This window comes from Adiantum capillus-veneris, chromosome 20 (genome assembly GCF_014529385.1).
Source record: "Adiantum capillus-veneris isolate H3 chromosome 20, ASM1452938v2, whole genome shotgun sequence".
Taxonomy (NCBI): Eukaryota; Viridiplantae; Streptophyta; class Polypodiopsida; order Polypodiales; family Pteridaceae; genus Adiantum; species Adiantum capillus-veneris.
The window spans coordinates 149,665,318-149,736,773 of record NC_140950.1 but is presented as its reverse complement, the minus strand read 5'-3'; the positions used below and the strand labels follow the sequence as shown (position 1 = coordinate 149,736,773).

Genomic DNA, 71,456 nt, shown 5'->3' with positions numbered 1-71,456 from the left:
CCCCCCCCCCCCCCCATTACGACCTTCATCTCGGCAGACCTCTTGTAAAGACATCTACATTAGCCCACAGTAGCAACCCGTGTTGCATCATAGATATTAATGTTGTTGCAGTGCCAGCTGCATATGTTGATGTGGCCTCTCTGTCTAGCTCCACATAGTGCTCGCTATTGTTGCTACTCCGTGTTGCAAGGATAGGGCTTCTCATAAGAAGGTTGATGAGTACACATTGAACATGATGAACAGGAGTGTACCACCTGCAGTGCTTGGAATCATGTTCCTTTCTGGTGGCCAATCCGAAGTGGGAGCTATCGCAACATCTCTCTCTCTCTCTCTCTCTCTCTCTCTCTCTCTCTCTCTCTCTCTCTCTCTCTCTCTCTCTCTTCTATCTATCTATCTATCTATCTGTGTGTGTGTGTGTGTGTGTGTGTGTGTGTGTCCATTATGGCCTTCATCTTGATAGACCTCTTGTAGAAGACATCTACATTAGCCCACAGCAGTAACCGTATCGCATCATAGATATTCATTCCATTGGCTACAGTGTCAGCTGCATACACTAGCATGGCCTCTCTGTCTAGCTCCACATAGTGCCCGCTATAGTTGCTACTCCCTATTGCAGTACCTCCATCATCGCCTGTAGTGCAAGTCTTGTACGGCGGGGCTTCTCCCCCTGGATCTACATATTGCCCGCTATTGCTGCTACTCCATGCAACACCTCCACGACCGCCTATAGTGCCAGCCTTATACGCCTTGGCCTCTCTCCATGGCTCTACATACTGCCCGTTATTGATGTTACTCCATGTTGCAGCACCTCCACCATAGCCTTCATTGCCACTCCACGCACCTCCACCATCGCCGAGAGCGGCATTGACCATCATATCTCTCAATTTTTTCAGATGCCCCTTAAAGGAAGAAGAAGAATAGAATTTTTAACATCATGGGAAACTCTACGTGTGTGTGTGTGTGTGTGTGTGTGTGTGTGTGTGTGTAATGAGAGAGAGAGAGAGAGAGAGAGAGAGAGAGAGATTGAGTTATCCTCTAGCAATGGCAAGATGCCTATTTGGCTACCTCTAATGGCTACGTCCTCCAGGCTTGCCTGGTCGGCTACCCCCAACTCCAACCATCCCTACTGATCGGGCACATCACCTTACTTGCACAACATCCACGTGACAGGCCTGGATCTGGCCCTCCATAATATGGTAATATAGATAATATAGATGATTGACTTTTGATGTATGAACACTGTAAAGGTGATGTATGAACACTGTAAAGGTGAGCATGTAGAGAGAGAGAGAGAGAGAGAGAGAGAGAGAGAGAATCAGTGATTCTGGCCTTGGCTGTAGAGCTTGAGGAAGAGGCGAGGTAAGTGGCGAGCTAGGACTCGAGGGTTGTGCAGAAAACTAACTGACGCAGCAGACAACAAAGGAGCTGACCGCAATGCCAGGTGGCAATGAAGGCATCCTGAGGCAGCGTCGCTCATAGAGCAGGCAAGTGTTCGTGTGGCGACGTGGTGGCATAGGAGAAATAATGTGCAGTGCACACTGAGGGGACTGCGACGTCTCTCCTCAGGCTGTCAATCGGAGAGCCTGCAATCAACTTTTGCTTCCTCTCTCACTCTCTCTCCCCCTCCCTCTCCCCCCCCCCCCCCCCCCCCCCCCCCCCCCCCCCCCCCAAAAAAAAACCCAAAAGCTTGTTCGCCTCCCTCGCATAATCACAAGAAGATTTAGAAATTTTCTCGTGTAGGAAAAGGGAGCCTTTTCCAGTATTTTCATACAATCCATAACATCATGAGCAGTATTTTTCATACAATCCATAACATCATGAGCTTCTGCTCGGGAGGCACCGCATACCTAGCTAGGTACGATTGGGGGTAGCGGACCACCGGCCCCCCCACCGGACCGGCGGTCCCCTGCCCCGCTAGGTATGCCATGCCTCCCTCATAGAAGCTCATGATGTTGAGGTAAGTCATAATGTGGAAATAATTGTGAGAATCTGTCCAAAACTTCTTGTGTATAAGTGGATGTTCATCTCCCACAGGGTTCACCAATATTCTCTGCAGCTCCCGGCTCACCACCCTTGAATTCTCTCACTGCCAATTGGCAGGCCTTAATTGGCTTCCCCGTCACAGTCGGGGGTCACGGGGCAGAAACTCCTGACCGTCCATCAGGGGGGCTTTCTGAACAAGAATGCCTGCATGCAGCCGTTCGATGTATGACAGCTCAACGTCCGGAATCTGAGAGCAGTTGCCCAATGATTGCTTGCAAAGTCAGCGCTTGTAAATTTTTTTAATGCACCCTGCAGCCAGACAGATTTCATCGCATCAGCACGCATCTCGTTGCATTAAAACGAATCAGCTCTCGCCAAATCAGCTGCTGCCTTGGCCCCCTTCCCCCCGACTGTGACGGCCGGGAATGGTCTGTCAAAGACCATTCCCCAAGAATGAGGCTCCCACCATGGCTCCTGGCTCCCCGCCAGTCGCCATGTGGTCGCCTACATTCTTGGGAATGGTCCCTGACAGACCATTCCCTACCCCATAATAGGGTAATATAGATGGTAAAGGCCTCATCAGTCTTGATCATATATGATGAGTCAGTAGCTGGCTTGCTGGATGCATTGAAATTACACGTTATCTTGATCATGACTCGCTTGTATGAGTTGACCCATACCTATTGTGGAAAACCTCTACTTATATTGTCCTGTGGCAAACTGAAGTGACGTCCTAAATCTTGTGTTTTAACATCCTCCATAGTTTGGAAGTTAGCAGAGATAATGATAATGTATTTTTTAGCATATATTGAAAGAAATTGGAAAAATCATACACACTTCAGTGTAAAAACTGGCTAATCCTTTGAAGTATTGTAATAATGACCAATTTTTTTACGTGTAAAGTTGGAGAACCATGATATGATGATCTAGCTTCCCCAATCCATGAAATGTACACAAAGAAACCTACTTGTAGTGTATGTTTTACTGGATGCAATTTAAAAATCTCGGCTAGATTTCAAGCTTGCTTTGAGAGAACAATTGAACAATCCACAAAAACCTGACCTATAGTGTATGTTTTATCATATGAAATTCAAAAATCTCGGCTAGATTTCATGAGAAACAAGTGAATTTATACACGTTTAGTGTAAAGATTGGTAAATTCCTCAGAATTTAGACTAAGAAATCGGTGGAAGTTGGGAGCCTTTGTTGAGCACACCTTGCACCTTGTGTAGTGTAGGCCTTCTACATTGTCACTTGTTTGCTATCCCCCCCCCCCCCCCCCCCCCCCCCCCCCCCCCCCCCCCCCCCCCCCCCCCCCCCCAAAACAAAAAAAAAAAAAAACATCAAAACAACAAAAAAGACCAAAGCCTTCTACATTGACTTCAACAGCCATGCATATCTACATAAGAAACAAGTACGATCTACAAATAAACACCTTCATCTTGCTTGTGGATGTTCAACTTCGAGAAAATGATGGTAAAAAATGTTAGAAGGTTGTGATTAGAACTAAATGCTATTGGTTTAAAATAGTACAAGTGGAGGTTTTGCCAAAGTCTCTATTGATCTGTATCCAAAATGGTATGACCACTCGACTCAAGTGCAACTGCAACATGCTAACCAAGGCCTTTTTAATGTAGATGATCTCAATTGATTATACCCTTATGAAAATCCAATCACGGTGAAGGCTTCGAACAAGCCAAATCACCTTCAATTTACGGGGGCAAGTGGAGTTCTAAATTCATTGATATTGAGCATAGCCTGCAAGATCATAGAGATATCCTTGTCCAAGTTAGATAATGTGATACCTTTTGCATGTTTGAAATGGCCTCGATGCTACAGTTGAACTATAAGGGCAATGAATGGGATAGAGAGGTCAAGAACCTTGATCATTTGGATGACCATTTTCATGGAGCACCAATACTAATAGAGGGATTCTTTTTCACAAATGCCATGTGCTCCCAATGTTGGCCATCACTTAGGAGTATATAGCATAAGGAGTAGATAGCATTGCAATGCCTTATGATGTTCTTAGTGGTAGAACGTCCATTAATTGTTCAAGCCCAAGTTGTTATAGAAAAGAGAGTAAGTACAACAGCTTAAGAGACTAGTATGTATCTATTAATAGCTACCAAGAGCAAGACATGCAACCATTTGGGGTAGAAGCTCTAGAAAAGCTCTTGCAAGAGGTAGAAATTGCTACAAAGCCAAGACACAACAAGTGCCCACACAACTTTGAGTCTAAGCTGGCACTCAAATTGGTGTCAAGCAACCCACCACTCTACTATACTTACTAAGCAAAATTCAAAATTGTACACAAGGAGCCTCTGAGTAAGTTCTACTAGTAATCCTTCAACCCCACTTGGTCAAACCATGTTGGAGGACATTGCTATCCATACCCAATTTCATAGAGCTCAAGTATGTTGAGGGACCTTAAAATAGGGAACTTATCTTCAATGAGTGTGCCACAATCAGATGAATTTCAAAAATATCAAGAAAGCATACCAAGCTTGATGTTCCACTATCAACAAGCTCTTGGGGGGTTCCCCGTTCTGTACCCCCCTATATAACTTGCATTTGCAGGGTATTAAAAAAACCCCTCCTTTAACATGTCTGCATGAATACAATGACCCCTTAATTTAGGAAATTTTTTCGAATTTGAATATAAAAACCCCTTATTTTAATGTATCTCTGTTAAATTTCCTGGATTTTGTGTATTTTAAAACCCCTCTTTTCAAACTCACGTTATACATTAACATTATTACATAGTGCACCCCCCGAGAACAAGCTACACCTTGGGAAATTAAAAGTTCTATCCAATGATGCCCTTCAATGTTTGGTATCTTATTGAGGAGATGTCATTTCCCAAATTGCCCCTCCTTGGGAAATATTGTCACGAGAGAATCAAAGTCCTAGAATGACTGTATTGGGTGAAACAACTATGGAATAATCTAGGAAGGGAGAAGTGAATGTATAGATTTCTTCAGAGAAATTCTCTCCTAGATTAGGTTTCCATCCTTGGAGTCTAGAGTTTCCACTAACCCAATTGTGTAACACAATGCCTATATAGTTAAATCTTGACGTTGCACAACTAGAGGCAAAAGTAGTAGCCAAGGCTAGAACACAAAATTTTAATCATTCCCTCATGCATGAATATCAAACACAAAAAATTGCTCGCCCCCCCTTGGTGAATCAGCCTAAACCTTGGAGGCACAACAGGGGAGCTAGTACAAAAGTGTACTAGAGAATTGGAGGCGTTGCAATGGGGAGAGCTAACAAGGTATTATCAAATCTCCATTACTCACTAGTCTCCTTGGCTATCTAAAGTAGGAAGCATCCCTTTTTAGAGATAAATTTATAGAAAGATCAACAATAAAGGGTCACAGACAACTGGCCCTTTCATGGGACAACAACAATAGGAGCTAGTAAGGAACATACCAACTGATTACCTAGTTCCACCTCACTGCTAGTGTAAACAGAGCTTTGGAAGGGAATGCATGCATGTGTGTGAGTCCAAGTTTGAGTGAAAAGTCTTGCGATGGCCCAAGAGCAACCACTTCCTTAAACCAAAAAGCAACGATGTTTTCCACAAACTAATGATCTTGGCTCCCGACTCAACAAGCAATGGGGAAATCAATGGGTAGATGCAAGATGGGTGGCCATAGCAAATAACATATAGAATTCACAATGGCCACTGGCAATAAAGATCTTTGTATGAAAGGTATTATGGGGGGATTTTTCGACAAGAGTAAAGATTCTAGCCAGAGGTATAGGCTCCAATAGATGTTAAAGATGAAAAATGGCTTGAGAAGACCTTCCTCACTTGTTCAACGAGTACCCAACTATAAGTGGCATGGTAGGGAAGATTTGCAAATGGGAATGTTGGTAGACCGCCACGATTGAAGGATGCGGCCTAGCAAGAACCCAAACCAGCATAAATATGCCAATCCAAGGGAGGATCCGACCCAACTAGTGCATGGAAATGTCGAATGCAATGCACAAAGGCAAAGCACTGAGGAGAGAGGTGTCACTCTCAAGCAAGGAAGCAACTAAGTGGAAAATATCTAAGTCTCTCGTGCGGTCCAACAAACACTCAAATGGTAGTAGAGGGGTCAAATGAGCTCCAAATGACATGAAACTTGATATTTGGTGTCTCTAGGCTATACACAATAGGTTTCTAACACCAAAACTTGCAAAAGTCACAATTGGGTAGGTAAGCAACTGTAATTGTTTCCACCTCTCAACTTCACCAAAAAACATGAATGAGGGGTCATTTGGCTCCTCCTAAGGCCTACTTACCTCTATCCATGCTTAGTTTCACTTAAAACACCATTAACAACATATAACAAGCACTTAAACAAACTAGGCCACCTAGAGCTAAAACCGCTCATAGCGTTGTACACACACACACACACACACATACACACACACACACACACTCAAACATAGCAATTGAACATGTACGTGATGCCAAGAGAATGAGGAAGCAACACAATGTTTCATTAGCAATGTTGACATGTACAAAGTGTAGTGAGCACCCAAGCATAGGCGCACTCTTTATTACATGAGCTCCAAAGTAAAACAAAATCCTCTACTAATTACAAATTTTAGCTTATATACCTAAGGTGGAAAATTGAGTTTTTGGCTAGAAAGGGATAAATACTTCAAAAATGTGATGGGCTCTGGCATCTAGCCTCTTTAGTAAGTACAAAATGATTTGGAAATAATCATACTCTTTTGAGTTCAGGATTTAGAACGCCGTCTTAGGCAGAAAATAACTGGGTGAGGGAAAAAGGTTTTGTTGGCCCATCCGGATAGGCGTGATTGGGCTCCTTTGCTTCAAAACTTTTCCCTCTTGGCTTCTTGTCATCCGTGACAAGACTTCAATCTTTTAGCAGGGACTTTCTTTGGTTTTGCTTGTCAACATATTGCTGGAATGCGAGCATCATCTGCTACACTTGGTCTTACTACTCTTGTGTCTTGTAAATTTTGGTTAATGGGTTTTCTCATTCATGTAGGGTGTATTCCACAAACCTTAATCTAAGATCTTTGTAGATGGGCATGAACATGGTGGAGTCCATCTCAAAGTAGCCCATATAGAATGCCTCCTCGAAGGTTTGCATGTAGTGGCTGGGCAGGAACAAAACCCTTGAGAATAGGCTGTGAATTACCTTCATCTGGGGGGTATCATTCAAATTGAAGATCAAACCCTTGTAGACCTCCAAGAATGAAGTTCATTTTATTTTAATGGCCTCTATGTTCTTAAAAGTGTTGATGCATGCTGAGAGCATACAACATATTTTCAGCATTATCTTACATGTGATGTCTGGATTTCCTCGAACCTGGCTGATCATTTGCTTTATGGCCTTCCTCATGTAAGGGAGTGAAGGGGCCTCTATGGGTTTGAGAAATATCGGGTAATTCAGCCATGTAGGGTGAGACACAAGCAGTTTCTTAAAATCAGTCCACCTTCTCCTCCTGGTGATTGGGCAATATGTTGGATCTATTTGAAGGTAGGTGGGATCAAATGAATTCACTGTGACTTCTTGCTTGTTCTCCCCCATTGGGGATTTTAATTACTCGATGACGCATTTTGTTAAATGTTAATTATTGTTGTTATTATCACTATTTTTTTCATGTTAATAACATATCTAATGTCATGACCTACGAAAACCGGTAGAAAACATAGAACCGACGGGACAACCAACAATCCCGGCAGGCCCGGCGGGTTTAACATGAAACCCGGTGGGTCCGGTGGGACAAGCAAGAATCCCGCCGGGTCCGTCGTGTACCCCCTCCATATTTGGCGGCTCTATATAACCCCTTTATAGACATCACATCACATCACCTCTTCCTCTAAATTTGGTCATCCTTTAAAATTTAGAAAAAAAACTAAAGGTAAAAAAATGAATAGTCTTTAAAAAAAATTAAAACTTAATGTTACTCTGATCATAGATCATTAGTTCTTTTTTTGGACTCAATTGATTCTTTAAAGGAGGTAGAAAGGTGAATCTTTGGGTCGGTATCTCTACATTTGGGATGGACTGATCTCATGTTTGGTTCACCGTTATATTTGCCAAATTGATTGCTATATTGATTAGAACTTCTATCATGGGTCATTAGTTCTTTTTTGGACTGAACTGATTCTTGAAAGGAGATAGAAAGGTGAATCTTTGGGTCGATATCTCTACTTTTGGGATGGACTGATCACATGTTTGATTCACCGCTGTATTTGCTTGCTATTCCGATTAGAGCTCCAATCATGGGTCATTAGTTCTTTTTTGGACTGGAATGATTCATGGAAGGAGGTAGAAAGGTGAATTTTTGGGTCGATATCTCTACTTTTGGGATGGACTGATCACATGTTTGATTCACCGCTGTATTTGCTTGCTATTACGATTAGAGCTCCAATCATGGGTCATTAGTTCTTTTTTGGATTGGACTTATTCATGAAAGGAGGTAGGAAGGTGAATCTTTGGGTCGATATCTCTACTTTTGGGATGGACTGATCACATGTTTGATTCACCGTTGTATTTGCTTGCTATTTTGATTAGATCTCCAATCATGGGTCATTAGTTCTTTTTTGGACTGGACTGATTCATGAAAGGAGGTGGGAAGGTGAATCTTTGGGTCGATATCTCTACTTTTGGGATGGACTGATCACATATTTGATTCACCGTTGTATTTGTTTGCTCATGTTTGAGTAGATTGAGGTTTATTCCCTTCAGGCTTCACTACTACGCTTGTGTGTGATATTGATTATAACACTAATGTTTGGTTTGAATAATACTTGAAAGAAGAGATAGCATACTGAGCTATGTTTTTTGGTATTGCAGGCATCCAATAAGTATGTCTTCCACCAGGAATGTGAGCGGTGATGTTGGTGTCTCAAGCCTGGCTTCCTTGAGGAGACCTCCTACCTCTATGTCAGGTTCTACTTCGCAGAGCACCACTTCGCACGGCAAGCGAAAGGCAGGTGGAGAAAGTCCAGGATCCGAGTGGAATTTTTCCACAAATTTAAATAAGTATCAAGATTGGAAATGTAACTTTTTGTGGAGAAGATAAATCTGGAGGAGCACCAAGAATAAGGGATCATTTGCTAGGTGGCAATACCAGAATGCAAGGAGGAAAGTGCAAAGGCTTAGGTGCATAAGAAGCAGCTATGCGCTTAAAAGCTTTAATTGGTAAGCTAATTTCCACGAGCAAAAGATCAAAACTCTCTACTTTCGACCATCACACCCTGGTATCGATAAGATCAAACCAGTACGAGGGATCATTGGGTGTAACGCCCACCAATGGAAGCACTCAAAGCAAGGAGCCAACTTCTCATATCGATGGAACTACATCTCCAAACCATGGATCTCCTGACTTTCAGGTAGGATCGTCAAAAAGTAGATAGGTTAGCTTACAGACGATCTTCAAAACGCTTGCCTTAGAAGAAGCACAACTTGCACTAGCTAAAGCCGTCTATTTCACTGGGGGATCATTGGCCATTGTCACCCGTGATGCATGGAAGTCAGCTTGGAAACGCATTGGGGAGTATGGTGCTGGATTTACCCCTACAACATATCACCATATGAGAAACCAACTGTTGGATAAATGTTACACAAGCACACAACAGGATATTCAAAGGGTAATATTAAATGACAGAACAATCTGGATACGCCATAGGTAGTGATGGTTGGTCCAACGTTCAAAGGCGGTCATTGATCAACGTCATGCTTGTATGTCCTCGTGGTGAATGTTTTATCAAAACTGTGGATATCTCTGGTCAAATAAAGTATGGTAGTTTTATAGATGACATCATTGGCGACGCAGTTGAGGAAATTGGAAAAGAAAATGTTGTCCAAGTAATCATGGACAATGCCAAAAATTGCAGGGCTGCAGGTAGGATACTTGAAAGTCGCTTCTCTCACCTATATAGTGTTGGTTGCAGTACACACAGCTTGAACTTGGTATTGCAAGATTGGTACAAGACTAATGACACAGAGTGGTTCAAATGGATAGTAGACAATGCTCGCTTACTAGTCAAGTTTCTTCTGAAGCGTCAGAGGGTTCTTGACATGTACCGTCAGAGGATGTCTACTATGTTAAAACTGTCGTGCGAAACTAGATTTTGCACCAACTACTATACGGTAGAATCACTAATAAAAAATAAGAATGTTGTGATGGAGACATTTGTTTGTGCCACTTTTTTAGAATGGGAGGCCGGTCAAAGGGAGAAGATAAAAATCAAAATAGGGGTGATCAGAGATCTACTAGCTGATCGCCACTTCTGGGATGATGTGGTGGATGTGCACAATGTCATGATGCCAATTATGCTCGCATTACGCCAACTGGATTCTGCCTTGCCTAACATAGGTAAGGTGTGGATGGCTTGGTGGAGTGTTCAAGAAAGCCTTACAAATCCAGAGGAGACCCACGATCCAATTGTGAAGCCTTGGAAGACACCATTCACTCAAAAGAGGAGAGAAATTTTGAGAAAGTATGTGCATGGTTGATGGGTTGGAGCACATAGTCCACTACACAGCGTAGCTTTCTTATTGGATCCAGAGTATTGGGCAATGGAAATAGAAAAACTTGATGAGGAGGTGCTGGAAGACTTTTATGATGTGATAGGCAGGTTTTATGCTGATCCTGATGAGCATGCATCAGTTGTTACTGATCTTACAAAGTTTAAACTCAAAGAGGGCAAGTTTGGTATAGAATTTGTGCAAAAACTTGCCACGGAGCAACCAACGTGGAAGTGGTGGATGATGAATGGTGGTAGTGCACCCACCCTTAAACGCCTAGCTGTTAGAATCCTAGCCCAATGTGGATCCAATTCAAGTTCTAAGAGAAACTGGAGTACATATAAATATGTACATTCCACCATCAGAAACCGCCTTCTAAATTCAAGAGCTGAAAAATTGGTGTATATGGACTGCAACCATCGACTATTGGCAACAGTGCAAGCTGAGAACTACAAAGAGGAGATGCCGCACTAGACTTATGATGTAACCAATGATGAGGTGGATGAAGACAGTGAGCTGTAAGGGGAATCTCATGAAGTAGAAACTACATGTACTTTAGAAGAGATTGAAGAAAATTTGGAAATTGAACCAACTTTGACCCGTCGCAACAAGCGACAGTGGTTTAATTAATAGATTATCGAATCCATTGAGTGACTTCTGCTTAAGTTCAAAAACTGTTTATCTTATAATCTTTTTTCATATTTAATTTAAGGTTTAGACATTTGCTTAATAATAAACGAAGCCCTTAAAAACCTTTACAAGGCCACAAATCACTAGTAAAGCTGAATAATATACAAAGCCCTAACAAATCTTTGCATTATCACATATCATAATTGAAGCTGAAGTGAAGACAATTCACAATTCACTAATAAATTCTCGCAAGACAACGAGTAAATGTTTTCAAATGTTACAAAAACTATCCAAGTGATAGTGAAATATTTGTGAGAATATCTTCATTATCCTGTTCACGCTGACCTTTATGCTTATTATAGTCTTCAGACATTTTGAACATTGCATATAGCTTTTTGGATATCTCATACTCACATATAGCACAATGAAAGCTATTCATCATGCTTTACATCAAGCATGATATATGGTACATATGTCCGCATGGCAAGCTGAAGTGACCAAACCACTCATGAAAGAATGATCTACATATGGGGCAAGGACCACCGTGCTCACCGGAAGCTGGACGGGCCTCAATAGATGTTGGGTGCTCAATCAATGTGGTAGCATTTTTTTTTAATATAGTCGCCTCTAACTCTTTTACGTGGCGAGATAGCACCTTCACCTCCCTTTGCAAGTCTCTATTTAGGGTTGCTTCTGCATGAGAGCCTTGTGTAGCTTGTGATGCTTGCCTGAGTTGAGTTTGAAGCTCCTCCTTAATTTGGTGCACTTCCATTGATGCACCTTCTAGTGCCAATGACATCTCTTGCTGTGTGAAGGTGATTGCACTGCTGCGAATGTCCTCAACCGTCATATGGGGTGTCCTTGAGCTGAAGTCTACTGCTTCACCCAAGACATAATGCATGTATAACATCTTGGAAAACCACAATGGACAATCCATATGATGCATAGGATGACCCATAACATCGAGATATATGTTCTCTCCATTGTCTCGTATGTCTGCATTGATGCATTGTGATAGCTTGAGTCGGCCTTTCTTGATGTTGTCATCTGCAACGCCTGGCCATATGGATTTGACCATTTCTCGGTCAATCCTAGAGTTCACCTCTTTCCATTGTGTACCCACTGGGTTGGCCCACTGGGAGCAACAAGCTACAATTCGAGCAGTTTCATTCATTCCACCACCTTGACACATGGATCTGAGACGCTCAAAAGCGCGCTTAGCCCTTTGATTATCATTATCCATATCCTGATTAAACACTATACTTCATACAAACTTAATGATAATCAACTGCTATAAGAGTAACCACCATTTTACGACAATCAATTGCTATAAGAGTAACCACCATTTTATGACAATCGATTGATATTAGAATAACCACCATCTTACGACAATCAATTGATATAAGAGTAAACACCATTTTTTAAATCAATGAATGAAAATCAGTGATTCCAAGTGGCTTATTGCTTGAAAATTAAGAGAAAAAACAAAACTCATAGAAAATTTGTTGTCTATTAAGATATAACAAAGTGTCTTTATTACTCATACATCATCCATGGCGCATAAAACCCAACACTACAAGAGGTTGTGTGCTCTTGTGACGCTGTTAGCGACGGAAATACACTGGGTTTTTATAACCCCCGGCGTCGCTAAAACCGTCGCTAATAGCGTCGCTATGAGAGCGTCGCTATATGCGACGCTATAGGCGTCGCTATATAGAGACGCTCATAGCGACGATTATAGCGACGTTTACACAGAAGTCTATAGCGATGCTTATAGCGACGCTCCAGAGCCATAAATAGCGACGGTTATAGCGACGCCCGAGAGATTTTTTTTTTGGTGACAGGGCATTGAATGCCCTGCCACCCATCAACCGTATTGTACTTGATTCACTTTTTAAAAAAAGTGCAAGGGTAGATAATAGACCCAAAATAGTCACCCACAAGACGCATTGTTTGCAAAATTGACAAGCGTAAAATTGACAATTGTACACATCATAGGCAAAATGAATTGATTGGCAAATGTAATAATGACAATTGTACAACATCATAGGCATAAAGAATTGATTGGCAAAATGAACTGCGGTGACAAATGTAATAATATACATGGTTCAAAAAGACGTATAAAATCCGTCTCATGATACATAAGGTATGAGAAACCCTAAACTAATGCTATCTAGCTACGGCTAAACTGACGTCGTCTAGTCAGACGTCTCATCGCGTCCAAGCGGGTATCAAAAGATGTGAGCGCGAGTAGAAAAGAGCGTTATACACCATGGAAGGTACTTAGAGAGCAAGAGCTTTTACAACACGGAGCAAAATTGTTCAAATACAATATTTGTGGCTTTAAGAGATCTCTCTCTCATCCTCGCATAACTCAGCATAACTTCTTATATCTATATAGAGCTCTCCGTTTAAACACATATCCTCTGTTTCATTTTGTAGCTCCTCTGCATGCACCCCATATAGAGTAGTAGCATCTTGATGCTCGTCTGGCACCACCGCAGCGGCTTCTGATTGAGCATCTTCTCTGATCTCCTCCATTGATGCCGTTATGATTGGCACATGGTAGCCTTCATACGTCCTTGCACTACGAGGGGCTACCTCTATGACGTACCACCAGTTTGATGTAGACTTTGTAGGATGAAATATTACCTGCCAAAGCCACATAACTTACATGAGAGCTTTCAAGCACATAACTTGTTAAAGGGGGATGTTAACTATTTACATACTTACTTGTTCACAATGCTCGGGTAGTAGGAAAGTGTCTCTTAGGTCACTCCATTTCTTAGTAGAATCCACCTCAAGAAAATCAGACTCTCCTCTACGCACAGTAACGTTGCGACCCTCCATGATTATCTTGAACCATTGCACGTCGAAAGTTGACAAAAAATCCTCTGTAATCGATCCTCAAAATCTCTTGTAGCGTGCCAAAGTAAGTGAGTTCCGCCACCACAGGATCTGCATCAGAGGAACGTCATCGACTAGACTGTTCAAATTTTGCCATGATTCCACAATCTTGAGTAAAACGCTTTTTGTCGATCCGTTCCACCGTAAAATGTCGACCTTTACACCATGCTGCTGTGTATGACTTATACTACAAGGAACAATGATTTGCATCCTCATATTGTGAAATCCACTTTTGCATCACTGGATTGTGAAGCATGCAAAATCGGTTGATTTTAGCCTCTAGATCTTCCGTCATCTTCTTCTCAACACCGAGATTGCACATGAAAATCCCAGATATGCGCTCATCATCTATGGTTCGCCATAGCGTGTCCCGGGCTTTATCAAATCCGTCTAGCCACTCTCCAATGTACACTAGGGACTCTGATACCAACCAACCTTCTGCCATGCTACCCTCCGGACGTGCCTTTTGACGCACATATCCCTTAAGCGTTTTCATGAAACGTTCTAAGAAGAACATCCATCTGGAATGAGCTGTGCCAGCTATTTCCACCTCATCAACTATGTGAACAAGAAGATGCACCTGAATGGTTAGCATGGCAGTAGGAAAATGTTTCTCAAACATGCACACAAGCTCCGCAGCATTTAGTTTGGCGAATGGTATGGAGTCTACGTTGATCTCCTTTTGTGAGATCCATTGCACCAGCTTTGCAAGTTTGTAGATTGTGTTACGGATGTCGAGAGACAAACATCCCTCAATGGCAACTTGTAAAATAAACTGTAAAGTATGTGCAACAATGATATTAAAGTCCACATTTTATGCAATGATATTAAAGTCCACTATGAACGTACCTGACACATTTTATGCCAATCATGTGACTTCAAACCGGTAAGCTTTCCTTCTTTAGTAAAACACGTTCGGAGCGAGTGCATTACGCCAGTGGGGGTCCGCAAAGATCGAATGGTCTCTTTTTCTTTGCGTTCTTGGGCTCCTGTGAAAATCCATGGTGCTTTAGGGAGTTTTATCGATCCATCAGACTTTTTTTGCGGCCAATATTGCTCCATACGATCCACATTTCTAAGGTCAACTCTGGCTCCCAAAATATCTTTCTTGCCGGTCAGATGGTCCCATAGTAGATTACCCACATTCTTGAATATGTGCATTGGATTGAGCAAGTGATTGATCATGATTCGGGGCCAGTATGGTAACTCGTACCATAAAGATAGTCTCTTCATCCCTGGAGGCAATCCGTCATTGCACATCTCCTTCTGCTCTAACCATGCTTATGCAGACATCCTTGGTGGCTCTCTTCCCAAAAAGCCGTCGCGTAACACATGATTCTCTGGAAGATACGCTTGATGACCTTCGTAGATTTGCTTCTTCAGTGAGGGCGCCCTACGTGCATTCAGTCTAGGTCCACATGTGACACATGCTCTGTATCCGCTTGTTTGAAGCCCTGCATGTATACACATGATAATAGATCAACTATGGGAAAAAACAAGATTTACAGTGTCTGAGTAAGGAGTGTCAATAGATCACCTGAGCATTCTGTTAGCCCGGGATAGTCATGCATGGTCCACATTAGAATGCCTTTGATCAAAGCATTCCGTCGTCCTGTGTGTCGGCTCATATCCACCACCTCTATGCCAATCCACAATTGTTGTAGCTCTTCCAATAGTGGACGAAGATACACATCCATATTCTCCACTTTATATCGCCCTGGCACAATCAAGCTTAGCCATAGGTGCCCCTTCTTCGTAGTCAACCACGGGGGAATGTTGTAGTTGACGATGACAACGGGCCATACACTGTAAGATGTTGATCTTTGACCAAATGGATATACGCCATCCATAGCCAGGCCTAAGCGCAAATTTCGAGCTTCCCTGGCAAAATCCGACCATGTTCCATCTATATGTTTCCAGGCTGCGCAATCTGCAGGAATTCGTAGCACACCATCCGAAGATTTATTCTCCTCATGCCATGATGCTAGGGCGGCCATGGACTTACATTCGAAGAAATGCTTGATGCGAGGAAGCAGAGGAAAATGTCGCAAAACCTTTTGTGGAATTTTTGTCCCGTGGAGATCTACTCGATATTTTTCGGAATAACATTTCGGACACTTCTCCATGTCTATGTATTCCCCTCTGAAAAGAATGCAGTCATTAGGACAAGCGTGGATAGAATTGTAATCCATCCACAAGTTTCGCAAAATCTTTCTTGCTTCATCTCGGGAATCTGGCATCACATTGTTAGCTAGTAGTATGTGCTCTTTAAGCAATCTACACAACATAAAAATACGATACAGTCGTGTAAAAATCTATCAGACCATTATACATTTAGAGTTTTATTAAAGTAAACTAATTGTAATTTATCACCTGAAAAGCCTTGTGACGCTAGTGTCACTCCATCCAAACTTTGCCTGCATGTTGAGAAGAACAAGGAGTGCTTTCAATCTAGACATACGTGCTCCATTATACAATGGCATATCGGCTTCACTTTTCATATCATCATAGATAAGCCTTTCTGAATACATGATCGTCTCGATCATTTCATCAATCTCGGGCTCAAACATTGCCTCGTTGGGAATGTGCTCTGCATGATCATCCCCCGAGCTGTCAGAGGCTACATCTTGTGGCCTCACATATGCTGCTTGACCAAAGCGCCTGCGAACACGTCTATTGGGTTGCAAGATTGCTGCTTGTTGGCCAGCGTCAGAGTTCGACGAGTTATAATTGGCAACAACTCGATCTATAATAGATGGATCGAACTCGCCAAATTCGCGAACGTGCTGCAAAGAAACACGTCTTGTCCGTCGCACAGCATGCTTGCATTGATTACAAGGACATAAGACCCTCATTGAGAGATAGGTGTTTCGGTTGGACGGTCCCACATCCTCGTCACTACTCATAATGAGGATGAAAATCTTATAACCTGGACAACAAATTTAATATTCTATTGGAATTCTTCTTCTTATCTCTCTCTCTCTCTCTCTCTCTCTCTCTCTCTCTCTCTCTCTCTCTCTCTCTCTCTCTCTCTCTCTCTCTCTACCTCATATTCTCTAGTCATGTCCAATCCCCGCACACCTCGGTCTAGAGGTGCACGGAGATCAGAACCACCGGGTTATAATCTAGTCTTTATTGGTCAATACCTATATTTGTGGGTACAAGAAATCTACAGACCCACGTCTACATGATACTGCATGTAGTGGACAAAACCCCTTTGCCTCTTCTCTAGCTGTAGCACTTCACAGCATCTTAACATCTTTTCACAGTAGATCTTTTCATTGTTCGTCTAACTCTAAACCCTAAACCGTAAGTAATTCTTGCGTGGACTCGATCTAACGTAAATAAGCGTAAATCTAAATAAACGTAAATCTAACTAAAAATAAACCTAAATCTAATTTAACGTAAGTCTACATCTAACCTAATCTTTAACGTCTTTTGGGATAGTTTCCTACGACGTTAAAACTCTCTTCTTCTTGTGTGTGTGTGTGTGTGTGTGTGTGGGTAAACCTAAATAAACCTAAGTCTAATCTAATATAACATAAATCTAAATCTAACGTAAATTATGTTATATTAAAAACAAAGAACTAAACTAACAGGGATTATAAGAACCTTAAAACTGATTTAACACATAATTTTTCACATAACTCGGCAAGAGTTGGCATTCTCATCACTAAAGATGTGAGATTTAACTTCCGGCGGTGACGCTGCCTCATCTCCATCCACATCTGACGACAGCAATTGGCCCTTTGGACCGTTCTTGCTCTTGTTACTAACTTTGAAGTTGCTGTTGAATGACTAGAGGTTGTCTAGATGGTCATTGTCGGGGATGTAGTGACTCTTGCCGCCCTGAAGATCCACCTTCTTCCCTATCTTCTGAAGACATTTCACCAGTACTTTTGGATCGACGGAGCCCACCATGAGTGAAGGCAGCAATACCCTATATTCCATTGAGGGCTTTCTTTACCCGCTTCATGCAGGCATCACAGTCTATGGAGACCTAAATCTAATCTAATATAACGTAAATCTAAATCTAGCATAAATAAACGTAAATCTAACTAAAAATAAACCTAAATCTAATCTAATTTAACTTAAATAAACCTAAATCTAATTTAACGTAAGTCTACATCTAACCTAATCTTTAACGTCTTTTAGGATAGTTTCCTACGACGTTATAACTCTCTTCTTCTTGTGTGTGTGCGCGTGTGTGGATGTGTGTGCCAATAAAAAGAGATAAATGGTATAACCTTTCTATCACCCATGCCAAGTATGATAGATTGGTTATGCCATTTCCCTCTTGAATAATAGGTCTTGAGTTCAACTCCTCGTCGGCTAGATCTTTAGGTCTTTTAATTTTAATTAGTTTCCTACGACGTTAAATTAGTTTCTCTCTCTTTCTCTCTCAATGTTTGTGCGTTTTTTTGTTTATGCATGTTTTCTCTCTCTTTTCCTCTCTCAATGTGTGCATTTTTTGTTTATGCATGTTCTCTCTCTCTTTTCCTCTCTCAATGTGTGCGTTTTTTGTTTATGCATGCTCTCTCTCTCTTTTCGTCTCTCAATGTGTGTGTGCATTTTTGTTTATGCATGCTCTCTCTCTCTTTTCCTCTCTCAATGTGTGCATTCTTTGTTTATGTATGTGTGTGTGCGTTTTTGTTTATGTTTGTACTCTCTCTCTCTCTCTCTCTCTCTCTCTCTCTCTCTCTCTCTCTCTCTCTCAAAAACACTATGTGTGTGTGTGTGTGTGTGTGTGTGAGAGAGAGAGAGAGAGAGAGAGAGGGAGAGAGAAAGAGGGGAAGGGAACATGAGAGTGAGGAGAGGGAAGGAGCATACCTGGCTCTCCTTCCTCTCCTCGTGTGTGTGTGTGTGTGTGTGTGTGTGTGTGTGTGTGTGTGTGTGTGTGTGTGTGGAGAAGAAAGAGAGAGAGAGAGAGAGAGGGAGAGCGTTACCTGCTCCTTGCTTGAGGGCGCCCAAAAACTCAGATCTGAGATCTGAGTTTTTGGGCGCTCTCTGTTATTTTTTTAGCCCAGCCGGCGTCGCTATGAGCGTCGCAAATTTACTTGTAAATTTGCGACGCTCATAGCGACGCCGAGAAATTTTTTTTTTGAGCGTCGCTGTGTGAGCATCGCTAATATGAATAGCCTCTTATAGTGCAAATTTTAAAAGTGCTTTTATAAGTCAAAAGTCTCAGAAAACCCTGCTTCATAAAGTACATCATATATCCATCAAAAAAACGCTACACTCATTTCAGAGGGAGGGCGTAAGCATCGTTCTGGCTGGGCTTCAAATCTTTCTAATTCTTCGTCCAAAAGTGCCAAGGTCTTTCTCTCTGTGGATTTCTTCCTCACCCAACCTTCCACAACAATCCTAGATATGCCTTGTACCTCCACTGAAACCTTATGTTTGAACCAATCTGTGATCTAGTAGTCAGAGAACTCTCCACAAAACTTACAAAATTTCCATATCACCCATCCTATGGCGTACACATCTGTGGCCTTGGTCCATGGGCACGGGTGATTGCCATCTAGTAACTCAGGAGCTCGCCAAGGATGAAGCTTTTGCCAGTTTTCATCAGTATTGTTGGTCTTTTGTGTCTCTAAGACAACACACAGAGCCAATCCCCAATCAATTAGTCCAATACGGGGAGTGAGATCCTTGGTAAAGTCCAACATGATGTTCCATGGATGGAGATCATTGTGGATCACTCCCTCGTCATGTGGGAATCGCAATGCCTTCACCAAGGCATGGATCAATGAGGGAGCATGATTGCACAAGCTCTTGATACGTGTTTTTTGGTCTTCAGAGGGCTGCTCCCATTTAAAGTCTTCAGGGATCTTTCCTTTCCCCTCTTGATGCGCTACAAGCGTCGTGAAAGAGGCATGTGGATGGGGCACTGTCTCCATAAGATCACCTAAAGTTCCCCCATTGAAGTAGGGGAATATTAGAAACCATGGAAACGTTACAGAGTGGGCAATACTCCTCACAATCCCTCTATGGTTGAGATCTACCCCACTTTCTGATGCAAAGCTTTTCCACTGATTCTTGGCCTCTCCTTTGAGCTCCTTGGCACAATAAGTATTCGTTGCAGAAAGGAAATAGATCCCTTTGATTTGAACTTGCCACCCTGTTCCATAAGCCCTTGACCCAAGTTTCTTGATCTTCTTAATGGACTTATTTGGAATGCCCAGAGTCATACTACATTCAGAATTGTATATACTGCTCTCCAGGTGACTGGAAGAAGCAGTAGAACCCGATGTTCCCTCAATGGCAGCCTCCTCAATAAACGGCTCTCCAACTTGGATGCTCCCCACAACTCTGGTGATAGCCATTTGCATTTTCTTGCTTAGGCCAAACTGTGTGTCTATGTGCGATGCTCGCCTTGACCTCTCCTTTTCAGCTCTCCATCTAGTGTTTCAATGCTCTAGCTTACCCTTGTCTACTTCTTGAGGGCATTCCTCTTTCAAATCAGAGGCCACCTTGGGCAAATTGCCCACCCAACTGCTCAGTAATGAGATTATTGATTCGGTTGTTTTGTCTGGATATAACAAAAACATTTTGCGGGCAATCTCACTGTATAATGATTGCAATCCAGACTCATCTGCAACAATCTGCGCTATATCGTCAAGGTCTAGTGCACTGAGGATCGTAATCAACAATTGTCTAATTTTCTTTTTGAACTCTATCATTGAAGTAGCAGAAGGATCCATTTTGCCTGCAATGGTCCCGGGGAGGTCACCTAATAAAAATGTAACCTATCACGTGAGTTCAACAGAAGGGTATTTAAAGTTCTTGAAACTTACAAAAATATATATACAAAAGGGAATTATTTTTTCAAATTTGAAAAAAACTTACAGATTTTAAAAGAAAAGGGTACATTTTATTCTTAAAAAAATTCACAGATAAGGGGTTTTACAAACATACCTTGAACGCACGTGATATGGTAGTTTTACACATAGTGAACCCCCCGAGGCAATGGTATTATTGCAAACAACACATTGTGAAATATAACTATGTGCCACTGCATTTGGATCTTTTCTATGTGAAAGAAAAAGTGCAATATAGACCATAGATCTCGTACGCTTTTGCAGTGACACACCTAATCGCAATTGCAACCATGTGCCAATGCCTCACCGCACGACAACTTACAAACAGATGCTCCTGTCATTCTAGCAACAACACACCTAGTCGCAATTGCAACCATGTGCCGAAGCATGAATGACTGGGAGCAACATAAAATATAGTCACCCTACGCTTTTGCAATGACACACCTAGCCACAATTGCAACCATGTGCTAGTGCATCCACGCACGGTGACTTCTTTCAAACAGATGCTCCTGTCATTCTAGCAGCAACACACCTGGTCGCAATTGCAACAATGTACCGAAGCATGAATGACTGGGAGCAACATAAAACATAGTCATCTACGCTTTTGCAATGACACACCTTGTCGCAATTGCAACCATGTGCCAGTGCATCCATGCACGATGTCTTCTTTCAAGATTCAAGCATATGAAGCATTATGAAATTATTTGAGCACACATTCATGCATTAGATGCTAATGTCAATCTAGCAGCAACACACCTAGTTGCAATTGCAACCATGTGCCGAAGCATGAATGACGGGAAGCAACATAAAACATAGTCATCTTGCGTTTTTGCAATGACACACCTAGCCGCAATTGCAACCATGTGCCAGTGCATCCACGCACGGTGACTTCTTTCAAACAGATGCTCCTGTCATTCTAGCAGCAACACACCTAGTCGCAATTGCAACCATGTGCCGAAGCATGAATGACTGGGAGCAACATAAAACATAATCACCCTATGCTTTTGCAATGACACACCTAGCCGCAATTGCAACCATGTGCTAGTGCATTCACGCACGGTTACTTCTTTCAAACAAATGCTCCTGTCATTCTAGCAACAACACACCTATTCGCAATCGCAACCATGTGCCGAAGCATGAATGACTGGGAGCAATATAAAACATAATCATCGTACGCTTTTGCAATGACACACCTAGCCACAATTGCAACCATGTGCCAGTGCATCCACGTACGATGATTTGATAAAAGAAATTTTAAACCTTTAAGTTTTAATGCAAAAAACTCAAAAAAACATCAATAAAAGAAGGAAGGGTTTAAAAAATTACTGCTACAATGCTTTGAGAATGTGGAAAGCTGCCAGAAAGTTTGGTGAAGACTTTTCAATGTACCTCTTTTGTGAAAAAGACAAGCACCGGCGTTGCCTTTATATAGCCACGGCGGGCCCGGCGGGAAAATAGCTTTACCCGACGGGCCAACTAATTAGCCCGGCGGGCTACGAGCCGGTCTCCAGGTCTCCCTGGAGATCAAAAAAGATGAATGTTAGTTAACAAAATATTTGTTATTTTGCATTTCTATTGTTATTAACCTGAAATTATAGTGTGATCACGTCATTTTGAAATCCCTATCTCCCATAAATTTCTCTTTCCATTCAGGTTTGTCATCCTTGATCTATTATGTGGTCCATTCTGAAAGGTCAATGTCTTTGTAGCTTCCTTCAACATCTGGCAGAATTGATGGCATCAGTTCCTTCTTCTTCTCTATGGTTAGCCATTTGAGTAGTGGATAGGGAAGTTCTGGCTCAGGAACCTCATTCCGTAGCTACTCTGGAGTGATGTACTTTGATAAATCTAATTTTAGTAGATGGTGCTTGTAGTGGAGGTTCCTGGCCACAAATTCCTTAGTCACTACCCAGGTAGATGTGAGTAGTCTCGAGGAATTTTGTGGGGTTCAATGAAGTACCCACATCTATCGGGCCTTCAACCTACATGTCCTCTTGCTCTATTTCCTCTTTTTTTTTCTCACACTCAGGCCTTGTTTACAAGGGTCCTTTCTCCCTAGCTGGGAGGTTTTGGAATTGCTCTACCGTTGACAATTGTTTTCTTAACTCCACTTCCTTCATCAACAATTTGATGCTTTCATCCTTTGTCTTTCCTTTCTCTACCATGGCCTTGCTCTTGGTGTGTAGAGATTCTTCTAAAGTGATTCTTGATGTTTGAGAAACGTCCAAGGCCTGTTGTAAATCTGTCAGCTGCCTCTTGTAGATATTTCCCTTCTCAGAACTGCTTGTTGGGATGAGCAAAGCATCTTTGAATGCTTCTAGCTATCAATTCTTATCAGCTATTTGGTGTTTTAGTACATCTAGTGAGATCCTCTGCTTCTAAGCCAGTGTTGCAGATTCCTTGGCACTTTGGTGGGCCTGTTGGTATTGCTTCTCTTTTTTTATCCAAGGCAAGTTTACTTCTTTGCACTATGTCCTCTTGCACTTGCATGTCCATCTTCTCTTTCTCGTACATCTCCTTGTATTTTGCCAGCTCTTCACTGACATGCTAGGCATGACTAGATATTCATAAAGACCAAACGTTGTACAAAACGCGGTCTTTAGGATATCTTCATTCTCTATCCTTATTTGATGATACAAATTTTTTAGGCCAATCCTACTAAAGTAGGTAGTGCCTTGTAGCTTATCAAAAAAATCTTATACTTGAGGTATGGGAAATCTATTATTGATAGTGATATGGTTTAGTGCTCGATAGTCCACACACATGCGGTATGTACCATCTTTCTTTATGGATTCCCAAAGAGTCTACACAAAAGTCAACACACCAAGTCAAGATGGCATCAGCCCCATCCACACAAACACCAACCAAAACTCTGGCAAAACAAAAGAGAGCGACTACTATTAAAGCAACAACTCAACACAAAGCAGGTTTGGGTCAGGAAAGATGAAATACATGCAAAAGAATCACTCCATACCCAGAAGCTAGCAAAGAATTTAATCTTAGCTGACATTCCCATATAAAAGACCCCTAATATAAAAGACCCCTAATAAAATCACAAAAATATGGGTGCCAAAGAAGCTGAATCAAGCTTAAAAAACACAAGAGTTTATTTGAACTCTGAAGAGCGTAATTTGACTTGATATTTCTTAGAAAATGCTAAGTAATGCGTGAAAAGTAAGTAAACACGGATCATGTCATGTCAAGACCAAAATAACCCCATACTCTTGTATATACTTCATACATAAAAGTTTTTCGTATTTTGTTTTTAAGAACGTGGTCAACCTTAGTAAAAATTTGCGAAAAAGCACAAAAATAGACCGATGGTGGCTTAAAACACTTTGTACATAGCAAAAAGCTTATATTCTTAAGCTAGAAATAATTTACCTAATTTTGGGTAATTTTTGAATTGTTATTGGCTTAATTTTGCTCAATTTTGGAAATTACTATAGTTTTTAAGTACCTTTTTAGGATTTCCTTTTTAGATATCTAATAAAGAAATCTAAAAAATCAATAGAGAATCTGAAGCCAAATGACAAAATTCCATAACAGAATGAACTCGTAGAAAAAGTTTGGAAGCAAATAGAAGACGTCAATTTTTGGCCTAAATATGATAGTGGTTGGCTAAAAGGTAAATCTTTCATATCTAGGACATACGAAGGAAGATCCGTAAAAAATTTAAGTATGCACAAGGAATGATGGGATCAAAAAGGAAAACAGGTTTTAAAAAGCACTACGCACATATACTAACTTAGGGGGATTTTCTAGTCATTTCCACCTAGTGACTTTGTGGAAGAGAGCAAGCGAGCGAGCACACACATGGATCAAGCATTCCCATGGTGAGTGGAGCTAGTGGTGAGTTCTATACTACTCATAGAACATGTGTATGCATGCAAAAACTAATCCACTCACCGAAAACACAAAAACATGGTCTAGGTACCTCACATAGAGAATTGGGCAGTGCACACGGTAGGAATGTCCAAAAGACAAGTGTAGGGCATCAAAAGGACCCCCACAACATGAGGATTGAAAAGGCATGACCCATGTCAACATCAAGTCTCATTGATAGCTACCATGTTTGTTGCCACTTGGCACCAAAATATTAAATATGCATACCCACGGGATGTACAATATCAAAGGATCCCAATGAGGCCATGACCACCTCAAATGGATACCCAAAACCTAGTAGAAACAACAAAATTTCCCAGGATCTTAGAAACCACCCTTACACAGAGTCTAGGTGACCAAACTATAGGTGCATTACCACAACAAGATCTCCTTGGCACAAGGAACCAAGCCATATCAATTTTGTGCAAAATGACCATAGATGATAGCTATCATGTGTGGGACGCATGTCTAACCTCACCATCCTATCTTATTGCAGTATTAGCAAGAACCACGATTAATTTTTCAAACCATGGGACGAAGCTGACTTCACTAGTGAATAGAGGCTACAAGAGGTTGTCAATCTCTCAGAAAACAACTAACAACTCGCATCTAACTCAGGCTACACTCAAGTGACTGAAATCACCAAAAGCCAATCGCTTATCAGCAAGCAAATCACATTCGTTACAGCATCAAATGACATCCAAATGTAATGAAACTTCTAGGATAAGTTTATAAGACCTAAGCACACATGCCTATGGCCTCAAACCCCACTTTAGGTCAAGTTTCAAAATCGCGATTATTAACAGCAGTGGATTTTTGACCTAGTCGTTTTCAACCTAGAATGCATCTAAATGCTTAGCAATGATGTCCCAATACCCCACCTTTGCTTAGTTTTTGATTTAAAAGTGTAAATTCCTAATTATGGTGAAATTAGGCCGCGGGTCGGCGACGCCAAAAGCTACGAAATACTGTGAATGGCTTACGTCAATGCGTAGAGCTCTTACATGCGGTTGCAATGCAACAAACACAATCGCAATGTGACAACCGGGGAGGGAGTAGGAAGTGCGAGAAGGAGAGAAGTGAGCGCGTTAGCTCACGCTATGTATTTCTTATCCAAAAACTTAATAAAATCTTTACAAAGTTGGCTTTTATACCTTAGCCAAGGTCTTAAATGTGTAATGTTCGGCGCCCAATACCTTGGAGACTCCACACTTATTGTATCTGCAACCTAGGTATAGTAACTGACCTCTTCTTTACAACTTTGAACTCCCATCGAGTCCGTAACACATTAAAATATTACAATGGCTTGAAATAAATTGGGAATTTACAATACGTGACCATTTTGGGAAAATGTGGAAAATGTGTAACTCCAATCTTTATTGCTTCTTCACTTTGATCTTCAATGTGCATCCGTTTGTCTTCAGTCTTTAGCAGCTTTTGTTAACTGACGTTGGCTCAGTTAACATTCCCCCCTTCCTATTTTAGTGTCCGTCCCCGGGCACTGTTGAGAGAGTGTCCTTGGAGGCGGTGGAAGGTTTTGATTGGTTGTTGATGGGCTAATCTTCATTTTGTCATTGGATTTGTTGATGAGGTTCAATTTGATGCAACATCTTCATTGGTCGGCGTAGTCGATTTTGAGAGATGATGTTGCATTTGTCCGTTGTAATAGCATCATGATGAGGTTGCTGTTTATTTGTGAAAAATCTGTACAAGGGAAGTAGAATGATGAGGTTCTAAATTAGGGTCTAATACCTGGATGACCAAAGGGAAAAAACCCATTGGGAAAAAAGTGCCTTTGGGATACGCGCATTATTGGAGTACTTATTAGCATGAAAAATATTAATAAAGTACTGAAGGAATTATTTGTTGATAGATATGGAATTAAGAAGGGAGCAAATATGAGAGGGTAGCATGATGTAACATTGATTTGCCTATTGTAGTCTACTTAAGGTGCATAGGTGGAAGCAAAAAAGAGTGTCTAATGCATATGTCCAATGGTGGGACATCCTATTTATGCATACACTGAAATTCATGGAAAACAATATGTTGTGCAAGAAAGATTTTGAGGGGTTATTCACAAAGATGGTGTAGCTATAAAAGCATATGACATGGCTTTGCAAGCTGGCACCCCTTTAATAATGGTTTTCATTGACGAGGATATGTGCTCTCATCTTACTCTGCATTGTGCGTGAGTGTTGGACTCTATGACACTTCGCCATTTGTAAGTTAATAGACTTCGACTCTTATGCTCATCTCATCCAGCATGAGCGACATGACTTTAGATATGCTCAACTCTTTCAGCTTGAGCGTAAGCCTAATAACTATGACTCTTAGCACAGAGTTTAATATGACTTAAAGCTTTGGGACTAATGATTTGCTCATTTTATGTCTCAGCAGCCCAACTCTGACTATGCAAAAGAGTGTTTTTTGCACCCTGGCGACTTGACTTTTTACATTCTTGTACTCACTACAAACATTTATTTAGGTAAAAGTAAGCTTGAATCCTCAAAAAGAGGATTAGTGAAGGACCAAGCTGGCATTGAAGGTTTCTTTTTCCATACCTGTTTTATCATCTTTGAATCTGCGTTCACGTTGGTTGGGTTGTCCTTCTTTGACTGTGAAGACTCCATTGGTTGTTTGATTCTCTAATTAGGCCTATTGATAGAAGTCTTTGATGTTGTTGGAGGCCTTTGTTCACTTTTGGCATCTGGATTTTGACTAGGAGCATTGGAAGACTTAGGAATCCAAACCTCTTGATGACCTTTGTAACTCCTATGTTGACTTTGTTGAGCTTTAGGTCATGCTAAGATCTTGAGATCTTAATGCAAGTTTGGTGTAGTTGCAATTGTCTTGTGGTTGACTGGTAGCCAAATCTTTGTATACCCTGTGTAGAATCCTTGTCCAAGAAGAACATTCTTTGAGATCCATCTTTGTTCTGTATCCTCTTGTGAGTTGTGGTAGACTTTAGCATCTTTCAATGTGGTTTTGTTGTATACTTGATGCTCAGGTATCCTAGGATATTGTCGTGATTGATACCTCGTGGGCCTTCTGCCTTGGGAGGGACTTGACGTTACTTCATATGCCCTAACGTTTTGGCACCCACATATGTCTGTTACCTCCACGGTATTCTTGTTATTTTAAGCTCCATTGTGATGCTATCCATCCCATGTGTTTTTCTTCATGTGTTGATTTCGTATCCTTAATCCAAACTGGATCATTGACTTCAACTAAACTTCTCGGAACAAACACTTGCTTGACTTTCCTTTGATTTCTTGAGTACTTTGGATGATATACCTTTGCTTTTCTGGGTGTCTCCTTAGAGGTTTTAGTTGGGTCAGCAATTGACTTGAAGATTTGAAAGCCTGACTTGCTTGAAGAAGCTGATCCATGAGGGTTTGCTAATGTAGAGACATATGCTATCACATCTTCTTTGCTAATCGGTGGAAGTTCCACTTTAGCTTTACCTTTGTCTGCAATTTTGATCTTCGTTCCTTCTAGCTTTGGTGGCATTTTTTGCTCTATAGCTATCGTGGTTGCTATTGCCTGATTTGCTTTAAGCTCTTCTGAAGTTCTTCTTGATGGAGATGAATCATCTTCAATATGCTTTGCCTTGGCATCAGTCTCCATTTCAACTATGAGGACTTTGTACTGTTGTCCATGGGTGACCAGTCTTGGTCTTCATTCTTTGATGTCTGTGATGAATCCGTCATGTTTGACTTCAGTATCTCTAACATCTTGTCAACTTAATATGTCTATCATCTATTAAGGGCTGAGTGATACTTTGTTGATCATTTTTTAATGATCAAGTCAGTACCCATTACATAGTGTTTCCAAATTTTCAATGCATGTACCACAACAGTCAACTCTTTATCATAAGTACTGAGCTTTGTTTCAGAAGGTTTGAATTAACGGCTTTCAAAAGCAATTAAATGGTTATCTTGCATAAGGGCTGCACCAATACCTTTTCCACTAGCATCAGTGACTACCATAAAGAATGGTCTTTCAAAATCAGGCAATTGCAATACAGGGGCATTAGTCAAAGCATGTTTAAGTGCATTAAATGAGCTTTCTTGTAAATTACTCCATTCACAAGGTGTGTTTTTCTTCAACAAGAGAGTCAAATAATGTGACTTGTAAGAAAAATTATGAACAAGTTTCTTGTGACAGCTACAAAGGCCAATAAAAGAACGTAGCTCATGCAAGTTTTTGGGTCTAGGCCATGACTGAATGGCTTCAATTTTCTTGGGATCTACATATATTCTCTTACCCGATATAATATGTCCCAAATATTCAATTTTATATTGAAGGAATGAACTCTTTTCAAGATTCAAATACAGGTGATTTTGTGCAAGCAGGTCAAATACACGTGTTAAGTGCTCCTTATGCTCTTCTTCAGATTTACTGAATACCAAAATGTCATCAAAAAATACAATCACAAAATCTTGATGGTCAATAAAAATTGTATTCATCAATGATCATGCGTGTGAATGTGGCTGGTGCATTTGTCAAACCAAAAGGCATCACAAGGAGTTCATAGTGTCCAGTTTGTGTTCTAAAAACAGTTTTGTAGACATCATGTTCAAACATTTTGACTTGGTAATACCTTGATTTAAGGTCAATTTTGCTAAATATGTTTGCCCCTTTCAGTTTGTCTAATAGATCATCCACTCTAGGAATAGGAAACTTATTCTTAAGGGTGATCTTGTTTAAGGACCTAAAGTCGATATACATACGAAAGGTTCCATTTTTCTTCTTGACAAGAAGTACTGGAGCTCCGTATGGTGAACTACTAGGTCGGATTAGGCCTTGGTCAAGTAAATGAGTGATTTGAGTTTGTATTTCCTTGTGTGCAGCTGGATTGACATGATAAGGTGCTCTACAAGGAGGTTCACTACCCGGTATAATGTCAATTTTGTGGTCTGGGCGTGATGGTGGAATTCCAGGTGGCAAATCATGCATGAAACAATCTTTAAATTGTGAGAGAAAATCATCGTGTGTGTGGAGTTACACGAAGTTTCACTTTCAGCAAAAATTTGATTGACCAATACTAGATATGTTTTCCCTCATTTTCAAATTGCTCTTTTGGCTTGAGTGTGAGAGAGGAGTGGAATTTTTTTATGTGCTAGTGTTGCTTGGATGGAGAAATTTTTATTATTATGAGTGAGAGACATTGTACGTGTTTTATAATTAATCAACGGGTCACATTCATGATGAAATGGAATTCCCAAAATCATATCAAGACCATGCAAGGGTGCTACCAAAAATTTTCGTGCTTGTGTAAATTAACCAATGAAAACTTCAATAGTGACTTGGGTTTTACAATTAAAATGTTGATTATTAAAAACAGTTTTGACCTTGTGAGGTGATGAGATTTGAGAGAGAGATAGTTGTTGTGCCAAACGTGTGGAAATGAAATCATGGCTACTACCATCATCTAACAAAATGGTGACACTTTCAGCCTTAACAGTGCCTTGCACTTTAAACAAAGTGTGAGGAGATATAAGAGTACCTGAGGATGGGTTGTCGTCGTTATCATAATTAGGATCATATCCCTCACCGTAGTTAGCTTCCACTTCATTGTCGTCGGGAGTATCATCTTTAATGAGGCTAAGAGTAGCTCCGTTGGGGCGGTTGTTGTTGAAGGGTTTTTGACTTGAATTTCTGTTGACTCCATTGCAGTGGCCCTTGGATTGACCATTGGCCTTAGTAGGACCATTTGGGCACTTATCTACATAGTGACCATACTGAAAGAATTTAAAACACTTCATCTTTTTGTTACCATTAGAATTTGGATTAGGATGTGGGTTGTAAGAATTTTGGTTGCCTCGTTGCTGCGTGTTGTTGTTGTTGTTGCTTGTATGAGGTTGAGCAATTGTAGGAGAATTGTCAAATCTACGTCTCTTGAAAAAAGTACGACTTTGGTGTTTGTTTCTGTCAAAGTTAGTAGAGAAAGGAGGTCTCTTATTGCGGTTAGTGTTAGCAGGTTGATCAGTGTGAGACAATTCTCCACCTTTCTTCTTTTATGCATTGAGAGCCAAATTAATAGCCCCAGATAGAGATTCTGGTTCGAACATATCTACCTCAGCACCAATTTGTAGTACCAAACCTGATATGTACTTACGCTTCAATTTCCTGTGACCAACATGTTCAATAGCTTGCAATTGAATTAAACAATTCCAAAAACGATCAGTGTAACCCTGTACATCTTCATTTCAACCCTGTCAAATTAAATTCCATTGACTTCGTACTTTAGCTTTGTACTGTGTGGGCAAAAATTGGGGTAAAAATACTTTTTGAAATGCATGCCAGGTACGTTGTCTTTTCCCATGCTGTTTGGTGGCGTTCCAACACAAGCAGTGCTACTAGTGAGATGATTTGATGCACATTTTACCATTTCACGCTCGGGGAAGTCTTCATCATGAAAATAGTCATCTAATTGACTAACCCATGCTAGAATATTTAGTGCCATCAAAATCCTTGAAAGTGGAGGCTTTTCTGCTAATTTTGTTTTTCTTGGGTGCCGGTGCAGATTCGGTGCATGCAGAATGCAATAATTTATCTTCAAGTTCTTGCCTTCACATGAGTTCATATGTGAGGGACTGTTGCAAATTTTGAAGTTGTTCCGCAATCGTGGGTGCGTGAGGAAGGTGTGCCATGATTGCGTGCTTTTTATATTTTTCTCTCTTTTTAATTAATTAATTAATTAATTTTTGTTTTAATGATAATGCTTAAAAGGGGCTATTTGGTGATATCTACACATACAATATGCGGAATAGAAGAGTAAAATAAATAACAAAAATGTAATGTACTTAGCTGAGAAATTGCGGTGGCGTCCAATCGGGAATGGTGATGCGTTAGGAAATTGCCAAAAAAGGGAGTGGTCCAAGGGTGCGTCTGCGAGTCAAGTCAAATTGCATGGCGTCTGATCTCCCTTATCCTCCCCAAAGAAGACAACAATATCAGTTGTAGAAGAGAGTCCGTAGGTTATTCAAATGAGTGATAATTTTTTTGATTAATTTGACGATGTTCGGATTCTTGGTAAATAATTTGGCAGCTCCATTGAGATAGTCGGTGTCAAGGAGGAATTAAGTTGGAAGAGCCGACAATTTTTGTTGCAAAAATATTTGGCAACTGTGGGAATCTCCCGTGCCAATGCCGCCCAGCGACTTGCAAGAAACGAAAAATCGAGATTCTTGGAAAAACAATAGCTCCTTGTGACTGAATGGGGGGGGGGGGGGGGGGGGGGGGGATCGAGTTGGGAGACCGGTCAAGGGGAGGCAGGGGATATAGCTCACTTGGTAGAGAACTTGAACAGAAGGGGGTGAATCGAGTTTAAGCAAGGATTTTTTTTAAAGCTGCAATTGGGCGGTCGGCCATTGTCTTTTTACTTGAGTCTCACCTTTTTACAAAAGGTGTGAAGGCATACAATAACATTGCCGACCAGTAAAGAGGCAGAGAGAGAACGACATGATGACATGGAGATGGAGACATAGCGCCTTGTGTGGGCCGTTTCGGCCTCTGCAGAAGAAGAGGGTTATGATCAGTAGCCCAGGGCAACCTTGTACGGATGCAGTTGCGGCAGGTTTGGTGCTGTACAAAGCATTCCTTTCTCTACTCAGGAGGTCGTTCCCACTGTGAGCTTTTCGACAACTCAATCTTGACTCCCTTGATTGGTTACAACCTTTTCTCCCAAGCTCCCCTCCCAGAACTTATCAAGGTCTTGTTGGCCTCTTCAACCCCTACTCTCTTTTCTTTGACCTTCGAGTCTTCATGGCAAGATTTCAAAGCTTTGCCGGTTTTCGCATTGGTCAATATAGATTTCCTTGATCATTGCTCGAATTCTACAATTCTTTAATGAGAATTTGCATCAAAATTTCTAAATGTACCCGACTTTTGCAACCATAGATTCTTGATTGACGAGATCGAGTCTTCTTGTTTGCATAAATACTCCAAGTGAATGGAACCTTCTCTCTGATACCACTGTTGGGTGAAGAGGGGGAGATCGACTGCTTAAGCTATTCAACACATGCTCCGCCTTGTCCATCCAGATATTTACCAGACAGTGGCACGCCCTGTGGGACCCAGCTTCTAGCGTTCTCGCTTGAGCGAAGTACTTGCAATTCTCAGAGATGGAGCTAGTTTTTCCTTTTTTCTTGTATTTGATTTTCAGGCTGGTTTCTTTCCTCGCGGCCATCTGGGATGCATTCATATCTAGGCGGGGGGATTCCCAAAAAAGGGTTATTTTGACGTCTGTTGCTACCCAGACCTTGAATATTGATGATGATGTTGGTGAGCCTTTAGGCTTCTATAAAATTTGGGATGAGTTTTTAGCCCATTTGAGCGATGAAGTGGATGAAGATGAGGGTATTTCCCTTTAGGATATTACTTGGAGCGAAGCATTGAGAGAGAATGCGACTCTTGAAGAGTGCGTATGGGATGGCTTTTTGGCCAATGTAGTGGATGATGCTACTTTTATTGAATCTTTTCTTACGGAGGAGAATGGTTATTTACCTCTTGTTCTTTCCCACCCTCCGACCCTTGTTGAGGAGGTATTGTATGGAGTGGGGTTTACACATTCTTCTGAGCCTATCAATGACGAGATGCAGCCTTTAGAAGGGGTCGGGTTTGTCACACGGGATAAGCCTGTGATTGCAGCCACACATTTTGATGATGTTGTCCTTGTTGAAGATGTTTGTGATGGTTCTAGTGTTAGCAATCTTGATGTTTTTGATGACGATGTGGTTCATACTAAAAATGTTTTTTTGAGAGAGCAGCATGATTCTCTAGTTGCAGATCCCGTGGTTACTAATGCTTATGATGCTTTTAGCCCACCACCTATTCCCCAAGCTAGGGAGCGACATATTGACCAGTGGATTGTGACGTTGACACCCTTTGATGGCGGTGGGGTTGTGACAGCTGACTCCCATTTACTGCAGTTTGTGCAAGCTTGTTGGTTTGAGGGTTATGACACGCCTGAAGATCTCATGAGGTTCTTTCCTGCTTTTCTCACTGGGGTAGCTATGCAATGGTACCTCAGTATGATGCGTCATTCTCCACATTTGATGCAGACTTGGGATGGATTGGGTAGAGCTTTTGTTACTAGATTCTCTCCTATTTTTCCTTCTTGTTTAGTCTTTGGGACCCTGTTAGAATTCTTCCAAGGGGAGGGTGAACCAATTGATGAGTATGTTAAGCGTTTTCAAACTTTCAAGATGAAGCATTGGGATCCCTACGGTTTTGATGACAGAGTTTTGTTGGAATGTTTTCTTACGGGTATGTTGAGGGATATTCAATTTCATGTGAGGTTGTCAGATCCAAAGAAACTTGATGATGCATATGCACGAGCTAGGGTTGTGGGGGAGGCTTTTGAAGCTACCACCCTAGCAGTCCAATGGAGGGTAAACTTTGAGGCTGAGCGAAACCACAAAGAGGGTTGTTTGAATGCTATGCCATGTGCTTCTAATGTTCCTATTCCACCATCTCTCACTCCAACACCTTTGCAAGCTAATGAGGCACCGGTTTTTAGTGATGACACTTCGCCTCTACCACATTGGGTACCACATGTGCCACAACGTGAGTTTGTTTCCCATCCAAGGGGGTTTTGGCAAGATAAAGAAAAGAGGGAAAATAATAGAAAAAGGCTAAAATTTAAATGAAAAAAGAAAAGCCCAATGGGTAAGACACGAGTCTAACCGGAAATTATGGGTTCACTCTATCAGGCTAGTTTTCCCCGCAAGACGCCACTGTTAGACTTTTTTTTGGCCACACAACAGCATGACTGCATGAGAATTGCACTTGAAAAGATTTATTTTATGTGCTATTTGCTGGGGATACTTGCACTTGATCGGCTAGTTGGAGCTGTTTTACAGGTTAACAAAGGGAAATGTGAGGGCCAATAGCTAAAGATCAAGCTGGCAATGGACTTGATGCGGTTCAAAACCATGAAGGGAAATGATTATGAAATGATTATGTTATGCTTGTTTTTCCACAGTCGGCGCCTCATTTCTAACATCATTTTTCTCTGCACTATATAGCACTTGCTTTGGTTTGCGTGTATGCCATATCTAGAGATAGAGTGCTAATATGATTGCTATGATAGATATTCAAATAACACATTTCCATGCGACACCGTGCACTTTGAGAGCACGAGCCGCCAACCAGTTGCAATGGGGTCGCCATTGAGGGAGGGCTATGAACGGAATGAGAAAGTGAGGATGATGAGAATGAGAGGGATATCAAGCAGAGCTAAATGGTCGTCAATTGGTCGAGGGCGACCATTTTGCTGCCATGCCAAGAAGGTGTTTCTTTAATAGCTTTCATAGCTGCGAGTGCGGGTTGTAGTGGGGCAAGCCATGGGAGCAAGGCCAAGGGCTGTTGAAGGGTTTGGGTTGTTGCAAGCTGTGAGAGAGACGAGACGGAGAGTTTCTCTGTAGGTGGCCAAGTCGGAGGAACGGGAGGGCCATGAGCGGAGATTGGAGAGGCCGTTTGATGACGAGCCAGAGAGCGAGGCTATGGGCTGTTTAGGATCAGAGAGAGAGAAGCGGACAGGGAGCCCTCGTGGGCTGTTTAGGATCAAAGAGAGAGAAGGGGAGGAGACCCTTGAGGGTGACAAAGGGCTGCAAAGCCGAGAGTTAGGGGGAAGATCTCTCGTGGGCTGCTAAATGTCGCGAGCAAGGAAGGAAAGAAGTTGAGGGGCCGGTAGGGGTGCCGTCAAAGGGAGAAGAAAGGGAGCCCTTAAGTGGGCTATGCTCTATCGAAACGAGAGACAGCTCGCGAGGATTGCTCTGTAGAAATAGGAAGAGAGAGAGCGTCCTGCTGCAATAAATCGAAGAGAGAGAAGGAGAGTTTGACTTTGCAAACAAAATAGAGGTTTTAATCTCATTGAAACCCTCTAAGGGAGTTCTCCATAGACTAAAGAGAGATAGAGAGAGATTCTCTACGAGAGAGATCCTCTCTCGTCATTTGAGAGTGCATAGGCAGAAAGGGTCGCAAAGTGATAAAAAACAAGTGATAGAGATCGTCTTGCCATAGAATTGTGAAAGAGGTCGAGAGAGCGTATAATTCCTCTTTTGTCGTAGATAGCACATGAGAGAGAGAAAATTTGCCATGAGGTTGTTGAGAGAGAGTGAGTGAGTTTGCCATGAGGCTGTTGTGTGTGTGTGTGTGTGTGTGTGTGTGTGTGAGAGAGAGAGAGAGAGAGAGAGAGAAACGAATCATTGCACTGCCCTTTAGGGTGTAAGCCAAATACCTGCGCTACCCTATAGGGTGTAAGCTCGGATACCTTCAAGCAAAGTGGAAGCCTACGAAGCTGTATCGACGAAAGGTTTTGAAGCCAAAGATAAGTTTTGTAAAGCTTTCTGTAAAAACAATATTTTCACTATTCAAATTGCTCAATAATTTCACAAAATCTTGTTCTCGTCTCGATTTTCATCTCTCTCTTTCAAACTAAAGACAACATTCTCTCTCTTCCTTTTTGCTGAACTATTAAGTGATCATGTGCGTGGATAATCATTGATACAATCTGGCACCGAGACTGCATTGCACATTCCTTGGACATTTCGCAGGGAAGTTGACTGCATTGAAGATTTTGAGAGCTGGGTACTGGTGGTCTAGTGTGTTTAAGGACTCCTTTGAGTGGTGTAAGAGGTGTGATGTTTGCCTAAGAGCCACCCGCCTTGAGAATCGTTTGCGCCCTAACAATCCTATTATGGCCACATTACCATTTTAGAAGTGGGGCATTGACTATGTTGGGCCTATCACTCCTACATCTAAGCATGGGAAATCTTACATCATTGTTGCAATTGATTACTTGACAAAGTGGTCTGAGGCTAGAGCGGCGAGGAATGATGACGCACGCACTACTGCTTCATTCTTGATTGAGCATGTTATTTGCCGTTTTGGGGCATCAGCAGAACTTGTATCCGATAGGGGGACATATCACGCACTACTGCTTCATTCTTGATTGAGCATGTTATTTGCCGTTTTGGGGCATCAGCGGAACTTGTATCCGATAGGGGGACATATTTTTTAAATGATGTTCTCGAAGATCTCACTTCTTATTTTAACATTAGACATGATAAAACCACCCCGTACAAGCCTTCTACCAATGGGCAAGTTGAGAGCACTAATAAGACCCTAGTCACTATTTTGAGGAAAACAGTGGATATGAACAAGCGGGATTGGGATGAGAAACTACCAGCGGCTGTGTGGGCATATAACACTACTTTTAAGGAGGCCACATGTTTCACTCCTTTCTCTTTAGTCTAGGGTCAAGAGTGTGTGCTACCAAGTGAGCACGAACTTGCCACTTTGCAGTTTATGCATGCACATTCCTTGACTTTAGAAGAGAGTTTGAAAGAGAGGTTGGGGACATTAGAGCACCTAGATGAGTGGAGGTTGAGAGCCTATTTACACCAAGAGGTAGCAAAGAAGCGTCAAACAAAACAAAGAGCAAAGAAGGCTAAAACCTACAACTTTGAGGATGGGCAATTAGTTCTCTTATATGATGCACGCCACGAGTTATTCCCCGGGAAGTTGAGCCATGTGTGGTCCGGTCCTTATCGTATTGTGAAGGTCTTTCCTAGGAACAAAGCCCAACTTGCAGAAATGGATGGGACATGGTTTTCCACCACAACCAATTTTGATAAAATTAAACCTCATTGGATGTGATCTTGTTCCTTGTTGCAGATGATGGTGATGAGTCTTCTCTTTGGTCTCTCTACTTTGATGGAGCTTGCCGTGGTGAAGAGAAGGTTGGAAGTTGTGGTATCGTCATCCACCCACCCAAGGGGGATGCTATTTGCTTGGGGGTTCTTTTGGGCAATCATTTGAGTAATAATATTGCAGAGTATCAAGCACTTTTAATTGGATTGAGAGCACTACTTCTTTTGGGAGCAACAGATGTTCATATTTATGGAGATTCACAACTAGTGGTACACCAATTTCATAGCCATGCCCGCACCCTTCACCCTTTGATGCACTACTATAGCCTTTTAGCCCGTGACCTTTTCACCCATTTTACCTCTCCCACCCTTACCTTTTTGCCTCGTCAAGAGAACCGTGTTGCTGATTCCCTCGCGCTGATGGCCCTATCTGGATCTTTCACCCAAATTTTTGACACTTCCTTGGTGACAGCGTCGTCCATCCATGATGACCCTTGGGATATGTTTCAAAATTTTAAATGCTTGGGATTAGAGGGTTTAACTAGTCATCTTAGGAGTTTGCAAACCACCCACCCTACCACATTTGATTCCCTCATCTTATCCATGACTCGTAGACTTATACACCTTTCTGATATCACTTTTCTCACTATTGACCCGTGCCATTTGCTTATGATTCTGTAGCCCAATGGATAAAGCACTGGTCTTCACCGGAATTTTGGGTTCGACACTAGCATGCTAGTTTTTCCCGCAGGACGCCACTGTTGCATTTTTTTTGGGAGCCGACGCCATATGTGCATTTTATCCGCAAGTGTATTGCATCTTCACCATGCTGCACTCATCTACATTCACTTAATCACCATGCATGCTAGTATCGCATTATTGATGCTCTTGATCTTGCTCGAGGAAGATTTGGCCGTTTTGTTTTGCGGTGCTCGAAGACCAAAGAATTTTAAAGATGATGATGATGTCAAAAGAGAAAGCCGAGCAAAAAGAATTTTGGATAGCTCCCACCAAAAAGGACCCTCGCTAACATTCATTGATAGTGTTAATTTTTGTGTACTAAAGTTGTATTTTAAAGATGACTTAAAGAAAAATAAACCAATGGGTGCCTTTTGTTGGTGACTGCTCGTGGAAGAGAAGAAGGGGAGAGCATCCCATTGTTCAGGGCCAGCTGCTAGGGAAGCATGCTGTGAGCATTTGTGAGAGTTTCTCAGTTGTTTACTGTGTGTGTGTATTTTCCTATTCCAAACCAAGCCAAAGGGGGAGTCGAGGGCTCCGCCCTGTTGAAATCGAAGAAAGAGAAAGAGAGAGAACCTCTCTGAGTGAAATCGAAGAAAGAGAGAGAACCTCTCTGAGGAACTCGAAGAGAGAGAGAGAGAGAGAGTTTCTCAATTCTGAGTGCTGCCGAGAACCAGAGAGAGAGAGGGTTTTCGACCCTGCTGTAAAGGAGAGAGGGCTCGGCCCTGCTGTGTGTTGCCTTGAGTCGGAAAGAGAGAAAAGGGGCTCAGCCCTGCTGTATGAGAGAATTCGAAGAGAGAGAGAGTGAGAGAGAGATATTGCGTCTCTGTGTGAAATCGAGGGGAGAAACCTGGGGTTGCATCCGAGCGCTCGTCTGTGGGCTGCCGTGAGCAAAAAAGAGAGAGAGAGAGAGAGAGTGCTGGAGAGGACTACCCATCTGTTGACGAAGAGAACCAGAGAGAGAGAGAGAGGGTTTCCCCTTGCTGCACGTCGACAGAGCTAGGGAGAGAGGGTTTTTTCTTTTTAAATAAAAGAGAGAAGAGCTTTGAATTAATTAAAATATAAAGGGGAGTGCCCCCACAAGAAAGAGGGAGAGTCAGAGAGAGAATCTTTCTCGCTCTCCGTGCGGGCTAGAAAGAAGAAAAAAAGCGTTATTGGGAGGGAGGGAGAGAGAGAGAGAGAGAGAGAGAGAGAGAGAGGCTTTGCATTGAGCACAAACAGACCTGGGTCCGAGAGGGAGAAAGAGAAGTTGAGAGAGAACGTTAAAATGTCAAAAGCGTGAGTGAGAGAGCGAAGTTACATCCAAGCTAAAGGGGAGAGAGTGACTCACTTTCAAGCGGTGAGAGGTGCTCTCCCACATTTTTTGTTTCACTCGCAGATTTCGAGCATTATCACAAAGACGGCCATTGAAGCTTCGACTGTCGTCAAACTACACAAGCGACGGCGCAACGATCGCCATTAAAGTGAATATTTCTTGCTTAGCTATTTGCGCACTTCACGCACTGTCATTTTCATATAGCCACTCGTAGCAAACCTCGGTGACAAGTTGTAATTTAACAAAAATAGTGAATCTTTGTAAAATTTAATCCTCGAGGGTCGTGAGAATCACTTTGAACCTCGGCATCGAGTTTCGACTTTCGACGTAGCGATTTCAAAGATAAGTTTTCTCTCCTTCATTCCATTTTTGGTATAAAAACAAAGCACATATTTGTAAAAACGATTTACGTTCAGACATCATAATATAGACACAATTTGTGTATATTTCCATAGTGTCAGTTCGCAAGCATTCGCTATAACATTTTGTTACAAATCTTCACCATTTTTGTACCTCTGTCGTGTTTGTTATTTGAAAGTGTCTCTATATTCCAACCACTTCAGCGCTCCTTGGCAGCGGACATTTAGCACAATATTTTATCTTAAAGTTCCCTTCATCTTTCTCATTGGGTTTTGGGGGGGCTCATATTACACATATCATATATCTTTGTTGGGTATCTGGGGGGGGGGGGGTGTTTTCTTGGGTCTTTGTCCTTTTCGCCTTGTCCATCCAGATATTTACCAAACAACTATGACACTCATAGAGGATTTTGGCCAAGTGTGTATGAGTCCTGGATACACATACTTGTCCTTTACGCAAACATTGGCCATTATTCATGGAGAAATGTTTCCATCAATTTAGTTCATAAGTTGTCAAAGGAGAACCTTGTGTGGAGTTATTGTTTTTACTTCTTTGAGACCAAAAGAAATCTCTTGTTTCTACTTTTTTCCACACCATTGTTTATGTTGGATCATGCTCACATTCACCTTTTAGAAAATTCAACAATAGGTTTTTGTCCATTGCCCTTTCTTTTGCAGGAATAAAATAGGGTAGTGAAAAGTAGCATGATGTTAAGACTAATCATGATTAACACTTTTGGTATCAGGCACAAAATTTTGTTCCAAAATTTCCCTTCATTAATATGTAGCAGAACATGCATTTAGGATGTGCACCTCATTGTTGTGGAAGGAGGTAATAATAATACCTAGGGCTTGTACATGTTTTTTAAACTATTGTCGGCAGAATGCTTAGGCAAGGGGAAAATCATGAAACCAAAAGATTAGTGAAGAACATGATAATGAACTTGGTGTATCATGAGCATGGGAGGAGGTCGTTAGGGGTGGCTCCTCAGATAGCTGATGTAATTTTGGTCTCTGGATGGTGTCATGGCTCGGCACGAGCATGGCAAGTTCTTGTAATTTTTTGAGATGATCAATATGATTCACTCACAATTGTGAGTTTTACCGAAAAAGAAAAAAAACTATTGTGTGGACATAGCCCTAGTCGAAACCCCTTCTCTAGTAGGGACCTCAATCACATCAGATGATTTGACAATAGTAACCCAACCATACTTTGCTAGGTATGAAACCTAACCCCGTTGTATTTGGTTATCTCCTTTTCTCGCATAGTGCAAAGAGACGGATCTTAGCACTCAGAGACTCTCCAAGGTTAGTGCTTACCTTTAGAACTATTTTAGGTTGTGCTTTGGTTTGCAAACATAATTTAAAAATTTTATTGACCTTCAAAGAGAGTGAGAATTCTCCTTTTGAAAGAACAAGAATTGAAGAGATCTCCTTTGAAGTACCTTTGTTCCTTAAGTTTGAAGCTTGGAAGTCCAGGGAAAGTCCTTGGAATCTCCTTTGAATAAGAATGCCTTCTCTTGCTTTGTTGCCTGCCCAATAAAATTTTTCCCTTGACATTAGTGTAGAACTGTGTGGATTATCTCTTAATAAAGGAGCGTAAAGTCGGAGCCTAGAATGGGGGCCTTGTTTAGTTGGGCGTCTTAGAGAGGAGAAGGCACTTGATCGCAAGTGTGAACAAAATTAGAGTTTTGTCCATAGAAGAGTCACCAGGGTGCACTGTGTGAAACCAATGAGACCCTATCCTCTACATGGGAGTAATCCCTTGTGGTCTTATTGGGGATATGAGCTCAAATAAAGAACTTTTCAAGTCTAATCAAGTAGCCTAATAAGCACACAAACTAAATTTAGTGTGTAGAGATTTGAACTCTACCCCTCTCATTAGGAATAGACTATACGAGCAAGAGTCCACCATATTGAGGGTACCAGGAAAACAAAAAAATTGTTTGTCTTAAACATTCTAGGACTCCCATAAACCCTTGCAACTAGGCCTTTGGATTAATGAGGTGATAGATTTAGATTTCAAAGGTTGAGGGCTTGTGAAAAGGCTTAATGAAGGCACTTCTCAAGCACATGAGTATTTGCAACAATGGATCAAAGAGGCTCTAAATGCTCCCTTTCAGATATATTGTAAATTAGGATAAAACTTTAAACAAAAAAAAAAAGATTTGCGTAAGTATGGACATAACACACTCTCCGTAAGCTTGGTCCTATATGATATTCTTGTTTGAGGGGAGGGTTTTCTTCACTTTGTGTGACACCATGATCTTGAGACAGTCTCTGTGACTATTAGCATTGTGTGGCTTTTGTAGACTTAATACAAAATGGTCATTAGTTCAAATCTCAAGGAGGGGATTATTGTGGGTTTTTCCTTCAAGTGTGTACCGAGTCTAGTCTAGTCGCTTAGGAGCATGTGGGCTAGTATAAGAGAGCTTCTTGTATCATGTTAAGTGTTCAATAATGTAGTTCAAGTTTTGTGTTTACACTCTCTCTCTAGGTGAATACTTGTTAATGTGTGTAATTAGTCGTAACCATGAATGCTACTTTGTTATACCCTCTTTAATTCCAACAAAGGATGACTAGATGGCCATAAATCCTTTGATATTATGACTATATACTTTTATATCATAAAGGATGATTCACTACAGTAGCCAATGCTCTTAGGAGAGTACCTCAAATTCCCAATTTAAGTTTCACTGAAATGCCATGATTATTAAGAATAACTATCTGTTGAACTAATGAGCTTTTTTATTAATTGCAAGGTGCACATTACTTTTCCAGGTTTGATTTTCATTTAGGCCCATCAGGTGCGCATTACGCCCATTGATGTACTTAAGAGAGTTGTCCAAAACTTATTAACTTTTTGGGCAAGCCCAAGAACTTCCATGACCAAGCTACGAAAATATTTCCAAATAGACTCTCATATAATGAGACCAAAGGGTTCACCCACACCCTTTTAAAAATGTCAATAGGAATAGACAATGTTGCTCCTCGCTCCTCTTGATCTTTGCTCTTAGAGTCTACCACATGAGCTATTGCTCTTGGGTTGTTGGTATTGAATGGGTTCTTGGTCACCCACTTGGAAGGAGGATGACCCTTCTTTCCACAATGCATACAAAAACTTGTTTGTGAAATTCTCTCTCAAAAAAATGCTCCTTTTGCCACATTTGTGACACTTCTCTTTCATGGACGAAGATGCAAGATTTACCTTATACTTGAGACTTACCTTATACTTTTTGGCATCATCGATGTGCAATCTAATACGTGACAATAAAGTTTACATGCTTGTCATCTTTCGCTAACTTTTGTGCAAACATAGCCCTATGTTCACCCCTTCACTACTAATGACCTCACTCACATTAAATGGTTTGATGGGAGATCACAACTCCTTTTCATCAAGTAGCCCTAAGATTAGTTTGCCAGATTTAAAACCTAAACCCATTGTATTTGGCTATGTCCTTTTCTCCCATGGTGCAAAGACAAGGGTCTTAGTACTTATACTTAGAGACTCTCCAAGGTCAGTGTTGACCTCTTTATAATAGCAAAACAACCATATCATCCCCAAAATTGTAGATGAGGAATACGTACATTGTAGAATTGTTCTAGGTTGTGCTTTGGTTTGCAAAAATATTTTCACAAACTCTAAACCTTTGTAGTTGCTTTACTGCACAACTTTGAAGCTTGAAAGACTAGGAGATGGAAGCTTGGTGTGCTCTAGAAGTGCTTAGTTAACCGATGATAGTCAAATTTTTGAGCAAGCCAATGCTAGTGATAACATTCTTGTTATACCAAATGCACGGGGTGCAACAAACACTCTAGAATTAACACGGATAGACACACAACAATAAGAACTAGGCACAATGAGATGACAAAGAGATGATGAATCTACTATTCATATTCATAAGGTCGTAATACAAAGTGTTATGCTATGGCCTATATGCCAATACACAAGCGCATAATGATGCTCAAGACGTAGGTAGGAAACTCTCTCAACTAATGTCGGCTGTTGCTACTATTGTAAGTGTGCCCTCGTCTGCGTTCTAGTGTCCTTCCTTTATATAGCTGACTCTTGCTATCTATTTTTCATTCCTTCTTGGTTTTTAGCTCTTGGTTCTAACTCATGTGACTATTGATTCTACTTTTCAGGATTTTAGTCTCTAACATTCTTCTTGAATTTTTTGAATCAGCTGCTAAGGGGCTGAAAATCTTTTCATCAGTAGACCCAAAAGTCTGATCAAGCTTCTCAAAAGCACACTTTGTCCAAATAATAAACCGGCCAAAGTGTCTTCCAAAACCTTGGGGGGTTACTATATGTTAAATGTATATATCACGTGCGTTCAAGGACTATTTTCTAAATCCCTTGGCTACGAGTTTTGCTCTAATAAAAGAGACCCTTTTCCTATACAATCTATAATTTTATTTTCAAGATCATGTTTTCAACACCCTTCTGTATGTGAAGATGTGAGAAAATATAGAATAAAATAATCCCTAATGTTGAACGCACGTGATAGGCACTTTTTATTGTAGTGAACCCCCCGAGTCCAAAAGCAAGTTCTTTTGATTGATGTTGATCTTATGGTGCCACTTCCTCTAGATTTGGGTAGGAGTGAACATACGACGTCAACACATGTTACCAAATGCTCCTCGTTTATTCATTGTCAAAACTGGAGTTGAACTTTTGTTGCCTTTGACCCTCCCACTTCACCCTGGCTTTGGCTTTTATCTTGCTAGCCTCTACCTTCTGGCTCTCCTAGCTCTTTCCTATGACATTTATCAAGTCCAAGTAATGCTCCAGATGAAGCCCCTTCATCACTTGTTTATCATATGATCACCTAAATTCTTTTCAGTCTCTTCCTAGAGCTCCATACCCTGTTTACTAAGTCGGGTGGTTGTACATGTGCAACCTTTGTCTCACATGTTAACCACCTTGAGTGTACTCCACCTCAACCGGTTATGACCGGATTCTGGCTCTGGCTAACTGAGTGCACTAGTAGGCTATAGCTAGCTAGGTACCATGAGTTTTCCGGTTGGCTTTTATTTAAGCCTTTAGGAATTGTTCTACCACCCACTAAATTTCTAGCTCCATGCTGATTGTGTCTTTTTTTTGTGGAGATAACCTCTGAGAACTAATATGAAATTTAAGTCAATTATTGCATAATTTAACCAATGTATTTTGATACTAAGCCCATTTTGCAAACATGTCTCTGAACATTGTTTCTTTAGAGTTTTCATGACCTTGCAATATTCGTTCCATTGCCTTGTAGTTCTTTCCCTCTACTGCCTCCACTTAGTTAAGTCCCCCACCAACTCTGCAGATAAGCCTTCAATGTTGATTTATGCAAGTTGGGCACTGGCTTGCATTCCTACACACCACACTTGAGTTGCTGCTCAGCTTGCCTTCCAAGATTTTGCACCCGGATTCCTTGTTCCTATTGCATCAAGCTCTACCCGATACCTCTATGCAGAGCTTGCCTAAACTCCTCTTGCTTGGTGTCGGTACACACGTGAGTATCGGAGAAGAGGTGTTGGACTGTGCAAGAGAGGGAAGGAGAAGGGGGAAGGGAAGGTCACATTACACAGTCTATTAGTGGAGCTTGTGAGAGAATAGATCTCACACTCCTTATTATCTAAAAGAACCCAATAATAAGTGGACAGTCACCCGCTCGGCCAAAAACCGGCCACGGGCCTGAAACCCAAAAAATTTCATCATCAACTTCTGTGGGGAAAACATGATCATCTAATATATAGCTACGGTATGCTGGAAACAATCTCTCTAAAATATTTTCCCCACTCTTTCTGCCATAGCTAGGCACAGCTTGGCCGCCATGATGCTAGACACATTGTAAGATCAAGCACCTATTTGGATACGCAAATTATAAATATGATATTACGAGATTAATAATCTTTCCATAAATTAAATGAAAAAAAGATTAACTAAAACATCAATGACCTTACTGCCTCTCTAGTAACAGGATATTGATATGCCTAGCATCCAAGTACAATGAAGCACAACCCCCACTCTTGATGCATCTACAAGGAACTCCGCTATGTGCTTAGCTAAGCACAATGTGACCAAGAAGACCTCATTGGCCAAATACTCACAAGCCAGATTCATGAAACCCCTTACCAAACCCGACGATAGTGTATTCAAGCTGTCTACAAAGGTCTTGCATCAGGTGTGGATCTTGGAGTCACACATAAGCGTCCAAGTACAATGAAGCACAAGCCCCACTCTTGATGCATGTACAAGGACCTCCCCTATGTGCTCAGCTAAGCACAAGGTGACCAAGAAACCCTCATCGGACAAATACTCACAAGCGAGATCCATCCAACCCCTTACCAAACCCGATGAGAATATATTCAAGATGTCTACAAAGGTCTTGCATCAGGTGCGGATCTAGTAAACCGAATGAGACGAACTGGGCAAGGTGACTTGAGGAATGCTTGGGCTCACTTTGATCATACGCATAGGATAGACGGATGGGCAACAATGTCGTGTTTTGTGTATTATCCAGGGTAATTTTGTTTATGATTGGTAATATGAAATATTTATCCTCCAAAAGGTTCGTCTAGCATTTGCATCATATTTGGCTAGCATGCGAACGTTGTAGGTTATCGCAATTTGTGAAGCAAAAGAGGAGGATGAGGAGTCTCAAGTATTGTTTTGGGAAAGTCTGAATGCTACCATGGCTCAATGTGGGCAAGAGCCACCTGATTTTGCAGGGCTCATGTCAGATGTGGCAGGGGGAAACTAGTTGGAAAAATAAGGATAGTGTACAACGAAGGCCTGCATAATATTAGGGAAGGTAGAGAGCTCTCTTGCCTTTTCCATTAGAAGCAGAGCTTGCAAAAGTACATAAGAAAACTTGTGCATGCACCAATGCAAAATGAGCACATTGGAATGTTTGAATCATGGAGACCTTCAACAACTGTAGAAGAGGCTACAATTCAAGTGAGGTACACCAAAGATTGGTGGTTGATTCATGTCCCAAAAGAGAACTTAGAGACACTTCAAAATGGTGGAAACAACAAATTGAGCATTGGGGGAACATCAACAAGAGTGTGAGTTTATATTTTATTTCTTTGTGATCCAAGAAAAACCATGTCCAATTAATCAACTACAATTTTGTGGATACGCTAATAAAATTCCATGGGAGTAGGCACAAATTCTAGATATAAACTTGTATGAGAGAATTCATGTTATTTGGTTGGTTGCTAAAGGTGGAAGAAGAAAGATTTTGTTATATGATGCATGTGTCAGCGATGTCTTAAATTCATATATACAATGTGCAAAGCGTTTGGGATTCTTGACAGGTCGCTATATAGGCACGAGTCCCACAGTTGAATCTATGCTCTCAAGAGTGGAGAGACAACAAACTTCAAGTCCAGCTATCATTGCAAGGGTGATTCAAGGAGCTGTCGCAAGCACCCCAATGTATGAAGAGTCCACAGTGCATGGTGACAAGGAAACCGTGCAATGAAAGAAGAGAGAGACGAGCAATGCTATTAGTTCTCATCGCCCAAATTTTGTGGCCGTCCATGACATATCAGATCTGAAACCATGGAGTCAAGCAATAGTGAAGAAGAAGAGATTGAAAAAGACTACATGCCTAAAAAAGATCATGTGTTAGTGATGTCTTAAATTCATATATACAATGTGCAAAGCGTTTGGGATTCTTGACAGGTCCCTATATAGGCACGAGTCCCACACTTGAATCTATGCGCTCAAGAGTGGAGAGACAACAAACTCCAAGTCCAGCTATCATTGCAAGGGTGATGCAAGGAGCTATCGCAAGCACCCCAATGTATGAAGAGTCCACAGTGCATGGTGACAAGGAAACCGTGCAATGAAAGAAGAGAGAGACAAGCAATGCTATTAGTTCTCATCATCCAAAGTTCGTCCATGACATATCAGATCTGAAACCATGGAGTCAAGCAATAGTGAAGAAGAAGAGATTGAAAAAGACTACATGCCGAAAAAATATCATTTGGCATGCAACACAAAGCAATCAATCCATGTAGAGGAAGCTAATGTTCCACGTGAACAATGGGCTTTGCGCAAAATGCCCATTCGTTGTAATAGGAAGTGTTTTGGTGTTGGGGGTAGGAAACATTGTGGTAACACTTTCAATAATCATGGTACAGGTCTGGGTGCACCATGCTTTTGGTCAGAAAGATGCTACAATGAAAAAACCATAGAGGAGTGTCTATGATTTTGCAATCATGATATGGAGCACACAAAAGCAATTAAAAATAAGGTGAAGGAGGTCCTGATACCCCCTATGATCTGGCTTGCTAGTCTTACAATGTCAGGTTTTCAAGTGGCTGGTATTAGCACACCAAACTGCAAGGAAAATAGGGTTTCCTCTCTATGTGGAGAGAAGTTTCAAGTAGTAGGTGATGAAAGTGGAGGCATGGTATTTCAAAAGAATTATAGAAAAGAATTGAGGTAGTTGTAGTGATGGATACAACCTTCTTGGAGGAAGTCTCTATGATTAAAAAAAAACATGTTGTGTTTCGTAAACTCACTGAAAGCAATTATGATGTTCATATCAAAGGCGAGCCAAGCTGTACATGTCCAAATTTCTAGAAAAGGGTGATACTTCAAAAGTCATTCATTGCTTGTAAGCACATGTATTATGTGTATGTGCATGCCTTAAACGAGCAGTGGAAGAAGCAATGGTCTGAGGCTAGATGGGTAGAGGTCACAATGAACATCTGGAATCCATAGTGGCCACAGTCTATGAAAATATTTTTGTGGAAGGTAGTTTGGGGGGCCTTGTCGACAGGCAACAAGATTCAAGTGCATGGTATTGGACCAGAGAGGTGTTCAAGGTGTAGATAAGCTAGCAAAGACCTCCGCCACCTCTTCATGGAATGCCCGGCTATAAGAGGCCTTGTGGGAAAGTTATGCAAATGGGTACAAAGGACATGGAAGATAGGGTTTTTCAAGAGCAATTTGTGCCTTGGTTGTAAAAATATTTGTAGTTCTACACTGTTAGTTTGTACCCAAATTGTTAGATATTGCTTTCTAAGTAATATTTGGAAATCCAAGAATTGTCATATCTTCAATAGGGACCTCTCTGGGGCTAGCTTCTTTGATATTATCCAGGATAGCAAGGAAATAATATATGTGGTAAGTAAAAGGCATAGCTCGGATGATTGGCTTTAGGCAACCCTCGCCATCCAGTCGCGTCTTGTGCAATAGTAAGTTTCTAGGTACTTCTAACTAAGTTCAGTTGTAACCCTTTATCCCTCAAGGCTTGACTTGAGCTTGAGATTAAGTTGTATATCTGCTGAAGATTATATAATACAATCACTCACAATTGTGAGTTTTGTTGAAAAAAAAAGATGTTACAATTTAAAAGCACTATTGTTTTCTATGTCTCTTTGCTAAAAGGAGCATAGAGCTTACATTATCAAGAGAAAAAACCCAATGAAAGAACATCATGTATGGGTTTGTTAGGAAAAATTGAAATATATATAGAGATAATATATTCAAATAGAATTTCTTTATTGGTAAAATATGATTTTCATGTCTTTTAGACCTTCGTGAATATGTATTTATATGTATTCACCTTGTCTTGAATAATGAAATATGACAAAAGACTTCAAATAGTTAGAATTAATAAGAGGATTTGTCGACAACTTATCTTGCGTGTTACAAAAGGACTCACTAGATGAATTAATAATATGTTTGTGTTATAAGGCAAGCATTAGGTCTCCCCAATCTTGAAAAACTAAAAATTCTTTCAAAACATATGAAGTGTAGAAGTGTAGGGTGAGTTTAGGAAATGAAAAGATAGATTTTTTTGTTGGATCTACTGTAAGGGCAACCGGGGTAAGGGCAAGACCACCCAACTGCGTTTCATCCACCACTCAATAAAGAACGACCACCCCAGTAATGCAGAAAGATCATGATGTTACCAACTCTTAGGTCAAGAGATGAGGGCTAGCAACAAGTATCTCATATTTCATGTAAACGGCTCAAAGCGCAGGCTAGGGCCTTGGGACAAATCAAAGGTCTCCCATTGGATTTCCCAAAGCCTCCTTTCCTATATGAAAACATACTCAAAGTTTTGGGGAAGACGAATCAAGAGGACATGTTCACTTCCAAGCTAGATACCATGCAGGCTCAGCAGAAAAGGATCCAATGGAAGAGGACAACCTGAATGGGAACTCTATTGAAGAGTTCCTGGAGGTAGAATAATTTGTCCCCCTTTCCCAATGATGGATACTCTCTCTATTCAATCTTGGAACATAAAGGGATTAAAAACCCGGAAGAAGGGCACTCTCTTCTGGGAAGAAGTGAAGAAAGAGAAGGCAGTCAATTGTTGGGCCATCCAAGAGCACCATTTGGATGCTCATAGCAAGAGAAAACAGGCTCTAGGAAAAAACCTTATCTTGTATGGGGAAGGAAGTGACGGTTTCAGTGGTGTCTTGTTCATTGCTGATAGAGATTTGGAGCCAAAGATGGTTCTAAACCACCCCTCCGGAAGAGTCCTTGGTGTTAGAATCAGATGGGACAATCAACCTATCACCATACTAAATGTTTACGGCCCTTGCAATGCAAAGGATAGAGTTAAACTATGGATGAAACTCAGGGATACTCCGATCGAAGGGGAGTGGCTGATGGTTGGAGATTTCAATATGGTTGAGAAAAGCAAGGATAGAATAGGCTCCGCCAGTATGTTGGCTGGCTCAAAAAAGTCTAAATGGTTGAGCTTATGTGAGAAGTGGGCTATGATTGACTTATGGGAAGTGGGCCCATGGAACAACATGCCTGGATTCACCTACACACAAGCCTTTAGTATTCCCGCACTACCTCCAGGCTGGACAGATGCTACTGCTCTCATCAAGCTTACTAGATCTCATCGACGTTAGAGATGAAGGTAATCTCAACAAAAAGCCTCTCCGATCACATGCCATTACACTTACATCTCAAGAAAGATAAAGGGGAGGGACAATCCCCGAGAGGGAAGAAAAAGGTTCTGGTTACAGGGACACACCTGTTCAAAGACCCTCTCTTCAGAAGCATCACCAAGAAAGCGTTGGGAAAGCTCAAGAAAGATGTAGGGATGAATAAACCTAGTGCTTGGAATATATTTGTTTGGAGTGTACAAAAAGCTATCAAAGCTTCGGGTCCTCGGGTTAAAAAAGCCAATGAGGCACATATCAAACATCTCACAAAAGAGGTAGCAAAATTAGCCTCTAGGAAGGCTGCCGGACTGGCTACCAAGGATGAGCACAAGCGATGGCTTGAAGCTAAATCTCACCTGGCCAACGAGCAGTTGGAGGAAATCAAGAAGGCGAGATTTATCTCTAGGGAAACTTTCCTTCAACCAGAGCCTTCTAACCAAGCACATTTTTTAGGGCTGTGAAAGTGAGGAAGAGTCAAGGCCACGTGCAAGTGCTTGATGATGAGAAAGGGAGTGCAATTCAAAACCAAGATGAGATGTTTGGACTTATGCTCAACTTTCTCAGCCAGATTATCGGCCAGCCAAAGACCCAATCTCTGGAAGTGGAAGAAGCCCGAGCGTCTTTACTTGGGAGTATTGAAAAGAAGGTTCCCTAGGAGAAGCCAACCGCATGGAAAAGGCCTTCTCTGAGGATGAATGCTCAACGGCACTAAAAGCTCTTGGCAATGAAAAGTCCCCCACTTAGGATGGACTGACGGCTGAATTCTTCACGGAATTTTGGGATGATCTCAAGGGTCCAGTCACACGGATGGCCAATCAAGTTGTTTCCAAAGAGTCATTGGATGCAAGTGTTAAGAGAGGGCTTATCAAGACCATCCCCAAATAGCTATGCTGCTCTCAACTTAAACATTGGTGTCCCATTACGATGATGTCAGTAGCATAGAAAGTTTTTGCCAAGGTGATAGCTCTCAAACTTGCCCCCCTCTTGAGTCGGATCATCTCTCCCCATCAACACAGGTTCATTAAAGGGAGATCTATACATGACAATATCTTGGCAGCAATGGTAGGAATAGAGTATGCATCCTTCTCCAAGCAAGAGTGCATCTTGCTGCAGCTGGACCTCGACAAAGCCTATGATAGAATAGAACGGTCCTATATAGAAGAAGTCATGGGAGCGCTAGGATTTGGGCCTCGCCTTTGTCGCCTCATACGCACACTAGGACAGCCAATCAGAGCTCCTGTTTAATGACAGAATTGTGGGCTCTTTTGAGGTTAAAAGGTCTATTAAGCAAGGATGTCCCCTGGACCCCTTGCTTTTCTCCATTGGGTCGCATCCTCTCATTATGATGCTCGAAGCTAGTGCTGCGCAAGGAGAGATTCAAGGTCTGGCATTACCAGGCAACGACCAACTACTGGCCAAAATATTTGTAGATGATTCGCTCATATTCTTGAAGGCATGCCCTCAAGTTGTCATGAGAGCTCTGGAGATTGTGCAAACATTTGCCGTGGCCTTGGGATCCAAGTGCAATATAGAGAAGTCAAGACTTATCTCCCTGTCGGAGAACAACTCTTTTGACCCTGCAGTCTTGACAGGAGAGATTATATCCAAAGGGAGTGTATTCAGACACCCCTGTAGGTATGGACGTAACCCACAGGCAAAGATTTCAATGGGTCCTTGAAAAAATAAGCTCAAAAATGAGAAGATGGGAGTTTGTTCTCCTCCCCTTCCAAAGCCGGATTAGAGTGATTAATGCTTTTATGATCCCTTATATTGCTTTCCTCAGCCCCGTGCTCAAGATGGCTAAGTGTAACTGGAAAGAATTCTTAAAACAAGTGAAAAGGTTTCTTTGGAAGAACAATACAAAAACCTCCCGACCATGGCAGTGGGCTAGATGGGAGGCAGTTGCTGGCTAGGTAGACTAAGGAGGGCTCGGCATTCTTAACCATGTATCCCATGCTGAGGCCCTTTGTGCCAAATTTATGGTCTCATTGGCTAAACAGGACCAAGCTTGGGCTATCTGACCAAGGAAATGCTTGATGCAGTAAAACTGGGATCGAAACGGGGAAAGTGGAAGGGGGTTGTGATGCACGAAAAACTTCTTGCCCGGAAGCGGTCTTATCTTAGATCTGGTGGACTCTCAAGGGAGCTGATGAGGAAGTGAAAAAGAGCAGCTGAGGTTTTGGAATGGGGGGAAGCAACCAGATACTTTAAGAACTCCATTTTACACTAGCCTCCTTGGCTCTCTAAAATATTAGGGCCACCGCAAAAGCCCCTATTGGATGGCCAGGAAAGTGAATAATAAGGGCTCGTTTGACTAGAGAAATTCTGGGATGGCAATAGGAAGTGCTAGAAAACTGCTGACTCTTTAGCCATCCAATTTCAATTGAATGGCTTTGAGATCTTACTAGTCTATAGGGTGATGAAAGAGCTTGATAAGGTGGTGATGCCAATTTTTGAATCCAACTTTGGATAGGACGCTTGAAGATGGCCCTGGAGTAGCCTCTTTTGGAAACCACATTCTAAAGGCATTTACCATGCATTAATGCACAAGGCTAATTGGTGTAGCACCCTCAACAAATTATAGAAGGGACACTGGACGGAAAAACGGTGGGAGGGAGTCATGGAGAACATATGGAAGCCAAGGTGGCCTCAATATATGAAGATATATCTGTGGAAAGTGGTGTGGGGTGCTCTGTCGACGGGCATAAAGATACAAGAAAGAGGAATCGGTCCGATCGTTGCTCGGGGTGCAGAATAGCTAGTGAAGACCTATCCCACCTTTTCATGGGATGCCATACAATCAGTGCCACGGGGTGCAAGTGGATTCAAAGGACATGGAAAATTGAGTTCTTCAAGTTTAATGTGTTCTTTGGTAGTAACATGTTGGGAAGTCCTGCTCTTCTTGTCTACACTCAAATAATCAGGTACTACTTCTTTCACCATATTTGGCAAGCAAGGAACCGCCACGTGTTTGAGGGTGATCTGGCTGTGGAAAGCTTTTGTGAAATCATACGAGAGAGCAGAGTGACCATCCACATGATTGGAGGCAAACAAGCCGCAGAGGACTGGTCTAGAACAATACATGTCATGATGACAACTTGTAATAAGTAAAGCCTAGGAGTAGTTGTGGTTTCTCTGTCAAGCAGAAAACTTGTAATCCTTTGACCATCAAGGCTCAGTCTGAGCTTGAGGTTGGTATATATTTCTGATGTTCTTAATACTATCCACTCACAATTGTGAGTTTTACAAAAAAAAAAAGGGTATGAAAAGATAGATGAAGTTGGAAAGACAAAAGACATATGAAGGTGGAAAGTGAAACGACATAAGAAGGTAGAAATTCGAAAGATCTTTTGTGTTCATATAAAGAGGTGTGCAGTGAAAAGACATAAGAAGGTAGAAAGTCAAACATCTTTTGTGTTCATAGAAAGAGGTGTGCAAATTACAAAATATGAGTCAGACCAAGGCGACTGTAATTTTGCTCTCTCTTTAATATTATACATCTCGCGCCTTGTTATGTTTAAAGAGGTGTGCAATTTTACATTGTATATTTGTGTTTCTCTTCTCTTTTATTTTTCCTTTAGCGTTTTTCTTTTCTCTAAAGTCCTCTCTCTCTCTCTCTCTCTCTCGTTCTCGTTCGCTCGCACGCGCGCAAAGTTGTATCCGACCTTCTCATGTCCGATCGATGCTATTGCAAATCTGTGTTTTGTCATTGTCATTGGTGCATGCTATAGACTGGCGCATTGTTTTAGTTGTTATTAAAGTAATCTTTGAATTAAGAAAACCTTTTACTTTTTTTGAAGCCATTAGTATCCTCTTCTGTAGAGTAGGTTGTGCCAATCTTTTTGAAGGTGCCCATTAAAGGGAATGATCTCAGCGGATTCCTTTTTGTATTTAAGGGAAAAAGGGGGGAAGTAGCACGTGGAGGAGGGAGAGAGAAGGAGAGAGAGACATATGCCATATGTGATCACGAAGGAGAGAGAGAGAATTTTTATTATAGAACCAGTGTAGGGGAAAAATTACTTTTCCAAACATATAAAATTCCTTTTTGCAAACTTGCCAACAATTTTTTTTTGGAAAATTAGGTTTATTTTTTTGAAATTTACACTATTTTTCTCTATTTTGTGGCAAAATTTCTCCTTTTACCCTTGTTCTTTTCTCAGCTGTTAAAAGGGGAATTTTTTTGCGTATCTGCTAGAGGGAGAGGGTACAGCCAGCGGAGACCTCGCCTCATCTTGTGCTGATTAAGACGATGTGAAGAGTGGACAAAGCGGCAGTAGTCACAAGGGGACTTCATTACGAAGACTCATGCAAGTAGATAGTATGGCAGAGAGAGAGACCTCATATGGGAAGGCTTGAGGTAAGCACCTTGCACCCTGCTTCTCTAAGATCCTTTCGACCCACTCTGCGTGCTTGCTTCTTGATGCCGATGCAGATCTATTATTCATGAAGAGGGTTTACATGCCTTGGCGCGATGGCACAGCAAGGGAATCGAAATGGTGGGAGAACTTTGAGTAGACCGAGTAGGTGGTACCGACTCAAATGTTTACGTATTACTTAGTAGGCAAGGACCATGCAAACGGGGCCACGGTGGGGGGCAGGAGCAAATGGCGAGGAATGAGGCCGGTAGGGCTGGAGGAGGACATGGAGGAGAGAGGGAAAGAGAGAGAGAGTTGTCGTGTATCAGGAGAAGTACGTGTAGAGAGAGAGAGAGAGAGAGAGAGAGAGAGAGAGAGTTCCCCTCAGCTTGCAGATAAGCTTACCATGCAAGCTTGTAAGAGCACGACAATAGAATAGAGGTGCCGAAGAGGAAGGTGGTGTTTGGTTGCACAAAGGTGAAGAGTCCTGCGAGGCTTGAGCCTCGAAGCATGTGCTGGAGGATCTGACAACGACGTTGGCATGCTTTTTCCTTTCCAATTGAGAGATTCCCTAAGAATATGCTGAACAACTTAATGGGTTCAAGACGTCCTATTTAGTCTCATTTTGCTTATTTGTGAGTGAAATTGAGAAATAAGATTGCAGCTTTTTCTTTTCAACTAGTATAAGTACTTATTGTGCTTGTTCTTCTCTTTACCATGACTTGCATTGGATATTATCAACTCTCCAATGTCAATTGGCTCGAAGGCTAAGTTGAGCAAACTTTTTTTTTAAATTCAGATTTGTTTTCCCATGTATTTAGTTGAGAAAACAAATATGTTAGGAATCAAATGAGTTTCCACAATGGCGCACACACAAAGCGAAATCATTAATAATGCATATGTTGGAGCCTCTCGTGACTAAATGGCACGGGTCTTAAATGACCTCTGAACCATAGGATTAATGACACACGATTGAGGGTTACGATCTCAAGGAGATCGGATGGCGACTAGAAATCGGGCAACGGGTGTGGGATTGGGAATTCGAACTCGAACAGGTGGTGTGGTTAGCCCATCGGGTTAACCACACCTAACCACACCACCCGCACAATGTGTGGGCTAACCGCGAAATGTGTGTGGGTTCACATTTATTTATGTTTGTTTGAGTTTACACATTGGATGTTCGAGTGTACTTTTTGAAAATTTGACAACACCGGACGCCTCTGCTTTTGTGCGTGCACTTCTTCTCCGTGGATCCCATGGTTGGAGGGTCATTTACAACCCCATCTTCTTTAGTCCTGAGGGTTGGAACCCTCGTGGATATAGGCTTGCTAGCTAAACCTATGTACATCCATGATCCATGCACCTTGAGTTAAGGGGTCCATGCACCTTGTGTTAAGGGGTCAATAATGTTGTCCATGATAATGCCTACTACACACACAAAGCTGTACTCACTAATCAAGCCCTAAAGATCAACCCACAACACAAAGTGGCATCCCACTATCTGCCCCCTCTCTAGACTGCCTATTAAATAGCTCAAATACTCAACCCTCATGTGCCTAGCGCATGTAGTGGTGGTTAATAAGCCCTTGGTTTTAAAAGCACTTCTTTATGAGAAGAAGGCCTCACCTTTGCAGTCAAGCCCCTAACCTTGCATCCATGCCAAGCACACGAGGGAGCAAGTGAAGCCCCTAACCTTACATCCATGCCAAGCACACGAGTGAGCAAGTGAAGCCCTCCAATCCTCCTCACTCTCTTGGTAAATTATGAATTCATTGTTGATGGCCGTATCAAGTAATGTTCTACAATTGTGGTACCCTCTCGAACTTCTCTTGCTCTAAAGTGGTCACTCTATGTAACATTAGCTCCGGTTATGATTCAAATGACAAACAAGAAGGTATCACCATGAGCACAATATATATTTATTTATTTTGCAGTACTCACAATTGTGAGTGATTGTATTATAATGTCACCAAGAAATATACAAATCAGTCTCAAGCTCATGCCGAGATTTGAGGGACAGAGGGTTACATTCGAGCTTAGTTAAAAGTACCTAGTAGCATACTATTACAAAAAGCCCAATCCTTTACAAAGCAAGGATCAACCGCATGATGAGGGTCGCCCGAAGCCAATCATTTGAGTTATGCCTTTTATCTACCACATATATTAACTCTTTGCTTTCTTCTACAATCTCTGTGAAGGTAGCCATAGAAAGGTTGTTATCAAAGACACTACTTCTCTTCAAAATGTGCACTTCATTAGCTCCGAAACCATAACTTTATCTTCAAATAGGAGCAATGAGATGTTCCTCAGTGGGGCAACTAGAAGATGGAAGGGGGGAAGGGAAACACCCAACAACACACACACACACACACACACACCTCTCTATAGCTTATATGGAATTGCAACACTCCAATCCAATCAAAGAAACACACCAAACCACAAAACTTTTGCTGCAAACACTCGGTTGCGCACACCCAAACCCACAATCACACACAAAAGCGAAGCTCGCTGCATCTCAACCAACACAATAGATTTTTGATTCTTAACCACACGCAAAACACCTCTCTCTTTCTACCTCTTTGCACACACACCATTTTTTTCGGGGGGCTCACACACAGCCTACACATACCAACACCTTTGCACAAGAAAAGAGAAAAGAAGAAGAGATGGGCGAGACAACACCAGAGACGATGCAATCGAAGCTTCCTTCTTTTTCAACGAGTGATTGGCTATGGTGGAGCATACACCGAAAGGCTCCCTCAGAGCAGTCTCCTTCTCTTCCCTTTCCACAACCTCCAAAGCAGTAGCTTATGAAAAAGTGAAATTTCTTTCAAACGGTGCAGAATTAGCCTACGTGCATGAGATGCAAAAACGTCCGAAAATAGCGTTTTCCTTGTAGCGATTGCCAAAGCTTTAAAAAATGCATTTTGCAAAAAAATTACAGAGTAGGAATTTTCGATTGTCCATATGCTGAAAAGCTCTGCCACACATCCACCTTCTTTTCTTATCATAAATTGCATGCCCTTCACTCCTCCACTTTATTTTCATGTCCCAAGATGCTTTTCACATAGAAAAACCTCTTTGAGGCATCGAATCTCCACTTTAGTCCATATAGCCACATAAATCATACACACCACGAACTTCTTCAACAGCACTAGATATCCACATATGCTTTGACATCTCAACACACATCTATAAGCACCTTTGATACTGGTTTTCACGCTTTTTGGCATCAACAGCTCTTGGCTGCACCAACGCCTATCTCGACAAGGCCATCCATAGAACCTTCCACAAAAATATCTTCCCCAATGATGTGTCAAGCTTTCTCTCTATCTCTCACCAAACTCTCTTGAGTATATGATTGCAATTTAGAATTTAGTTTATGCTTTTGTATTTTTTGTGATAGTGGTATCAGAGCAAGGTCATGTCTCTCTTTCTTAAGGAATTAACGACTCTTGGCAGACTGCAAAAATGGAAGGATTTGAGATAGAGTTCACTCTCCTCCAATATCAAATGGTAGAGTTGCAAAAAGATCTTTCCCATTGTGCGCGTATGTCGCACGTGTCAATGCAAGGAACTTGCCGATACACCGTGTGCGAGCCACAAATGGCTCCAAGCACACAACAAGCCTAAACTAGTAAGCTCAAAGAAGGCGATGGTGTGCCACTCACCGCTCTACGCTTGCTTTGTGGAGGATTCCTCGCCGCGAAGAAGGAGTCGCCGCTACGCCGCGCTCAACCGCTTCACCGCCGTCGTGCCTTCGTAATGCTCGATCGCCTATACACACTCTCTCTCTCTCCCTCTCTCTCTCGCTCACATACACACACACACACAAGGAGGTGAAGAAGGAGATAGAGATGGAGATGGAGCAAGAGCACTCCTCTATTGCACAAATGAGAGAATGAGTGAATTTTAGGTTTAGTTGACTCTTATATGAGCTTTCCCCATTCACACTTGGGCGCCCACGCTTAGCCAACTAATCCCTTGAATATTCCAATTAGAGTGCGCCTCTCATCGGCAATCACTCTGACCCTTTTCCTATTGGACCGACAAGCCCCGTACCTGACTCTACCAAATAAATAATACAATGTCCACCGTAGGTTAGAACGTTCGTCGTAGGTCATAGGGTGTCCATGAGCCGTGAGGGTTAACATGTCCCCCTTCCTGATGTAGATTCCGTCCTCGGAAGCTATTGAGTTGAAGCTCGTTCGTCGAGGTGGAAGAGCATTTGAGATGAATGTCCTTAGCCTTCTTCAGTCACTGCAAAATCAAACAACATTGGCACAGTAATTGCATTCTCATAAGCGATTAAAAAGCATATACTACAAGAGGCTCTTCATATTAGCGAGGCTCAAATTTTTTTTTCCCGGCGTCGCTATGAGCGTCGCTATAAGCGTCGCTATGAGCGTCGCAAATTTCTTTGTAAATTTGTGACGCTCATAGCGACGCTTATAGAGACGCTCATAGTGACGCCGGCTGGGGTAAAAAAATAACCGAGCGTGCCCAAAAACTCAGATCTCAGATCTGAGTTTTTCGACGCCCTCAAGCAAGGAGCAGGTAACGCTCTCCCTCACTCTCTCTCTCTCTCTCTTTTTCTTCTCCACACACACACACACACACACACACGAGGAGAGGAAGGAGAGCCAGGTATGCTCCTTCCCTCTCCTCATTCTCATGTTCCCTTCCCCTCTTTCTCTCTCCCTCTCTCTCTCTCTCACACACACACATACACACACACACATAGTGTTTTTGAGAGAGAGAGAGAGAGAGAGAGAGAGAGTACAAACAAAAACAAAAACGCACACACACATACATAAACAAAGAATGCACACACACATTGAGAGAGAAAAAGAGAGAGAGAGCATGCATAAGCAAAAAACGCACGCATTGAGAGAGGAAAAGAGAGAGAGAACATGCATAAACAAAAAACGCACACATTGAGAGAGGAAAAGAGAGAGAAAACATGCATACGATCCAAAAAAATGCACACACATTGAGAGAGAAAGAGAGAGAAACTAATTTAACGTCGTAGGAAACTAATTAAAATTAAAAGACCTAAAGATCTAGCCAACGAGGAGTTGAACTCAAGACCTATTATTCAAGAGGGAAATGGCATAATCAATCTATCATACTTGGCATGGGTGATAGAAAGGTTATACCATTTATCTCTTTTTATTGGCACACACATCCACACACGCGCACACACACAAGAAGAAGAGAGTTATAACGTCGTAGGAAACTATCTTAAAAGACGTTAAAGATTAGGTTATATGTAAACTTACATTAAATTAGATTTAGGTTTATTTTTAACTAGATTTACGTTTATTTAAGCTAGATTTAGATTTACGTTATATTAGATTAGATTTAGGTCTCCATAGACTGCGATGCCTGCATGAAGCGGGTGAAGAAAGCCCTCAATGGAATATAGGGTATTGCTGCCTTCACTCATGGTGGGCTCCGTCGATCCAAAAGTACTGGTGAAATGTCTTCAGAAGATAGGGAAGAAGGTGGATCTTCAGGGCGGCAAGAGTCACTACATCCCCGACACAATGACCATCTAAACAACCTCTAGTCATTAGACTTACGTTAAATTAGATTTAGCTTTATTTTTAGTTAGATTTACGTTTATTTAGATTTACGCTTATTTACGTTAGATCGAGTCCACGCAATAATTACTTACGGTTTAGGGTTTAGAGTTAGACGAACAGTGAAAAGATCTATTGTGAAAAGATGTTAAGACGACCACCGATGCACTATCCAGCGGTTCTGGAGAGCCTACCAACCTTCATGAGCTTAAGATGGTTGCACAACCAATTGAAAAGCGCACAACAATGCGGTGACGAAGTGACTGAAGAAGAGTGGGAGTACTCTCGGGGTTGTGCGACCAAGGTAAGTTTGCAATGTACGACTAGCAAGTGACTTTATTTATAAACATTTGAACGGCCACTCATAATCTTTGTTCGTTGTAGTATAAGTCATACACAGCAGCATGGTGTAAAGATCGACATTTTAGGGTGGAACGAATCGACAAAAAGCGTTTTACTCAAGATTGTGGAATCATGGCAAAATTTGAACAGTCTAGTCGACGACGTTCCTTTGATGCAGATCCTGTGGTGGCGGAACTCACTTACTTCGGCACGCTACAAGAGATTTTGAGGATCGTTTACAGAGGATTTTTTGTCGACTTGTTCGACGTGCAATGGTTCAAGATAATCATGGAGGGTCGCAACGCTACTGTGCGTAGAGGAGAGTCTGGTTTTCTTGAGGTGGATTCTACTAAGAAATGGACTGACCTAAGAGACACTTTCGTACTACCCGAGCATTGTGAACAAGTAAGTATGTAAATAGTTAACATCCCCCTTTTACAAGTTATGTGCTTGAAAGCTCTCATGTAAGTTATGTGGCTCTGGCAGGTAATATTTCATCCTACAAAGTCTACATCAAACTGGTGGTACGTCATAGAGGTAGCCCCTCGTAGTGCAAGGACGTATGAAGGCTACCATGTGCCAATCACAACGACATCAATGGAGGAGATCAGAGAAGATGCTCAACCAGAAGCCGTTGCGGTGGTGCCAGACGAGCATCAAGATGCTACTACTCTATATGGGGTGCATGCAGAGGAGCTACAAAATGAAACAGAGGATATGTGTTTAAACGGAGAGCTCTATATAGATATAGGAAGTTATGCTCAGTTATGCGAGGATGAGAGAGAGATCTCTTAAAGCCACAAATATTGTATTTGAACAATTTTGCTCCGTGTTGTAAAAGCTCTGGCTCTCTAAGTACCTTCCATGGTGTATAACGCTCTTTTCTACTCGCGCTCACATCTTTTGATTAAAAATTCTGAGTTTTGGACTTGCCTCTTCTATCACTCGATTCATTGCGTCATTGTATTTATATGCGTCATTACGTCATTGTATTTAATGGTCTTTGCGTCATTGTCTACTCTATTCATTCAATATTAAGTTTAAATATTCGTGTGTTTAATGCAGGTATGGATGATGAGGAGTTTCTTTCTTCTTTGTCACCGCAGCAGAGACAGTGGTACATGGAGCGTCATCGCTCTGGCGCATCATCGCGCGTTCCTACACCATCCGCATCTCCCTCTCTTTCGGAGCAATCGGCGCGCTCCGAAGCTTTGGCGTCGACGAGACGAGCTTCACACTCGTCTAGACACCGGCGCTCTAATGGTGGCGGTGGCGGTTGTTGTGGGGATTCCGCCACCGATGCCTCCACACCGCCTCGTGTTCGACGAGGCTCTTTACCCTCCCCTTCTTTGCCCGCCCCCACACCAGCCATAGCATCGCCATCTACGCCAGGTTTTGCACGGCTGACTGTTCCTAGAAGCTACACACCTCTACCTACTCCGCCAGGAGCCACCCCACTCGACACTCCTCGCTTCGGGGCCCAGACGCCGGTGGAGACACCTGACGTCCGTACCCCCATCGATACGCCGCTAGAGACCCCTGTCGGGACACCCAGGTTCACGCGTCACCGGCCAGAGGGCTTGCCTTACTCCGTCGACATCAGCGGCGGCATCATCATGGATGATGACGGCAAGAAGGTGATCTCGCGCATGCGTGGTGTTTGCTCTCAGCTCTTTAGACACTACATACTAAACAAATGGAGTGAAGTACCAAGTGATTTAAAAAACAGAGTCATCAGCATACTTCATGATGAGTTTCCCGTTCCAACACGGGATCAGCGCTTCAATGAAGACCTGATGAAGATTCGAATGTGCGAATACTGCAAACACAAGCGTTCCGAAGTGCAAAAAGCAATCAAGAATGGGTGGAACAGGCCAGATTGGCTGGCCAAAGAAGATTGGAAGAATGCGAAGAAAGCAGCGCGCGAGAATCCCGACAAGTGGAAGCAACAAAAGGATGCAGCCAGAGCGCGAGTAGAGGCAGGGAGCTCGCACCACTTGGGGAGCGGGGGATGGGCATCATTTGAGGCCGATTTTGTAAGTCTTTTCACATTGCTCTTTATGCATGTTCGATAGTTTAGGGTTTATGAGTTTTTTAGTTCTAACATAATGAAATCTTTGTATGTTTTGACAGTGGTCGATGACAGGACGTGATCCCACACCGTACGAGCGCGAGTACGCAGGCAGGAAGGGCTTAAACGCCATGATGGACATTCTCAGTTCTCGCGGCGGCATGGTTAGTATTAGGGTTTACTCTTTTTTATTTTTTGTATTGTTTTATAAATGTCGTTATATGTTTATACTTACTGAAAGCTGTCTTATTGTCTTTTTTTGCAGAATCCGACAGATACGCCGCTTGGACGCGATGAGACGTCTGACTAGACGACGTCAGTTTAGCCGTAGCTAGATAGCATTAGTTTAGGGTTTCTCATACCTTATGTATCATGAGACGGATTTTATACGTCTTTTTGAACCATGTATATTATTACATTTGTCACCGCAGTTCCTTTTGCCAATCAATTCTTTATGCCTATGATGTTGTACAATTGTCATTATTACATTTGCCAATCAATTCATTTTGCCTATGATGTGTACAATTGTCAATTTTGCAAACAATGCGTCTTGTGGGTGACTATTTTGGGTCTATTATCTACCTTTGCACTTTTTTTAAAAAGTGAATCGAGTACAATATGGTTGATGGGTGGCAGGGCATTCAATGCCCTGCCACCAAAAAAATATTCTCTCGGGCGTCGCTATGAGCGTCGCTATTTATGGCTCTGTAGCGTCGCTATGAGCGTCACTATAGTCTTCTGTGTAAACGTCGCTATAGGCGTCGCTATATGCAGACAAATTGATTGGTAACAGAATTTTAGACAATTTGTCAGCAATAAAAATTAAATTGCAATATAATCAAATGCATAAACAAATGTAAAGGTAAAAAATTAAACAAGTCTGGGGTCGCTAATTTAACGGTCGAAAGGCACTAGAGATCGACTATTAATACCATGGGACGTAATCTTCTTAATTTTCTCTGGTCAATTAAGTTGTTTAATCGCGAGAGCCAAGTATTTCATGTTCGAGGGCTGACTAGAGGCTATACCTAAAAGACCTTGTAGTTAAGCTACGATAAAAGAAATTTCTCATGAAATCATCGCCTGACTGAGTACTTTTTCTTTGACCCCCCAAAGTCTTTTCACAGTGATTCAATTTTGATGTGTGTGCTTATTTTGTATGCCTTGGGTTTTTTGCTTTTCAAGGAAAAGCGCCCACACTGGGAACCTCTAGGGCTCTAGTACCATAGGCGATACATAAGAGTGAAGTACCCAATCCAGCTGAGATTTCTCTTTCAGCTTAAGATTTTACATTATGGCACTTGATTTTTTGTTTGTTCACTTTCAGCATTTTAATTTTGTAACGTTGGGAGGTCATATAACACTGTTACACCTCCCCAGGCTCATCACACTAGTAAACTCTCTTTATAATACTTAAGCTAAAGGTCAATAGGGTCTAAGCCCACTAGAAAGCCCTATTACATTTCGCACAATGCTACCTAAATCGGATTAAGAACCTAAGTAACCATTGATTATCAGGAAGGCATTCCCCATGGTATTAAGAGAAGATCTCTAACACCTAGCTTGGTCAAACTAGCTTAGTCGGACTGCTTGATTTTTAAACCTAGACAAGTGATTATGACAAAAAATTACATTGAATTTAATGTTTGATACTAAGCAAATGTGTTAAATATTATTCTACCAATCACAATTAAAGAAGACAATCACATGGATGCAAAAAAGATAAGGGGCAATGCTAATGGACAAGAAACACCTGTTTGTGTTGATGATCGCGCTTGATATGAAAAGTGGATGAGAGAAAGATCCCATGAAGGTCCAAATCCTAACAACTGCAACATGTTCATGTACACACGAGGAAACATAAGGAATACCTCTAGGAGGCACATCAGTGGGAAAAAGGAACTTTGCAAATCACTCAACTCAAAAACAGAAAAATTCCTATCGTACTAATTCTACCTACTCTCCATCACTCGAGTGATGAGGATCAAAGGTGTTTTATGGCATAGGTTTCTGTTTTAGTGTACCAGATGTGAATGTGTAGGTCTGGTCAATGTTTTGACTTTTATTGTGCATACTCGTTTGCTAATTGCTCTTACTCTTTATTATTTTTGTTTTTTGTGAGTATAAGGCTTTATACGTACATTCCCTAAGATTGGGAGATTGAGAGGTCAGGGAAAGAAGGTTGAGACGGAAGCAAGTGAATGATGACTGCCAGCAACAAACACTCCCCCCTTCCTTGGGTAGATCATACCGTTTGAAATGTGCTCGTCACCCTTTGAAACCAATTGTTCCAGTCGATAATAGGTGAGGATTTTTGCCAGTATTTTTCTCTTACCTTAGGTGCCCCGTCAAGTTGCAAGGGTGGTAAGGTACTCTCCCAGGATCGAACTTGAAGTGGTTCATCAGGTGCTTCTTGAACACTAGGAGGTGTGGATTGCTTTCTAGATTCATGGAGGTCCACTATTGTAGGTGGAGGCTATGGAGAAGATTTTACCTCTATGGATGCATTACATGAGGAGCTAGAAGCTTTATTCATTTTTTCTATGGTTGAGTTGAGCAAAACAAGCCTTTCTCGCTTGGGAACCCATACTAGCTCCGGATCCGGTGTATAGTGTTCTGTGATTTTCCCTTTCCCACGATCTTTCATCGGCTTTGTCGTCACAGGGTTTGACTCACATGGGTTAGGTGACAGGTAAGAACACAATCTACGTTTTGGCGCCCAGATTTGATCATTTCCTTGATAGTAGCCTTGGGCTTCCAATAGTCGTTTAGGAATCCATCACAACATTTTCTTACTTTTCTTGGAGCGAGTGGTACGTTTCTTACAAGGCTTTCGTTTTTTAGTACTAGCCATGGTTGCTAAAGAAGCTTTAGGGACCCACTTATATGTTTTCTTTGTTATATTAGGATGAATCTTGTCAGAAGCTGTATGCATTGCTTGTAGCATATTTAAGGGTATGAGAGGTGGCATTTCATTCCCCTCAGGTGTTACCCAGGTCGTCTCCCTATTTCCCCAAGTGTCTATGGTTGCTTCTAGGTGGACCCAATCCGCATTGTCCGACTCAGTCATCCCAGGTAGTACATCCATATAAGGAGAATCTTCCCCAACATCAGTGTCCGCTTTACACGTGTAACAATACTGCAATGGGGCCGAGTGAACTATGGTGTCAGATCTATGATCAATTATAAACCTCTTTCCTAGAGGATGTGCTCGACCCGTCACAAGATCCACTTGAATGACAGAATCTTGGAACTGCAGGTAGACATGGTTTTTGGACCAGTCATGCACCATTTTTGCTTCCCTCATGAAAGGACATCCTAAGATCATCTCCGATGCCATAGTGTGTTTGGAGAAATCCATAACAATAAAGGTAATCCTTATTTTATGTCCAAAGACCTTGATCTCCAGATCTTCTAGCATCCCAATAGGTTTAACAATAGACCCATTGGCCATCTTCACTACTATGGTGGTGGTCTCAAGGTGAGGTCTTCCCATAGTTTTCCAGCAATTTTTAGTCACAATGCTAACCCCAACGCCACCATCAAGGATTCCCTTCACAGTTAATCCCTTAGTAGTGATTGGTATGGTCGCATTGGATTCATCACCCTCAAAGTATTGTCCCAACTTGTTAACAGGTATTTCTATAACAAGGGTCTCATCTAGGTTGGGTTGTGGATCTATGTGTTCCTCCTCTATTTGCATCTTCCAAGCTCCATCCATTTGTGCAGATTGTGGTAGCCCAAACTTCAGTTCTCCATTGAAGAAGGCTCGAAGAGCTGAGACTAGCTCAAGGTCTTTATATAGTTTGGACATGATGGTGGTTCTAACTTCTGAAGACATGAAATCCATCAATTTGGCAATGTTTAATGGCACCTTTTGGCCTTGAGTCCCTTGACGTGGGGAAGATGGGATCTCCATTTATTTGATAGGATTAGGTAGTCCCTCTGTAAACATTCTTTCCATCAAGAAGTGAGTACGCTCACTTTCCCATGACTTTAAGTCACTTTCTTCTTGGATGACACTAGGTATGTCCAAGGGTCTATGGACTTGGTGAGGTTGTTGTTGCATAGGGAACACGGTGTCTGTAATCTGGATCTTCCTAGGTGCTGGTTCTAGATCCCTTTGGGTATCTTCTACCAAACTCCTTAATTGCTTGACTCGCTCAATCTCCTCTGTAGGGTTTGTGTAAGTTCCTATCTTCTTTTTGGATCCTGGCCATTGTGGCTCATGAAGATCTTCCTTGTTGGTTTCTATGTTAGTGGTCGTTTTGGTCTCCATGGTTTCACCTGAATCAAAATCTTCTTCAACGTCGTTCATATATACGAGGTCATCACCAGTCCCTATGTTGATCTTTGAACTGGGGTCTGACTTTGTTGCTTTTTGCGATCTCTTTCTTCGTGTTTTCTTCTTTTTCTAAGATTGGGCAATTGATGCCGTGTCTCTTTCCTCAAAAATATAATTTTGTTTTTGGAGCATCGATCGTGTGAGGACGTTTACTGGTACCACGGGTGTACTTGGTGATGGCTCCTCGGTAACTTCAATCAAGTTTAATGGCATGATCTTCGGTGCATTTGGATTATTTGGACATTGGGCAATCAAATGATCTATGCCACATTGATTACACATGAGTATCGGCATTGTAGACGTGCTCGCTTGATTGGTTTGCATTAGTGTGGCATTATTTTGTAGCCTAATAGGACACTCGGCTACACGATGTGGACCTCCACACTCATAGCATTGAAGAGGTGGTCTCTTAGCAGTGTAATTGATATTTTGGCCTCTTGCTGCAAGAGCAGCTACTTGATATACAGGTTTGACTTGTCCCCAATAGTCCTCTATGTAGGATTGTGGACTTTCTTCAAGCACATCCATCCCATATGCAATATTAGGATCTATATCTTCCTCATAGACTTCCAAACAAGAAATAGATGACTCACAACCCACTTAATTCACAGAAGTGATTCTCGGATGTGGTGGTTGCGGTCCTAGCACTGGAGGTGGTAAGGGTGTTGTTTGAACAACATTTTGGGCCCTAGGGACCATGTGTTGTGTTGTTTGTTCAAGAGGTGGGGCCGGCATCAATGCAGGCACTCGAGGTGTGTCTGTCCATGCTAAGGTTGGTCTATTGGCCATCGCGTGCTTAAATACTATGCAATCCTTAGCTTGATGACCATACCTTCCACATGCATTGCAGTTCCCATTTAATTTTACTCTAAAAGTAGGGTATTCACTGGCACTATGCGGTCCATAGCATACTGAGCACCATTGCTGCTCCCTTCTTGGATACATATGATTGTTTTGCGGAGCACGATTGTCTCTAAGACTCTCTTGAATAGCCTTGGTGAGATTTGCTAAAGTCATCTCAGATATCTTTGGCTCCTTAGCAATAGGCTTTAGGGTCATTGGCTGATGCCCTGATGCTTGCGAGCTAATAGATTTAGGCTCAACAGACACTCTTTCTCCTTGTATCATTAAATTATCCTCCAATTGGATTGCATTGGTGGTGACTACTTCCCAAGTGGTGATACCTCTAATGACTAGGCCATTGTAGATATCCTCATGTCGTAACCCCCTAATGAATCTATCAAGAAATTGGTTATTGTTGAAGCGCTCATTTGGATTACAATGAGAATTCAAATGCTTCAAGCGACTTATAAAGTCTCTCACCGACTCTCCTTCCTCTCGTTGGGCTTTCTGGAGCTGAGAGGATACACCCCAAAGCACTCCCTCTCGTATGTATTCCTTTAAGAATAGTCTCCTAAGAGTAGGGTAAATCGTTTTTTCTTCCACCCTTAGGGTTCTATACCAATCCCCAACCTTTCCACTTAAGGTTAGGCTTAAATCATTGCTCTTATGTAGGTCATTGTGTTCTCCTAGAGAATCGCATATTTGTTCAAACACTTCGATATGCTTTCTCACATACCCATCTCCACTAAATTTTTGTGTGAGCTTGGCTATTTGTACTGCCTTACTTCTAGGCTCTCTATCAGGCGCGTAACGCATATTCTCAGCAATAGATCGACCAATAGCTTGAGCAAATGTTTCCAAGTCACCTAAGTGAGCAGGCACCATGGGTGAAGGTGCTCCAGAGACTACATGTGGAGTAGGTATTGGCATTGGACTTGGCGCATAGGAAGCCCTTGGGTTCCACGTTGGGTACAATGTTGTGCCATGTGGTGGTCCATAGTTCATATGAGTGGCCCTAGGCATAGCTGACATCGGATGTGACATGCTAATGCTAGCCGGTATATTTGTTCAAATACCTCAATATTTGTTCAAATACTTCGATATGCTTTCTCACATCCCCGTCTCCACTAAATTTTTGTGTGAGCTTGGCTATTTGTACTGCCTTACTTCTAGGATCTCTATAAGGCGTGTTACGCATATTCTCAGCAATAGATCGACCAATAGCTTGAGCAAATGTTGCCAAGTCACCTAAGTGAGCAGGCACTGTGGGTGAAGGCGCTCCAGAGACTACATGTGGAGTAGGTATTGGCATTGGGCTTGGCGCATAGGAAGCCCTTGGGTTCCACGTTGGGTACGATGTTGTGCCATGTGGTGGTCCATAGTTCATATGGGTGGCCCTAGGCATAGCAGACGTCGGATGTGACATGCTAATGCTAGCCGGTATAGTCCCATGGAAATAAGAACTTGTGTATTGTGGTTGTGGAGCATAGGTAGTTGAAACAATGGGAGGGGTAGGGACTACATGAGTACGTGGACCCATAGGTGCATACGATTGGTACGCACTTGTAGGTACTATTGCAGGCATTGCTCGACCATGTAGCGGTGCTTTACTAACAAACGAGGTCCATGGTGTGTTTCTTGGCATGCCCATCATTGGGGTAGGCATGGTATCCGTGGTGTCATCCAGGGAAAGATGAGCTAGACTTGGAAAAGCAAAGCTATCACTTGTGGGCTCAGATTGCATTGAGACCCCTGGCGAAACAACATATGGGGATCGATGGGACTCACTGGGGGAGTCTCCATTTGTGATAGAGTCGGTTGTTTCCCTTTGCCCGTGTCTAAAAATCGCATAGGACCCGTCGAAGGTATGTTTATTCCTCGATTTTTCCTCTCGGACTGGATAATCCTATGGATGACATTGCAGATCATGTGTTGTTGTTTCTCTAAACTAGTGGCACTAGATGTGGGTTGTACAACTTCTTACCAACCCACATGGTATGTGTAGCCCATGTATAGGTCGGTCAAAGTCTCCGTGTGTAGGTCATATTCCCAATTTTCATTGAGAAATACCCCATCCAAACTTGGTGTACTAGAGGGTTGCCGTGAGGTGGATGCAATGTTGCTTCCCGCGTTTTGACTTTTAGTCACCGCTACCTTAGAGGCGACTTTGGAAGGTGGTAGATCGGTAGGGCCCTCATTAAATGAGGTAGGTAGAATGTCCACGTGGACACTCTGAGGGAGTGTGGGGTCTACAGGAGATGTGAATGGTGATTCTACTTCCCCACCCCCTTTGTTTACTTCACTAGCCGTAGGTTCAAAGCGCGTAGCTCTACTAAAAGCTTCCATCAAACGGCTAAAAACACTAGTTCCAGGTTGTTGGGCCCAGCTAGGTACGGTTTCATCTGTTCCCCCGGGGCTTTGTGTAAGATGCTCTTCCATAATATCGTAGTCCGAGGAAGAGTCGCTAGCCGCTATATTTGGGTCTTGGGTTGCACTACCTTGGGTCCCCGCCGAGGGCGTAGACCCTAGCGTGGAAGGATATTGAGTACCCCCGTAAATCGAAGCACTAGCTAGTTGTTCGGACTCTAGCACACGACCAGAGCATAGATACATGTGCTTTGGGTGCCCTACAAGTGTCGGCAAGTACCCTCAAAGGTTACTTGCTTTGTTTTGTGGGTGTTTTGCACCCCGTTTTCTACTTGATTTTTTCTTGTTTTTGATGTTTTTTAAATGTTTGATTTTTTTAATTAAAGTGTGTGATAGCTCCAAACGAGCGTATCAGTTAGAGAGTCAATGTGTGCTTTGCAGCACAATTTTCAGGCATCTGACGTTCCGTTGGTCCTCCAAAAATTGATTTTTAGCTACGTGTGAAGCTAAAATTCATTTTTTTTAAAGGCGACTGAGGCCTAGGCCTGAGTTTGAGCTTGGGCTTGGGTTTGGGCTTGGATCTGGGAGATATTCCCGATCCCGGTCCTACCTTTAAAATTTTTTTATTTTTATTTTTTAATTATTTTTTAAAAAAGAATAAGGCCGCCCCGGCTTGCGCGAGAGCACACACACACTCTCTCTACCTACTTCTAACTAATACACCTACTCTTACACACTAACACACTCTATTTACTCTCACTAATCTACTTCCTACTTGTTGTACAGAGAAAACTAACTACCTTAATACACAGAGAATA

At 41.9% G+C, this 71,456-nt stretch overlaps 2 protein-coding genes across 2 annotated transcripts in view; one reads left to right on the top strand and one right to left on the bottom strand.

Annotated features, from left to right (window-relative positions):
* LOC147433388 (uncharacterized) overlaps window positions 1-875 on the bottom strand; it is a 6,697-nt gene extending 5,822 nt beyond the window's left edge. Inside the window, exon 1 of the mRNA XM_086492071.1 lies at window positions 447-875. Coding sequence (XP_086348197.1) covers window positions 447-875 — 429 coding nt within the window. The remainder of the gene's footprint in view (window positions 1-446) is intronic.
* Window positions 876-32,865: 31,990 nt separating this feature from the next.
* Window positions 32,866-46,565, top strand: LOC147433387 (uncharacterized). Its single transcript, XM_086492070.1, has 4 exons — window positions 32,866-33,100; window positions 33,194-34,309; window positions 37,424-37,668; window positions 46,422-46,565. Exons 1-4 carry the CDS (start codon window positions 32,866-32,868, stop codon window positions 46,563-46,565), a joined length of 1,740 nt encoding a protein of 579 aa, XP_086348196.1.
* The last annotated feature ends 24,891 nt before the right edge of the window (window positions 46,566-71,456 follow it).

What these genes read in the sequence shown, in the direction of transcription:
- LOC147433387 (XM_086492070.1), top strand. Translation starts at nt 32,866, where the DNA reads ATGGAGCTAGTTTTTCCTTTTTTCTTGTATTTGATTTTCAGGCTGGTT. An exon ending in TGAAGTGGATGAAGATGAGG is followed by an intron (nt 33,101 to 33,193) that starts GTATTTCCCTTT and finishes TGGCCAATGTAG; the next exon opens with TGGATGATGCTACTTTTATT. An exon ending in GGTACCACATGTGCCACAAC is followed by an intron (nt 34,310 to 37,423) that starts GTGAGTTTGTTT and finishes TCCTTGTTGCAG; the next exon opens with ATGATGGTGATGAGTCTTCT.